Raw genomic sequence first — 70,996 nt, forward strand, 5'->3', positions numbered from 1 at the left:
TGTGAAAAGCTCTTAAACTGTTCCTACAATCTTTTATATATATTTTTTTCTTAATACCCTTTTCTTTGGGAATAATGTTAATTTACCTGAAATGTGCAAAGATAGTACAGAGAGTTCCCCTGTACCCCTCACCCAGTCCCTCCTAACTTGCATAACCAGGGTACACTTGTCGCAACTAAGAAACCAAGGAGGGTACAACACTAGTAACTAAACTTGAGACTTTATTTGGGTTTCTCCAGTTTTCCCATTAACATCCTCTTTCTGTTCCAGGATACAATCCTGGGTATCACATCACGTTGATGTGTCATGTCTCTTCAGGCTTCCCTGGTCTGTGACAGTTTCTTGAACTTTCCTGGTTTTTCATGTACCCTGTGTGAATTTTGTAATCAGGAAAAGAAAGGCACGACGATGAAGAAGATGAAGATGAAGATGAAGAAGATGATGATGATGATGATTTATGCCCGGGAATGCCTTCGTTTTTATCTCGGTGGGAGGCAAATGATCGGCTTTTTCTTCCTCTGTTCACCGGAACAGAAGAGGAAAGGCAGTGCTGCCCGGTATCTATGGGATCCACAGAGGCTGGACGCCTTAATCCCTGCCCTCTGCCCTCTCGGTCCCTACTCCCGCCACCGTCAACACCACCCCAGTGCGGGGGCCCTTGGGCGGAGGGCGAGCCGCGGGCCGCGGGTCCCCTCCCCGGTTGGGCGAGCGCGCGGGCGGCCCCCGGATCAGCTGTTCCGCAACCGGACTCGGCCGCCCCGCCCCTGCCCAAGTCTTAAAAGCCTCTCTCGCCTCCGAGCGTCCGAACTGCCTGCTGCCCGTCCCGGCCAGGCGCCCCCTGCAGCATGGCCTGGAACACCAATCTCCGCTGGCGGCTGCCGGTCATCTGCCTGCTCCTGCAGGTGGCCCTGGTGGTCCTCTTCGGCGTGTTCGTGCGCTATGACCTGGATGCCGACGCCCACTGGATCGAGGAGAGGATGTCCAGGAACATTTCCAGCGACTTGGACAACGAATTCTACTATCGGTACCCGAGTAAGTCCCACCACCTTGCAGGCCCAGCTGCGGCATATCCGAGCTGTCCCCACCGGGCTGAGGGCCCCGCCCGGCCTCACCTCCGCAGCCTGCTGCTCAGGAACATCGGGCAGGCAGGCGGGAGCGGAGGAGGAAATGCTGCCCACAGGCCCCCCTGCCCCGCCCCTCTTAGGCTCCCCACCAGGGGTCTTCCCAGTGTCTGGAGATCAAGCTTGGGAAGTGGCCCGATGTACACAAATTCCTTTCACCCCCTGAAAACTCACCGGGGAGAGCTCACTCCTTCCAGGTGCCGTCAGAGACCTCCAGCCTCCCTGTCAGAGAGCCCTTCCTGATATCTTCCAAAGACCTGAGTCTCATCTTGGTCACCAACCAGTGGGTGACTCTGGTTCCCTTGTCCAGCTGTGCCCATGCTCTCCATGTTAAGGGGGTAGTTCCAATGTCGAGGGCTGCAGGGGTGGCTCATTGGCCTACCAGCCCTGCTGCTGGGAGAGGTGTGGGGGACCACGGCACCTACCACCTTTTGGCTTGGAGAGGGAGAAAGAGCACCCCTGAATTCTCTCGCATCTGTGGTGCTGTGGTTAAGAGCGTGGCCCTGGAATCACCAGACCTCACCTCTATCATGGCTCTGCCATTAACCAGGTGGGTGGCCTTAGGCAAATGTCAACAATGCAGAAACTCAATTTCCTCATCTGTCCAGTGACGATAATAATAGATCCTACCTCCCAGGAGTGGGTTGAGACCTTGCACATAAAGTTCTGGCCTGGTGCTGGGCATGGAGTCCTCACTTCATAATGGAGCAATTGCTAGAAGAGCACTAAACACAGAGGCCCTAGGATTCAGGAGTTAGAAGAACTGGCCCAAGGTCACTCGGGTCGGCCCAACCTCCAGACTCCCAGCCCAGGACTCTTTTCATGCCCTTGTGCTTTCTAGTTTTCCACACCATCTGCCAGCAGCCAAAGACAATCTTTCTAACTGTTGGTGCTCACATAGTCATGGACTATTGGTTTTGGAACAGTCACCTACACAAACTGGTCTTCCCTCCATGGCTTATACACCCTCAGTAATGGGATTCTACCCATTGTACTCAGATCCAGTTAAATAAGTACACACATTCAGGATGGCAGCCTGCATGAAAAGAAGTAGAGGTGGAGGAGACTGTAGGCCCCGTGGGAGCCAGCCACATTAAGTGCCTCCCAAAAAGCCAGCAAAATCACAGGCTTCGTTAACAGAAATATGGTGCCTAAAAGAAGGGAGGTGAGAGAAGAGGGTGCCCAGCGTTGGTGACACCACAGCCTCTACTGGGCTCCACTCAGGGCCATGTTTTAAGAGACCTTGACAGCTGTAGCCTTGGAGTTTAGACTCAAATCCACCTTTCACATTGCCCACTTTTATGCTTCTTGGCGGGGGACTGACCCAGCAAATGGTGAGGCCGGCAAGCTTGAGACCCTCCTTTGCCTGTTTCACTCCTTCCCTCCAGCTCTTGCTTCTCTGTTGGCCACAGAGCCAGCCCCTTGGTAAAGCGTCAGGGCCAAGGCTTCCCATGGGCGTTTATAGGTCCCGCATGTGTCTGTGCAGTGGAAGGTCTCAAGATCCTCTAATAGGAGCTACAGAACCACGGCAGTAGGGGGTACAATCCTCACATCTCCCCAGCTCCTATCCCCACTCTCTCCACACCCACCCACTTCCTTGCATACATGCTCTACTTTTATTCACTCAGTGATCACTTATCTATAGGGTGGCCGTATAATTTATCAACCAAATGACACTTTGGAGAGTGAAGAGGTAGGAAATTTGTGCTAGTAGTAATTTGCCAGGACACAGGCATAAACCATGACTGTCTCAGCAAACCAGGGCTTATGGCCACTCTGGTCAGAGAGGTACACCCCGACACCGCAGGCCTCAGCAAGGGGGTCAAGTGCTCTGTGCAGAAGAGATCTGTGACAGCTTCCTGGAGAACAGTGGGATGGTGAGGAGGGGAAAGCAGGGCAGTTAAGGGGTCCATGGAAAGAGCATGCGGGGATGTGGGCTGAGCGGCTTAAGTTTGTGAAAAGACTGGGAGGGAGGTCGCTAAGCGGGATGAGGTAGTCCCAGCCATCAATGAGGGCCTTGAGTTTCTCCTGCCACGGCCGGGGCGCTCTTTGTCATCTGAGCAGGAAGTGACAGAGAGGAGAGGAGTGTAGGGAAAGAATCTCGGCCTCAGGATTCCTTGGCAAGGGCAGGAAGTAGTGGCAGCAACTCAAACCAACATACAATCTCTCCATAAGTCATCACCGCCACCGCATGAGGAAGGCAATGTTATGACTCTCATTTTACAGGTGAGGAGACTAAGGCCAGAGAGGGGAAGTATCTTGCAAAAGTCACTCAGCTAGGAAACTAGTGAACCAGAGTAGGAGCTCTGGGGACCTGAGTCCACCCTGCTACACTGCCCTCCTCCCCCTAGTCTCACCTTTCCCCTCTCTTCCTGCCCCTCTTGCTCCCAGTGGCCATGGTTAGGAGCTGGAGCCCAGGTGGGGCCCTGTGCCTGGATTCCTGGGCCTGAAGGCAATTCCCAGGGGCGGGAAGTGAGGGCAGCCCTTGTGGTACTTTCAGGATTCTTGGTTCCAGGCTGTCAACACCTGCGTGGGCCTCATTCCCGCCCAAGGGATTAGTGGAGTACACTGGGCATCTCCGTTTCCAGAGGAGTACCGCTCCAGCTGGCTCAGGCTGGGGCCCGGGAGTGCCTGAGGACAACTCCCCAAGCATGGGCCCCTTGGCGGCAGGCACAGAACCAGCTGGGGACCTGCCCTGGCAGTGGCCTCAAAGGCCGTGTTGCAGGCACCGGCTGCTGAACATGAACTTCCTCCTGGGCTGGTGCTCTGGGGCCTGGGGGTCTCCAGGCAGTGTCTGGGGGAGGTTGGCCTGAGGAGGAGCCATCAGAGCCTCGGCTCTTGAAGCCTCCTGGGAAAACTAAGGGAGAAGGGAGATCACCCAAGGTAGAGGATGCCACAGTTTCAAACCTGAAGGACTGTTTCATGAAACCGAGGCAACAAGGCTTGGCCTGTGCTCCTGGGAACCTGAACCTCAGATTCAACTCCATTTAATAAAGACCAATGTTCCCACAAGCAGAGGGCAGTGTAACCTGGTGGTTGACTTTGGAATTAAACAGATCTGGGTCCATCACTAAATGGAGTAAGCCACCTCCTTAACCATGCTGAGCCTCAGTATGCTCATCTGTGAAGTGGGAATGTTCTTTAACGCACAGGCTCTCCTGGAAGATTGAAGATGACGGGTGGTGGGGAGGGCACGTCTCATGGCATGAAAACAGAGGACAGTAAATGCTGATATCGAGCTTACTCAGAAGGGAGTGAGTGCTCTGCTGCTGAAGGTGTTTAAGTGCAGGCTCAGCATCCCTTTAGAGATGTGGCCGAGGAATGTCTCTTCCAATATTAGTTTGAACTATTATAGCATTTAAATTCCTTTGTGCTCTCCCCACTTACAAGTGCTTTTTGCATGCTCTGTCAGGCAGGGAGTGTATTTGTTTCTATTTTATGGTGCCGGTGATGGAGGTTAGAGACTTGCCCAGCTGGTCAGTGGCACAGGCAGGGGCGAGGCCAAGCCCTCCCACTGCACAGCCAACCAGCTTCCCCCAGTCTCTGCCGCATTGCTACTCCCCAGCCACCTCCCCAGGAGGTTTTGCAGTGATGGGGTGGTTCTGTGGTCGGCTCTGAGGCATGGGGGAGGTGGGCACAGAGCCTTGGGGAATTGAGGGTCTGGCCGGTAGGTTTCAAAGGCAACAGGTTAGGCTGGGCTGGCCTATAGAGCATGGGAAGGGCTGGTACCCAGGCTGCTGCAGGGCACCACTCCTGCTGTGCTGAGGCAGCAGAGGAGGGAGAGCTGCCATAGCCCGTCAGCATGGGAAGATTTGTCCTCAGGCTTCAGAGATTTTTGAGACTTGGCCAGCTTCAGGCCAGCTTCATTAGGGACCCATAGGGAAGAGTGAGCAAGGAAGCGGGTGCAGAACAGCTGTGTACTGATGCCCCCTTGTGGCAGCTCTCAGAGCTGGACGCCAGGTGCCAGACTCGCCCTATCAGGGACCTCCCAGTGGAGAGCAGGTTCTGGGCTGGGCTGCTTGAGTCACTCCAGGCTGGGGAAGGAGGGGGAAGAGGGGAGGTGTCTTAACAACTTACACTGTCCTCCAGCAAGTCGCCAACGCAATGCAAAGCACCTAGTCAGTCTTGAAAGAGAAAAAGAGAAGTATTACAGTAGCTAATATGATTGCACAACGGCTAAAGGGCCAGGCCTATGCCCAGGGCTTTGGTTGGATGACCAATTAAATGTGCACCACACACCTCTGAGCTCTGTTACTATCCCCCACTTTACAGAAAAAGAAACTGCAGATCGGAGAGGTATGTCCCTTCTGAAGTTCATGCACTCCGGACCTTCACACTATTTTTTTTTTTTTGATGTGGACCATTTTTAAAGTCTTTATTGAATTTGTTACAATATTGCTTCCGTTTTATGTTTTGATTTTTTTGGCCACAAGGCATGTGGAATCTTAGCTCCCCAACCAGGGATCGAACCCACACCCCCTGCATTGGAAGGCAAAGTCTTAACCACTGGACCTCCCGGGAAGTCCCCAGACCATTATTATTAAAAGCATTTTCAGTAGCATCAAACTTTATGAAATATAAGTTAATAAAGTGGTACTTCTAATGAGGACTTTGGGAGATAAAGAGAGATGAGCAAGAGAATGGATAGGGAAGGTGCCCAAGGAGAGAGAAGCTGGCATCTGTGTGCCTGAGGTGGGGGGAGGAGAAAGAGACACCTGCAGAGAGGGTCAGAGACAGAGGTCAGGACAGCCAGGGAGTCACAGAGAAGGACAGAGAACTGGCCAGGTGGGGACAGTTAGGGAGAAGCCCTGGGAAGCTGAGGCCTCTCTTCTGCTCCACAGGGAGAACGAAGGCAGCCCTGAAACTGCACATCACCCCCCAGGAAGGCCGCCTCCAGTACTCTTCAGCCCTGCCCCTGCCCGCATGCTTCCTCTGCCACCAAACAGCTGACACCCCGCTCCTTGAATGGCCCCCACCTTCTGTGATGCTACCTTTTTCCAGGGGTTCCCCCCACCTCCTTGCCAGCAGCTTCCCTGTCTGGTCTGTTAGCTTCAAGGCAAGCTAGCAGATCCTCGGCTTCTGGCTCCCACTCACCATTCCCACATTCCAGCTGCCAGCTCTGTCTGCAGGTCTGCCTGATCTCAGACCCCAGCTCCAAGCCCCAAGGCCAGGATCCATTCCTCCCACATTACCCTGCCCGACACTCACCACCACCCCTGGGGTCATCGCAGACTCCCACAACCAGCGTTAGTCCCAGCACCTCCCTCCCACCCCGGCAACCTCCTCCTCCTTCCTTGTGTTTACCCACAGCTCTGCCCTCCTGCCACGTCCCCTCCCTGCTTTTGTAATTGTGGTCTGAATGTGTCTTCTCCCTCTCTTTCCAGTCTGTCACCCATCAGTTCTTCCCAAGAATAACCATAACACCGTGTATGGTGCTTCACATACATTAGCTCAGCTTCCTCCACAACAGTTAGAAACGTGATAAACCATGAAACACGATAATACATGAAATCAGCTACACACATTGTGAACCTAAGCTGAGCTGCTGTTTGTTTGTGTAGGTCTGCGCAAGAAGCGCAAAGCTCAGAGCACCATACTGGGGCGACACCCACAGCTCTCTTGCATCATCTGCTATGCCCTCAACCCTTACCCAGCAATGTGCCAGGGCCTCCTCTCTCAGCCTCGTCCAGGTAGCTGCTAGCCAAGGGGTCTATGGCTGTGGCCTGGGCCTCAGGGAAGCCTGCAGGGGAGACAGATGAGAGCAGATGGGGGCTGGCAAGCGTAAGCATTGCCAGGCTGCTGTGGGCACCAGGGCCTATCCGCCCAGTGGGTAGGAGACTTTGGACGGTAGAAGGCCTGCAGCCTCCCCTGATGTTGAAATCCCACCTGGGCCCTAGGCTGGCATATCTGGGTGCTGCTGAGATCATGACAGTAACCATTCATTCATTCATTCATTCATTCCTGGATTTTTATGGGACATCTACCTGGGCACTCTCATAGACAATGGAGAATACCAGAGTGAACAAAACAGGCTTGGCCTTGCCTTCTTTGAGCTTTATAGTCTGGAGGGCTAGACAAACAAACCTAACTACAAATTGTAATAAGAACTAGAATAGAAACAAGAGGGTGCTGTGAGGGAAAGAACCAAGTTTAAACTCAGGGGTCAGGAAGGCCTCTGTGATGAGGTGACATTTTGCCAAGATCTGCAGGAAGAGAAGTTGCTTGGCCATTCTGTGGGAACAGCATCCCAGGTGGAGGGACCACCACGGGCAAAGACCCGGAGTGGGACCGAGCACAAGGGAGGCCAGTGACGCCGGGGCACAGGAGGGAGGGGAGGACTGAGGAAAGGAAGAATGAGGAGGCAGGCGGGTAGGCCAGGTCTGGTGGGCTCTGCAGTTCACTTTTATTCAAAAAATGTTTTAATTTGGAAATCATTCCAAATTTACAAAAAGTTGCTAAGACAAAAATAGTACAAAGAACACTGTATACTCTTTAACTCCGATTAAGCTATCTGCTCTTCTCTCTCTCTCTCTCTCTCTTTTCCCACATAAACACAAGCACATACACACACTTACTTTTTCCCTGAACTACTTGAGTCAGTTGTACACATCATGGTCTTGTAGCCTTAATTACTCCACAATGTTTCCTAAGAATAGAGGTATTCTCTTCTATAACCACAGTGATCAATTTCATAAATTTACATTGCACAGTACTTTAATATACTGTCCCTATATAATTTTGTCAGTTGGCGCAGTAACAACCTTTGTAGCACTCCCCTGCACCTGCACCCACCCCCCACCCCAGCCAAGTCCAGGATCCAGTCTAGTGTTAGGTGTTGAATTTATTTGACCTGTCTCTTTAGCCTCTTTTTCTTTTTTTTAACATCTTTATTGGAGTATAATTGCTTTACAATGTTGTGTTAGTTTTTGCTGAATAACAAAGTGAATCAGCTATACGTGTACATATATCCCCGTATCCCCTCCCTCTTGTGCCTCCCTCCCACCCTCCCTATCCCACCCCTCTAGGTGGTCTCAAAACACCGAGCTGGTCTCCCTGTGCTATGCAGCTGCTTCCCACTAGCTATCTATTTTGCATTTGGTAGTGTATATATGGCAATGCTACTCTCTCACTTCGTCCCAGCTTACCCTTCCCTCTCCCTCTTTAGCCGCTTTAATCTGGACCATTCCTGTGCATGTAAAGCACCTAGCACAGGGTCTGTCCCATAATAGATGCTCAAAATGGGCAGCCTTTCTTTATCTTTTACGATATTGATTTTTTTCAAGAATACAGCCTCACCCCTTTCTAATAACATGTTGCTCATTTTTTGTCTGATGTTTCCTCACGGTTAGAGTGGGATTATGCATTCTCAGCCAGAGCACCACAGAGGGGATATGTCCTTTTCAGAGTATCTCCCTAAAGGAGCACATTGTCCATCTGTCCCTCACTGGTGATGTTCATTTTGATCACCCAGTCAAGATGTTGCCCAATTTCTCTGCCGTATAATTTACTGGGTGCTTTTTCCCCTCCCTTGCAACTCATAAGCAGTCTATAGGGAGACCCTTTTAAGACAAGGCAAATGTCCTGCTCTTCATAAAAATTTGTCCCTGGATTTCAGCATCCACTGATGGAATCTTTGCTGTGAAAATTATGATTTTCCAACTTCAGCGCTCATTCCACATTTAACTGTCAGGCTGGCAGCATTCTGCTGTAAGCAAGAGCCCTCCCTGCTATCTCATTTATTTATTTACCTATTCTGAGTTCCTATTTTTTTATGGTTTTAATTTGTTATGGTAACCTAATTATTTTGGTGCTCAAATTGTCCCAGAATTGGCCAATGAGAGCGCTTCCATCTGGCCCCTGTGTCCTGTGACACCTGTGGTAGTTCCTTTTAGTGGCTTATACTTTTGTAGCTGTCTTTGCTTCTCAAAGCTCTTTGCCTTCTGTTATTTTCTGGGAATCTAGAACCATGCAATGTTAGCCCTAGGAGGACACTTGAGATCATTCTAATCCATCCCTTTAGTTTTATCATTGAGAAAACTGAGGCTCTGAGAGGGGAAGTGGCTTGTCTTTTCTTTCTTTCTCCCTTCCTTTCTTTCTTTCTCCCTTCCTTTATTCCTTCCTTCCTTCCTTTCTTTTTTGCTGCACCATGCGGGATCTTAGTTCCCTGACCAGGGATCGAACCCATGCCCCCTGCAGTGGAAGCGCAAAGTCTTAACCACTGGACCACCAAGGAAGTCCTGGAAGTAGCTTGTCGAGGCCACACTGTGAATTGGTAGAAGGGTTGGGTCAGAACTGAGAATTAGACTATACCTAAGTAACAATAAATGATAATCAAGTAGCAATAAATAATGACATGCCCATTTGGAGCATCTATTATGGGATAGACACTGTGCTATGTGCTTACATACACATCTGCATTTAATCTCTGCAACATCTGTCAGTAAGCATTGCAGAAGGTGCTGAGAATCAAGTATGTTAAGTGACTTTCCAGAGACATCTAATGCAGATCTCAGTGATGCTGGAAGGTGTGCTTGCTGGGAGTGGGGGTGGGATGTGGCGATGTTTCTGGGAGTGATCAACTGATGAGCATGGCCAGTCAAGGGACTCCTAGGCTAGATAAGACTAACTTCTCCATAGTAGAAGAATGGAGTTGAGGGGGCAAGGCCCTAGACCCTGGGTGTAATCCACAGCCTGGCCCCAGTTTGAAATGCCTAGCTGCCCACACCCACCCTTGGTGAGAGTGGTGAGGGGGAGCTGTCATCTCCCGAGGGGGACCTCAGGCATTTCTTGGCCTTAAAACCCAGTGGTCTAAGTGGTCTAAAGTCGGGGGGCCCACCTCTGTTCCCCTAGACCAGTCCACTCCAGAAGGTCTTTTTTTTTTTAATTGAAGTATAGTCGATTTACAATGTTAGGTTAGTTTCTGGTGTACAGCAAAGTGATTCAGTTATACATATATATAAATATATTTTTTCTTTTTTTTAATAAATTTTTTAAAAATAAGTTTATTTATTTATTTATGGCTGCATTGGGTCTTCGTTGCTGCGCTCAGGCTTTCTCTAGTTGTGTAGAGTAGGGGCTACTCTTCATTGCGGTGCTTGGGCTTCTCATTGTGGTGGTGCAGAGCACGGGCTCTAGGCACGTGGGCTTCAATAGTTGCACCACGTGGGCTCAATAGTTGTGGCGTGCAGGCTCAATACTTGTGGCTCACAGGCTTAGTTGCCACAAGCATGTGGGATCTTCCTGGATCAGGGACTGAACCCATGTCCCCTGCATTGGCAGGTGGATTCTTAACCACTGCACCACCAGGGAAGTCCATTCTTTTTCATATTCTTTCCTTTACGGTTTATTACAGGCTATTGAATATATTGAATAGTTTCAATAGTTTCTATTCAATATATTGAATAGAAGTATTGAATAGTTCCCTTTGCTATACAGTAGGACCTTGTTTATCTGTTTTATACATAGTAGTTTGTATCTTATGACTTGATGGGGTAGTAATGGCTCCTCTACTTGCAGTAGAGCCATTCATTACTGCGCCTAGCCTCAGGATCCAGATGCGGGCATGGCGGGACCGGCTTCGGGGGCGGCCCGCCCCGGCCAGCGGCAGGGAAGACACAGGCTCTATGTCGGGCGGAGCTGGCCCAGACCCAGGGCTACGGCGGGTCTTCGCCAGGCCGCCAAGACCCTCGGCTGCGCTTTCCCCGCAGGCTTCCAGGACGTGCACGTGATGATCTTCGTGGGCTTCGGCTTCCTCATGACCTTCCTGCAGCGCTACGGCTACAGCGCCGTGGGCTTCAACTTCCTGCTGGCGGCCTTCGGCATCCAGTGGGCGCTGCTCATGCAGGGATGGTTCCACTCCTTTGACGGACGCTACATTCTCTTGGGCGTGGAGAAGTAAGCGCGGCGCCGGCGGCGGGGCGGGCACAGTGGGCGGGGCCCCGGGTGAGGGGAGGGTCCAGGGGCGGAGCCCGGCGCTTGGGGCTGTGAGCTGGGTCCTCATCGTCCATCCAGGGTACCCGGGGCCCTGCGACATACACCACACACACTCGCTCACTCACTTCCTGATCAACGAGTCCCCAAGGTGGGAGTTCTAATGGTGTCCAAGTGCTGTTGGAGGCTTTCCCTCCTCCTAAGACGCAGGCTGCAGGGACACAAGGCCAGGCTTCTTCTCTCCAGGGGTCAGAGCCAGACCCTCCCCTTTGACACATCAAACATCAAAATTGCCCTGAGAAACCTCAGCCCCTGGAACCCATGGAGGGGGCGGTGTTGCGGGTGGCAGAGGAGGGGAAGGAGTGTGGGGCTGCCTGAACCAGCCTCCTAAGGTTCATTGTGGACGGAATGGGGTGCTTCTCCCTGCCTTGCCCTCTCCCTGACTTGCCCGTATCCCCACCCACGGAACAGGCATAGGAAAGAGCTGAGGCAGGTGTGGAGACCGAAGACTGAAGCCCCTCCCTGCCTCAGCCTCCAGGGGGCACCTTATCCCCATCTCTTCTCACCTCTATCCACATCACTTTTCTCTGTGATAATCTCTTGGTCTGGTGAATACCACCACCCCCTCACATCAGGTAACTCAGCTCCTCCCTCTGTCTGAGGAGACCTCCTAGGAGCCTCAGTGTATCCCTCCCCCCAACACCACCACCAGGTTATACAATAAATTTGCCAACTTGCCAAAAACCAAGTTGCCAAGCAGTCACTTCACTGAATGTCTCATTTATCAAACTCTCTAGGCCATGGCAACTTGTGAAACCTATAGCAATTTGTGTTGCATGGGAGAAAATCAGAAAACCAAGTCCACAGAAAGGGTTTAGAGGCAAATTGTTATAAACCACATTTAAAGTGCAAATCCCTGCTGTCACATATAGGGCACCAACCAGGTATCATAAGCCAGGTGCCTGAAATTTTAAACATATGCCAAATATTTGCAAAATATTAATTCACTTAAGCCAGTTAGTGACTCCATGAATTAAGAGAAACAGGAAAAATAGTTGACTAGATAGGAAATGTTTCGGAACCAAGAAGTCAGTCTTTTTGTATATAAAATCCGTGACATGCATATCACTCTACTGTTTAAGATACACAAGAAATTCTCATTCCCAAAGCCATAGACCCAAAGCATAAAAAATATCTGTAATATATTTAATTGGCCACCACAGCAAAATAGCTATGGCTAAACGCTTTTTAAAATGTTCAAAGGGAATTATTGTAAACTTTGTGAGTTAAGTTTTTTGAACCAGTTATTTAACAAGTTAGTCATTTGACAACTTGAGTTTTGGCAAATTGGTTTTCAGGGAAATGATTTTCACCAACTGAGCCAGAGCTGATCTCTGGTGCCCAGGGCTGAGATGAGCATGTCGCCCCCAGACCTGACCTGTGGACCCTTCTCCTGGCTTCTGTCCTGTCCCTGCTGCCGAGTCCTCCAGATCGTACCTGTCACTCCAGGGTAGTTCCCCTCTGCAGGCTCTGCCTGAGAGGTGAAATCCAGATCTCCATCTCCTGGGAGCTGATGGCCCAGGTGTGGGCTTTGGTACTCTCCCTCTCACTCCTTCCTAGTGGTCACCTCTGTCAGATGGTCTTCTGGCTGCAGTTATGGGAATTGGGGCAAATAACTCGGCCTCTCTAAGCCTCCATTTCCCATCATTGGTTCGGGTGTGGTACAGGAGGGCCTGAGCAGTACTGAGCAGGCATTTAGGTGCCTGGCACTTAGCAGCTGTCATTGTTCATGCAGCCAGGCCCTGGGGACTCAGCAGTGAACAAGGCTCATAGTGAAGCATACATTCCAGTGAACATCCTTTGTCTGGGGAGGGACCCTGAGGGAACAGTGCCCTGCCCCCACTCCACGCACTGACCCTACAATCAGCTGGCTTCTTACTTCTCACCTCCTGATCCACACACACACACACACACACACACACACACACACACACACACACACACACCCCTGAACGTGGGGGAGGGGCACTCCCCTGGATGTGACTGCCTTAAGGAAGTAGTAGCCCCTGCTGTGCTTACACGAACCCCAATTAACAACGCTCTTACATGAACCCCAATTAACAACGCTCATGACTCAGAGAGCCACGCTGAGAGTCTGCCTTGGAATCCAGGACAGCGTTGCTGCTGGCAGGGCCCACAGAGGCCTGGGTTAGGCAAAGCGGACACACGGATGGAAACAGGGTCTCCTCTGACCACATGATGTCCGCCTCTGCTGGCTGGCTGGGCTTTCAGGGTCCACACTTAAGGAGCGCCTATGTGCCCCTCTGCCTCCATTCTCTCTGTTGGCCTTTCTGCCCCCTCCCTCCACCCAGCCTCCAGCTCCCTACTGCCTGCAGGAAGGCCCCTCTCTCTTCCCTGGACACATATCCTCTCTCCCAAGTAAGGTGAGGAGGAGGTCACGATAACTCAAACCCAAGCAAGGCCCTGGTAGCCAGCAGGAGAGGTGTGTGCACAGTGAGAGATAAGGATTCGGAGGCAGAGACCACATCTGGTTAGAGGAATTGGGGAAGGCTTCCTGAAGAGGAGGCAGGTGAGAAGAGGTTCTGGAAGGGCAGGTAGAAGATGGAGGGCAGGGCAAGGCCCCAAATATGGGCCACATTCAACAACAGCAGCCAGACCACTTGGATGCCTTAAACGCAAGCTGCCTGCAAGGAGGGGTGGGGGCCTGAGATGGGGCCGCAAAGGAAGGGTGTGGCATCTAGTATGTACCACTGCTGTGCTGGATACTTCACGTGCTATTTCTTTCAATTCTTTTTTTTTTTTTGCTGTACGTGGGCCTCTCACTGTTGTGGCCTCTCCCATTGCGGAGCACAGGCTCCAGATGCGCAGGCTCAGCGGCCATGGCTCACGGGCCCAGCCGCTCCATGGCATGTGGGATCTTCCCGGACTGGGGCACGAACCCGTGTCCCCTGCATCGGCAGGTGGACTCTCAACCACTGCGCCACCAGGGAAGCCCTCTTTCAATTCTTAGAGTAGCTCTAAGATGCTATGTGCCCATTACCACAGATGATGAAACTGAGGCTCAGAAAGTTTAGACCGCAAGCCCAAACCCACAAGTGACCAAAGTCTAGGTTCAACCGCAGGGCTTGGAGTGCCACTTCTTGCTGTGGCCTCAGCCCCTCCCCTGACCTGTCTCCCCACAGCCTCATCAATGCGGACTTCTGCGTGGGCTCTGTCTGTGTCGCCTTTGGGGCAGTTCTGGGCAAAGTCAGCCCTGTCCAACTCCTCATCATGACTCTCTTCCAAGTGACCCTCTTCTCAGTGAATGAGTTCATTCTCCTCAGCCTGCTAGAGGTGAGCAGGGGTCAGAACAGGGATGGGAGTGGAAGGGACACTTGGGTGAGGGCAGGAGGGGGACAGAGAAAGAGAGAGCTGGGGAGACATGCCAGCTGAATTCAATTCAAGCTTGGCAAGTCACTTAACCTTCTGAATCTCAGTTTCCTCATCTGTAAAGCGGGAGTAATGACATTTATTGGGCAGGAATGATAGTCCACCTGGTACATCAGTCCACCAGCTAGGCAGAGAAGTGGTTCCTCACATGTTAATTTTCTCTCTTCTTTCTCTTTCCTGTATATCAGATGGAAAGAATGGGATGTTCCTGCACATCCTCTTCCACACACATATTCCCAGATTGCTCTGCCAAGAAAAAGGCACAGTATATTGAAGGGGCACATCAGTAAGAAAAGTTCCCAGGGGAGTGGCCAAGGTGGATATGTATAGCTTCACAGGTTGCACAACTCCAGAGGTGCCATTCACATGGACCTCTATGGCAGGAATGATGCCCCCTGGAGTTGGCCAATTCACTGGCCCAGGTAAGGGGCACTTTAGGCTGCTGACTCTTGCTCAGACACCTCTTTGGTATATTTGCAGGTGTAGCGATTATTCAGGGACCCCATCCATTTCTTAGCCCCCAGCTCCTCTATATTTGGACTCTGCCTGAAAACCCCCAGGATTTTGGGGGTTTTTTTGTTTTTTAATACAAAAGTTTATTTCTCAGAAGCAGGGAGATCAGGGCTTGTATAGTGGTTCCTCAGTATCATCTGGGATCCAGGACCCTAATCTTTTTTGTTCCACTATTGTGAGCACATGATTTCCATTCTTTTTCTTTTCTTTTTTTTTCGGCCATGCTGTGCACATAGGATTTTAGTTCCCCAACCAGGGATCGAACCCATGCCCCCTGCAGTGGAAGCACAGAGTCTTAACCACTGGACCACCAGGGAAGTCCCACTGCCAGGGTTTTTGTTTTCAGGCCACCCTACATTCAATCATTCATTTTGTCATTTTTTTTCAGCCACCAGACTAGTCCAAGCCACCATATCCCTTCCTCCTGACTCATCTCCCTGTCTTCATCTTTTTTTTTTTTTTTTTTGGCCGCGCCAGGCATGTGGGACCTTAGTTCCCCTACCAGGGATTGAACCCACGCCCCCTGCAGTGGAGGCGCAGAGTTTTAACTACTGGATGGCCAGGGAAGTAAGTCCCTCGCTGGCTTCATCCTTGCCCCACCCACCACCTCAGGCTAATCTCCACCAGCAGCCATGGTGACCTGTTAATAATGCATATAAGACCATTCCCCGGATTAAAACACTGGTTTTTAAAATTTCACTTCAAATAAAATCCAAACTTGTTATAAGGCCCTACATGTTCTGGTCCCAGCCTTTTCTCCAAGCTTATCATCTACTGTCTCCCCATCTTTCTGTGCTCTGGCCATACCCTGCTGTCTGCTCTTCAAACACACCAAGCTTGGTTCCACCTCAGGGCCTTTGTACTTGCTGTTCCCTTTACCTGGAATGCTCATCCCCCCACCCCAGTCCTTTTTTGTGGTCTAAACTGGAATCTCACCTATTCAGAGAGGCCCTCCCAGATTCTCCTACCCAGTGTTGCCTTCTACCTTACCTCTTCCCAGTCACTCTCTCTCTCATTGCCTTAATTTATCTTCTTCATAGCATGTATCCTTATATGATAAGGATGGGAAACCTTATCTTATCTGGACAGTCTCTATTCCTGGCACCTGGCCCAATGCCTAATAAGTTCTCAAGAAATATTTGTCGAGGGAATGAATTTTGGAGTCTAACTGCATGTCAGGCAATGCTCCAGGCACTAGGATACAGAGGTGAGCAGGACTCACGTTTCGATCCGAAGGAGCTCACAGTCTAGTGAGGGGGCCAGGAAGCAAATAGACAGTGACCATGCAGTGAGACAAGGATTGAGCTCCAGGGCTAGGTGGCCTGGAGGGAGGGGAGGAAGGCCTGAACCAGCACCTGGCAGGTCAGGGAGGCTTCCTGGAGGAAGAGATATCAAAGCTAGAAGTCAAGTAGGAGATAACCAGGCAAAGGAATGAGCAAGGGCATTTGAGGCAGAGGAAACGGGGTAGGGAGATGAACATGGATCTTCAGACTTTCAGAGGCTGTGTTAAAGAGTCTCAACTTTATTTTTTTGTTTGTTTGTTTTTGCCTGCACCATGCGGCATGTGAGATCTTAGTTCCCCGACCAGAGATCGAACCCGAGTTCCCTGCATTGGAAGTGCAGAGTCTTAACCACTGGACCCCCAGGGAAGTCCCAAAGAGTCTCCACTTTATCATGAGGGCAGTCGGGAATTATGGAAGGTTTCAGGCAGGAGAGTGACATGGTCAGACACATGTAATGGAAATGTCACTTTGGCTGTGGTGAAGAGAACAGTTGGAGGCAAAGGGTCCAGTTAGGAGGCTGTTTTAGTCACCCTGGTGAGAGATAATGGGACTGGGTTAGTACAAGGAGAAGAAAGTGGATGATACAAGAGTTATAAGGAAGGTGAACAAATAGACCTTGGAGACTGGTTGGGGTGGGTAGAGAGAAAGAAGTGAGGCTAGATGAGGGGGTACACAGTGGGGTCAACAGATGAGATCTGAAATTGGCTGAGAAGTAGTATCCTGGGTGTGAATTTAGAGGCAGAGAAGGCTCCTTTCGCCCTCAAAACCCCTCCCTGATCTGCTGCAGAAATTCTTTCAATCCATGACAGTCTTCTGGCCTCTCTTTGAGCCAAGTTTAAACACAATAATGACTGCTGACAGTTAAGGAGCACTTGCCTTGCCTGGGCCCTGCTCTGAATGCTTCACGTGGGTTATCTCATTTAATTCTCATCTCTGAGATAGACACAATTATTACGCCCATGTTACAGATGAGAAGACTGACACTCAGAGAGGGTAAGGGGCTCCCCAAAGGTCACATAGCTAGTAGAGGCAACCCCCAGGCTGGGAGTCAGGAAACTCAGCTCTGTCAACTATTCAACAGCTAGCTCTGTGACCTTGGACACAAGGTTGGGTTTCCCATCTAAAGCGAAGAAGCGAGTCTGTGATTCTGATGGAGATTTCCTGAGTGGGGAAGAAGAGGAAGATGAAGAGAGGGGAGGTTCGGGGCAGGGAGGAAGACTAAATCAGTCAATCATCCACCCCTGTGGAGTGCCACATGCTTGCCAAGTGCTTTACACAAGTTGTCTAGTTTCATCCTCAAGACAGCTCTGCTAAGTCACTAGGACCTGCCCCACTTTGTAAAGGAGGAACTTGAGACTTAAGGTCCAGAGGTGCAGTGGGCTGAGTCGGGTAGGGTAGGAGGCCCAGGAATGGACAGATGGGGAGGGCACCAAATCTGCCTGCTCTGACTCTGGGGGACAGGGGAGAGGAGAGGGGATGGGGCGGACGGTGGGAGGTTGGCTGGGAGGTTGGAGGGCAAGGAGCATGGTAGGATGCAGGGGAGACGGGTAATGGCAGTCCGGATGGGGTGGTGTTGGGCCAGGAGTGGTGTGTAGGAGGAAATGTGGAGAGGGGAGACCCCAGAGGGCAGCGGCGAGGTCCCAGGAATTAAGATAAGCTGGAAACTAGTGGATGACAGACTAGATAGGGCGCTGCCCTGGGTCCTAGCTTGGCTTTACCTCTTCCAGCTGTGTGACTCAGCAAGTCCTTTCCAGGCCTGGGTTCCCCATCTGGCCATAAACCTCATCTGTTGGGTGAGGATGCCCTGGCATTTTGCTGACAGGCTTACAGGCTGGGTTCATGGATCGCCCTCTTAATTTTTTTATTGAAGTATAGCTGTACAGGGGATCCCCACTTTCTCCCCTTCCCAGTTGATTGGTCTATAAGGGGCCCTAGGCTCCCTCCTGTAGCCTGTGGAGTCAAAAGACAGCTGACCTTCTGTCTGTGGGTAGGGGGAGGTGGGAGAGTGCTCTGAGGAGGGAGAGAGAGGACGTGTCAGAGTCTCACAGGCCCCTTGTACCCCAGGTGAAGGATGCAGGGGGCTCCATGACCATCCACACATTCGGCGCCTACTTTGGGCTCACAGTGACCTGGATCCTCTACCGACCCAACCTGTATCAGAGCAAGGACAGGCCAAGTTCTGTGTACCACTCGGACCTCTTTGCCATGATCGGTGAGAGCTTCCATAATGATTGAGGGCCGCCTTGATGACTGAGGGCTGCCATGTCGGGTGAGGACCACTGTGACGGGTGAAGGTCACCATGAGCAGTTCAGGCTGCCATGTTCACAGCTGATCCCCATGCGCTCTGTGAGGTGGCTGCCAGCTCCCTTTGGAGGAAGTGCAGAGAGAGGTCGTCTATAGATACTTCCAGGATCCCAGATACTTGTCCCTTTCCCCCATGGGGCTGGAAGAAGTTGGTCAGTCATCATGTGTGTTCCCTAGGATGTCCCAGGGCAGACACAGTGGTAACCAGGAACTGTTCACTCCATCCCTAGGCTAGGCAAGGTGTACATTCCTATTTCCAGTGTCCATTCATTCCAGAGAATACGTATCAGCCACCCTCTCTGGTCTCTTAAAACCCAGCCCTGCCTCCAAGGAGCGCCTCACAGTGTAGTAGACAGATGGCCATGCCACCAGATAATCTCCCTACAGTGGAGAAAAGGATTCTCCCTCAAGGTGCTGTGGAAGCCAGTGGGAGGCATTTTGCCCAGTTATGGGGTCAAGGTAGACTTCCTGGAGCAGAGTGGAAGGCTCAGTGGGAGTTAGGTAGTAAGTAAGGAAGGGAGGGCCTTCTAAGAAGATCCCAGCATGAATAAAGCTGCAGGGGTGGGAAATAGCTGGGGCGTGTGAGTCATCTGACATCTCTGTAGCTAAAGGACAGGATGTCTGCCTGAGCTCCGTTGGGCCCATCTAACACCTCTTCTCCCGGGCCCACCGGCCCTGTCTGGTCTGGCCAGGCACCCTCTTCCTGTGGATGTACTGGCCCAGCTTCAACTCAGCTGTTTCCAATCACGGAGACGCCCAGCACCGAGCTGTCATCAACACCTACTGCTCCTTGGCAGCCTGTGTGCTCACTGCGGTGGCGCTGTCCAGCGTCCTGCATAAGAAGGGCAAGCTGGATATGGTGAGCGTGGGGCGGGGGAGCAGTGGGGAGCCTTGGGGGGAGCTGTGGCCACGACTGCCTGTGCCCAGTGGGCACTGATCACCATGCCCCGCCGACAGCGCTGTGAAGCAGGCAGCATAAGGGTTATCGCACCCATCTTGCAGATGAAGAAACGGAGGCTCCGGGAGAAATGACTTGTCCAGATGACATAGCTGGTTTTAGGCAGAGTCCAGAACCACATTCTTGGAGGTTCTATTATGCCGGCTGCTCTGGATGAACTGGCTCCTCTCGTTCTCCTCCCCACAGCCTGGGTGCTGACAGCTCTTCTGGACTGAGCACCTCCCCTCTGCCAACTTCTGATCCTCCAGACACTGGCCCTCAGCCTTCCTAGCACTGCTTTCACCTGCCCTATCCCACACACCAAAGCGGGGAATCCCTTCGATGCATTTGGGAGGTTTGTGGGAATGTGGTGTTGCCCAGTGTCCTTCATATCACGCCACTGGGACATGTGTTTCTGTCATTAGCGGGAGGGGCCAAACCCCATGGGTGTTGGTAGATTTTTCTGTAAAAAGACAACCGCCTCTCTATTTGCCATTCTGACACTAGCTTCTAGACATGGGCACATGTGTGTCGAGACACTGCCAGGAGTACCCGTTATTCCGGGACACAGCCTCGAGCCCCTGGATGCACTGGCCGATCACTGCACAGAGAGGTGGGGGATCAGGAAGCAGGGGGAAGAGAATCAGACACGCTGATGTGGGCACATGCAGGGAGGGACATGGAATAGGGTCAAGGTCAGGGGCTGTGGCTCCACGAAGACCTGGATCAAGACACCTTTCTGCCCCTTGCTAGCTGTGTGGTCTTCAGCAAGTCCATTAACCTCCCTGTGCCTCAATTTCCTCATCTGTAAACGTCAAAAGATAACTGTACTTACCTCCTGGGCTTGTTGTGGAGAGGAAACAACATCCCCACAAGCCAGCGACACAGTCCATGGCGCAGGTAGGCGCTCAGAGAGTCAGCTGGTGCTGGTGTAGGCTCACAGAGTCTGACATGGGTGCGTGTGAATAAATAGGCCCCAGAGGTGCCTGACGTTGGCACACGGGCACGTAGAGAACATCAGACATGCAAACCTGGGCACACAGGGATGTGTGGCAGCCAGATACAAAGGGAACATGCAGATGTGCTGATGGAACTCATTGGCATGGACACAAGAACACTGATTTGTGCACACGGAAAAAGCCCAGAGCGCTGGTGTGGGTGGCACATGTGCAGAGAACACAGGGGTGGCTGTCCGAAGCCTGGGCCCAGGCTGGAGCCCTCTGCAGTCTCCTGGCTTGCTGAGATGCACTCTGAGCCATCCCTGGCTCCCAGGTGGCACCCACGCATAGGAGGTCAACTTGGGCTATGGGTCAGCTCCTCCAGGACGCTACTCTGGGAGAGGACTGAGTTCCTGCCCGCTCTGCCTGCCCTGCTCAGGTGCACATCCAGAACGCCACGCTCGCAGGAGGGGTGGCCGTGGGCACTGCCGCCGAGATGATGCTCATGCCTTACGGCTCCCTCATCATCGGCTTCATCTGCGGCATCATCTCCACCCTGGGTTTTGTGTACCTGACGGTGAGGGCCCCAGGCCAGGGGCTGGGGGCTGGAGAATGCTGGGGTCTCTGTGTTCCTGACAGTGGGGGGCGGTCCCTAGGGAGGGGGTGGGGGACTGGGGAATCCGGGATCTTTCTGTATTTGGAGCCTCCAGAATCCTGGCCTCCCCCCATCGTGCCACAGCCCCCTGCCTGAGCAGCACCTATCTCCCCTTTCCAGCCATTCCTGGAGTCCCGGCTGCGGATCCAGGACACGTGTGGCATTCACAACCTGCATGGCATGCCCGGCATCATAGGTGGCATTGTGGGTGCTGTGACGGCAGCCTCTGCCAACACTGAGCTGTATGGGCAGGAAGGGTAAGAATGGAGGAGGCAGAGGGAGGTTGAGCTCCCTCCTTCCTTCTCCATTCCTCCTTCCTACTGTTCCTTTCGGGTCCAAGACTGTGTCTCTATTCCCTTTCTTGCCCAGTCTGGACCACTATTTCATGGGCCTTCTCTCCTCAACCTCTGTCCTTCCATAAGGACCTTAGAGATCATCTGGTCTTTCCAGTGCCCCCATTTTGTAGACAGGAAGGCTGAGGCCCTTGGTGTCCACTCGTGTGTGGGGTGGCAGCAGGCGGTGACTTGGCCTCTCCGTGGGGCCCTGACCTGCCCCCTGTTTCCACCCCAGGCTTGCCTTTGCCTTTGGCTTTGGAAGTTCCACACTGAGCTGGAACGCAAGCACACAGGGCAAGTTCCAGGCTGCTGGTCTCTTTGTGTCGCTGGCCATGGCCCTGGTGGGCGGCATCATCGTAGGTGAGTGGGACTGCCTGGGCCAGAGAAGGTGGGGCCTGTGGTTGGGGGACCTAAGAGTGTGTGCCAGAGGTCAGCTGAGGCTCCCAGAAACCCTTTGTCTCTGCACTTATAGCGGTGAGACTGAGGGGATTTTTCCGTCAAGGGAAAGGGCTGGGTAGGTAGAGAAGAAGTTATCCCTGACCTCCAACTTCCTTTAGGGGTCATTTTGAAATTGCCATTCTGGGGACAAGCCGCTGATGAGAACTGCTTTGAGGATGCAATCTACTGGGAGGTGAGTTTTACTGACTTGTCCCCCCACACAAGGGTGGCTGCCTTCCCCTCTCCCTGGACCACATCAGCTGGGCTGGGGCCTGGGAAGCAGGAAGCTGAGGGTTGGGGGACAGAGCCTGTGTCATCCTGCTCCTTTATCCAGGAGGCTGTGTCTCCTGGGGGTTGAAGGCTTCATTCTAGAGCATTCTAGAGTAATTCCCAAAGCCTAGTCCCCTGTGCTCCCCAGAGCAGAAGCACCACCTGGGAGCTCGTGAGAAATATAAATTCTCAAGTCCCACCCAAAGCTCCTGATTTCACAGCTCAAGAGGTGGGGCCCAGCGCTGTTTACAAGCCTTCCACCTGACTCTGATGAAAAACTCATCTGTGAACCACTGCCCAAGACCAGTGGGTTTGGGTCCTTACATGCACATTGGAATCACCTGGAGAGCTTTAAAAGTTTCCAAGCTCAGGTCTCAGCCTCCAGAGACTTGGAGTTAATTGGTCTTGTGAAGGGCCTGGGCATTAGAATTTTTCAGTACTTAAAACCTCCCAGGTGAATCTAATATACAGCCTGGGTTCAGAATCACAGTGCAGTGCTTAGCCTCTGTATCCATAAGAACCACCTGGAAAAACTCAGTTTCCCAGAGGCTAGCCCAGAAATTCCATTTCAGTAGGGCCTGGGACTCTGCATGGGAACAAGCTCCCAGGTGGTCTTATACTAACACTTCTCCCAGCATCCAGAGAAGTGTCAGTACAAAAATCCAACTTGAGAAACATTGTTCTAGAAGCTAAAAGTAGTAGAATGTCACAGAACTCAGTTTCTTTAAAAACATGCCACAGGGCTTCCCTGGTGGCGCAGTGGTTGAGAGTCTGCCTGCCGATGCAGGGGACACGGGTTCGTGCCCTGGTCCGGGAAGATCCCACGTGCCGTGAAGCGGCTAGGCCCGTGAGCCATGGCCACTGAGCCTGAGCGTCTGGAGCCTGTGCTCCGCAACGGGAGAGGCCACAACAGTGAGAGGCCCGCGTACATCAAAAAACAAAAAACAAAAAACATGCCACAGTCTGGGCTTTCTGTGACATCAGGATGGCCTTCCTCCCCACGAATCATTATTAGAGGTATTTACCTGCATTAGGTGATGGAGGATGACATAGAGGGCCCTTCTTGCCTCCTGCACTTCCCCCTCCTGACAAGGGCAAGGACCTAGCCTGTGTCTGTGGCCCCTGAGACAAGGGTCTGCCCATCATGGTCCTTCATTTGGCTTTGTATTATTTTATTACTGAAGTATGGTTGAATTACAGTATTATATTAGTTTCAGATGTACAGCATAGTGATTCAATATTCTAATAGATTATACTCTATTTAAAGTTATTATAAAATAATAGCTATATTTCCCTGTGCTGTATACTATATCCTTGTAGCTTATTTTATACATGGTGGTTTGTACCTCTTAATCCCCTACCCCATCTGGCCCCTCCTCCCTTCCCTCTCCCCACTGGTAACCACTAGTTTGTTCTCTGTATCTGCGAGTCTGTTTCTGTTCTGTTATATTCATTCATTCATTTTATGTTTTAGATTCCACATATAAGTGATAACGTACAGTATTTGTCTTTCTCTGATTTATTTCACTAAGCATAACACCCTCCAGGTCCATCTATGTTGTTACAAATGGCAGAATTTCATTCTTTTTTATGGCTGAGTAATAGTCCATTCTCTCTATATACCACGTCTTCTTCTTTATCTGCTTATCTGTTGTTGAACACTTAGGTTGCTTCCATATCTTGGCTATTGTAAATAATGCTGCTATGCACATTGGGGTGCATATATCTTTTCAAATTAGTGTTTCCATTTTCTTCAGATATATATCCAGCAGTGGAATTGCTGGATCATATAGCAGTTCTATTTTTAGTTTTTTGAGGAACTTCCATACTGTTCTCCATAGTGGCTGCACCAATTTTCATTCCCACCAACGGTGTCCAGGGTTCCCTTTTCTCACATCCTCACCAGCGTTTGTTATTTGTAGACTTTCTGATGATAGCCATTCTGACAGGTGTGAGGTGATAGCTCATTGTGGTTTTGATTTGCATCTCTTATGATTAGTTGGCTCTGTATTTTTAAAATCATACCAGAAGTTTTCAGGGTAATCCAATTTTATGTACATAACTAATAAGCCTTTTCAATTCACGCTCTTTAAATTATTTTTTAAATTATAACATGAATAGAAGCTCATTAAAGAAAATCTGGAAATAGAGAAAAATAGAAAGAAATCCCATCACCCTCATTCAAGCACTATTAATAGTCTCGATATATTTCCTTCCAGCCCTTTTTTTAAAATCGGCATTGATTTTTCATACATAGCTGAGATGATATTATACTCGATTTGGTATCCTGCTCTTGTTCTTTATCTCTCTATCATAAGAAGTGTTTTGTGTTATTACATTCTGAATAAACTTTATTTTTTTAGCAGTGTAATTATTTTCACTCTATATTTGAAGTCAGAACTTAAACTATTTCAGACACCACAATTAGAAACCACACAGATTTAATGCTGATGAAATAAACTAAAAAACATTATCAATTCCCATATGTAGAAGTTCTCTCTTATTTTATTTTTTTTCTTTTCTTTTTTTTTTTGCCACTGCACAGCTTGTGGGATCCTAGTTTCCCAACCAGGGATTGAACTGGGGCGGCCGCAGCAGTGGAAGCTCCAAGTCCTAACCACTGGACCACCAGGGAATTCCCTCTTGGTTCTGTTTTGATCTTCATAATTTATTCTAAGTTCACACCTTCTCCGTGCTGTATACTCTTCAGCAGTGCTCAGTTTCAAGTAATATAATTCCGTGTTGATGGAAGTAAGCCACCATCAAGCCATTCCCATGGCCCCTGGCCTCTGGATAGTCTACCTGGGAGATAAGGTGGCTTCCCAGAGGACAGAAGTGAGACAGATATTCCCCAGGACAACAGATGAGGGAGTCTTTAGGATCAAATCTGAGCCTTGAGGCCAAGGTTGGGCTGATCTGCCCCACCCCTACTGCACCTACCAATCCACTTCTGGCTTCCCCTGCATCTCCCCCTACCTCACTTTTGGACCTGCCCGCGCTTCAGGGAGCTTGCCGTGCTGCCTCTCACCTGGCACACTGCTACGCCTCTTTCAAAAAGTGTGTTCAGCACAATGGAATCCCCCCAGGCTGGGTTATCAGTCTCTTGCGTGCATTTACAACTCTTACTGTCACTGTGCACTTCACTTGAATGCCTTCCCATTGCTCTAGTGGGTCAAGGACTGTGCCTTGGCCTTGCAGTGCCCTAGCACCCTGGACAGTGGCTAAGTGAACTAGAAGCCAGATACCTGTGTGAAAGACTGCCCTGCTTTGCGGCATGCAAACTGCATGGTGATCACAAGGTGGCGCCCGCCACACACCATTTGCTGCTCCTGACTTGCCCAGGCTGTTCTAGTTCCACCAGGTACACCTGCCCGGCCTGGAGCAGGGCCCTCGGAGCTGCCTCCTCTCTCTGCAGATGCCCAAGGACCAGAAGAGTATTGTCTTCCATTCTGAGGACCCCACCCTCAAGCCCTCAGAACCTTAAACTCCCAGGGCAAGTGAGAAGCAGGTGAGCATGGGCTTGGCTTGTCAGTGGGGGCCCAACTCTGGGAATCAGATGCCACCAGCAAAGGGGCAAAAAGAAAGCATCAAGAAATGAGGATGTGAGCTCCCACACCCCCCTACCCACCCACCCACAGCGGCATGCTGGGGTTGGTGGGAGAGGCACTCAGAGTCAGACTATGTGCCTACTGGACAGACACGGTAATTTGTGGAAAGCACCCGGGACTGGAAGAGTGACTTTGAGGAACTCTTCACCCCAGAGACTGAGCCTCACTTTCCTCATTTATAAAAGTGGAGATGACAGGTCTGGCTCTGTTCAGTAGATCAACTCAGGCGAGACCCTTCCTTCCTTCCTTATCTCTCTCTCCTTCCTTTTTTTCCATCAACTAACATTTCCTTGCTCCCTCTGTGGAATGCACCAAGCCCTTTCTCATGTCTTTTGCATCTGACCCTTCAGAGATCTCTACAGACAGGTGCAGTTACTTCCCTCTTTTTAATAGATGAGGAAATTAAGGCTCAGAGATGTTCAGGATCTTCAAAGCCACACAGCGCAAGTGGAGGAACTGGGGTCTCTCCAGGTCGCTATCATTGCTCTTATCGTAGTTATCTGACCTCTTCAAAGACCAGAGTTTGGAAAGAGCTGTGTCTGGGACACAGGCTGAGTGATGTGGCAGGAGAGGATGCTGCGGTTTAAGGAAAGAGAAAAGAGAGGCTGTCACCGGTTGCTTCTAATGCTGCCCATCTCGTTCAGAAAAGGAAAAGGTGCCCGAGGGGCTACTGCAGAACATGACAGTGGCCCGCTGCTGTTGGCTCTCTCCCTGCAGGCTCCACAGACTGTTCCAGCATTCCCCAAGGAGCCAGTGCTGATCAAGCTGGGAACAAAAGAGCAAGGCGAGCGGCACTCCACCTGCTGGCCCGGTCCAGGGTGCCTCCATCTCTCCCTCCGCTTTCATCCCAGGGGACCTGCCTGAGAATGGAGGAGGAGCTATAGACAAAGTGGGCATCCAAGCCAGGTTCTGGCTGCAGGAAGCCTGCCACCAGGAGTCTTGGCGGCCACATCCTGAGAAAAGCAGGCAGGAGTGGGGCTGGGGGCTGGAGGTGGACCTGAGCCCTCCTACGAGACAACGTAGCTGCCAACCACCGACTGCTGGGCTCTTCCACTCCCTTCCTGCCCCTCAGCCAGTATCTCCCATGCCCCCTGAAACCTCCAGGCCTCTCTGTGCCATGCAGATGGTAGCCTCCGTGAATAAAACGTTCTTGGTGTTCTTTGTAGAATGGGTATTAATGCTCCAACAGGGCCAGTTTGAGGGAGAAAAAGACCCAAGAAACCTCCTGCCTCAGTCCTGACCTCCCACCCCAAGCTGCCGCTCACACTGCAAGGAAAATCATCCCAGGCTGAAGAGGAAGAATTCAGGGTGCTGGAGTCTGCCCAGCCTGGAGCCCGCCCCCACCCTCCCCCAGCAGGGCTCAGCTTTTGTACTGGGATCTTTCCCCAAGGCCCCTCCTTACTTCACATCAGCCACCCCAGAAACACCCATTTTGTGAAACTACCATGCCCACTGTGCCCTCCATGTGACCCGGCTCCCTTTCAAGGGCACTCAGGCAGGTGAGAGAGTAGAGAGATAGGGCTTTTGTGGCCAATTCCCCTCCCCCAACCCTTCCCGCCTTCCTCCCTGCCATGCCAGTCCTGCTTTCCCTCCACATTGGGAGAATGTTGCAGTAATTCAGATCTTCCATCACTTATTAAGGCCTGCCACCACACAGGGTTCCTGCCTTCAGGGGGCTCACAGTGTAGCTGGGGGATTAAACTGACATCCAGAATCCACCCTGAACTCTGGCAGGCATTCAATGCCCAGGTGGCTTAACAGAGTGGGCCACCTGTGCAGGGTTTTGGAGGCTGAATAGGAGTTTACCAGAAGGATGGCAAAGGGACAGCATGGGCAGAGACCCAGGGATGGGAATCAGCATGGCAAGGTTTGGTATGGCTAAAAAGGAGGTGAGGCAAAAGTGTGCCAGCTGGAGACTAAGAAGCAGAATCCAGATCCTTTGTGGAGCAAAGACTCCAGGAAGAAGGGGTGAGGGGAGAGGGAGGAGAAGGTCTCTCCTGCCTCCAAATCGCCCTCCCCGTCCGCCTCGCAATTCACACGTACATACGCACTCAGGCCTTCATTCCGCTTGCCAGAGGAGCGGGAGGAGGCGGCGGGGAGGAGGAGCTGAAATGCAACCTATTCATGTTCCCGAGATGTAACACCCCTCATTTTCCATGCTGGGTAAAGACAAAAACCCTTTACAACCTGTTTCTGGAACTTGTCAGCAGCTGCCAAGAGGAGCGTGTTAATTAAACGTCGGCAAAGATGGAAGCCGGAGGCCCCGGCTCTAATTGGACAGTTTGCTTCACCGGATTGAAAAACATTGTGACAAAGAAGGAGGTGCGCGGCGGCTCGGCAGGGGTGCGGCGTGGCGGGGAGGGGAGCGGCGGCTTTGATTTCAGCTGATCCTCACCCCAGCCTCCCTCCGCCTGCAGAGCTGGCCCAGCCCAGCCCAGGCCGGCACGCCCACGGAGGGCCTGGGAGGGGCGGCGGCGCCGGAGAGGTACGGGTGGAGGAGATCCCCGAAGCCTGACGGCCTTGAGGTCCCGCTGGCAGTCTCGCCCAGTAATAGGCCCAGACAAGGACCAGGCTTTGGGGGCTCTGGGGGGGCCCCTTCCCCTGATGACACGACCTGGGTTCTGGTGGCTGTGCAGGGAGGGCACCGAAGACAAGGGTCCGGCAGTTGCCTCAGGGTAATGTAGAGGTTGCCCTGGGAGCCCAAGCCCAGGCCTCAGCAGGGAGAGACCTGAGTCTGGACCGACCCCTGTTGCCCGAACTAGCTCTGGGTCACGTGACTGGGGATGAGGTCTTTAAAACGTTGGCAACTGGGAGGCTTATACTGGGCGGCTTATACTGGAGGGCACAGCTATGACGACGGTTTTCGCAGGACCCTGCAGAGCCCAGATTCCTGCAGGGCTGCAGGGGCACACCCAGAGACTGTCCCCACATCTGTTGTTTGGTGGCTGCACCCCAAGTCCCCTCCTGTTTTGACTCACAAATGATGACAGCAGCCATGTACTGAGTGCTGACTATGTGCTGGGCACTGTGCTGACCTTACAGGCCCTGTTATTTAACCTCCCAGCAGCTCCCAGCATCTCACAGGTGGGGATACTGAGGTCCAGAGAGGATAAGTAACCCGTCCATGGTCACAGTGTTATTAAGGGTGGTGCTAAAGTGACACTGGAGCCCAGGTCCCTCTGATTTCAATGTCCCAACCTGGACCCCATGTTTCCCACTCTCTGGTTCCTGGCCCAGCCAGGAGATGAGGGTCTTTAGGACGGTGTGAGAAAAGAGTGGGGTTCTTAAGTGGAGAACCCTTTCTCAGAGCCTCCAGGTTGAATGGCCTGAAGGATGGGGTGCAGCAGCCTGGGGCTCATCCCTGAGGGCCCTACGCATGTCACCCACCCATACGTACATGCCTGTCTTGCATCTCTTGGGGTAGGCGTGGTTAGTTAACAAGGCCAGAGCCTCCTCTTCTGTCCCCTTCCGCCTTGCGCCAGGTTTGTCCCCCGCCCCACCCTCATCCTGTGCTGCGGTCCAGAAGGGCTCCGATTGGGGTGGGAGGCCAGGCTGGAGCCTGTGAGGACCAGGAGCAAGTATGGGAAAAGGGGCCATTGTGGCTCAGCTCCGGGGATTAAGAGCTAGGAAGTGGATGTGGAGAGCTGAGGCCATTGACGGTAGCCCTGCGAGCTGAGTTCCTGGGGGGGCGGCCCAAGCAGCCTGTGCCTGAGCTGTGTCCAGGCTGCCTGCTGGGCCTAATCCCCTGGGAGCTGCAGCCCGAGAAGCCCTGGAAATACAGCTGCTGTGGAGAGAGGGCTGCCCTTGGTGGGGTCGGGTATCTTGTCCTGGATGGTCAGAGTGGCCGCTCTGAGGAGGGATGGGTGGTGGGGAGGCATGCCCATGGGGTGTGAGTGTACGTGTGTGCCCCTGGCCTGGGCAGTGTATCCGAGTGGGACACTCTAAAGATAGGTGACCCAAGATATAAAGAACAAGCTAGTGGTTACCAGTTGGGGTGGGGGGAGAGCAATTGGGGGTGGGCGAGAAGGAAGTACAAACTGTTGGGTGTAAGATAGACTCAAGGATGTATTGTACGACGTGGGGAGTATAGCCAATGTTTTGTAATAACTGTAAATGGAAAGTAACTTTTAAAATTGTATTAAGAAATTAAAAAAATAAAAAGATAGGTGACCCAGTGTGTTAGTGTCAGTCCCCTTGTGTGTCAGGTTTAGGGCCTGTCTTGAGGGGAATGGGGCCTGAAGGCGGCGACTAGGACAGCTCAGAGGTCCTCAGAGGTCCCTGACTAAAGAGGTGAGCCATGGTGAGGAAAGAGGCAGCGCCTCCACCAGCAGGCCTGAGTGGGTGCTAAGTGTGTGTGTGTGTGTGTGTGTGTGTACTCGTGTGTGCACCATCAAGCAGGATGCTTGAGAACGGCCCTTCAGAGGCGGCTGGAGGGGCTCTGCAAGTTGTAATCAGATTAAGGGGGCCAATCACTTAGGGCTCTTGAAAAGGCCACAAGGTTTCTAATCAGCCCTGAGCACCAGGCCCACAAAGCCCAGGAGGAGCTCGGCAGGAGCTGCCCGCGGGCTGCTGTGGGAGCCGGGCGCGGCTTTCTTCCCTCTCTGTCTCTCCTAATTATGTCAATTTGCTAGCCAAATTGTTTGCTCGAGTGGACAGGGCGCCTTGTGGCCCATTCATGTGGTAATGTGGGAACTGGCAGGCCTCCTGGCTGGGAAAATAGGAGGTACCGGGACCCTTTTCGAGGGAGCAGACAGGCTGGGAGTGTGGGGCACCCAGGCCTTGGGAACTCTCCCCTAACTAGTGTGGGGCTTTTTCCCATGAATTCCAGAAACTTCCAGCTTGGGTTGTGCTCTGGGATGTCCTTTTTGGCCAGTCAAGATGAAGGATGGGGAAGGAGGCAAGGACCCCATAGAGGACAGAAGAATTGGCCTCCAGTTTCCTTCAGGGTGAAGATGGGCAGCTTTCTTTCTTTATGCCTGATCCTTTGAGGGCCAGGCTGAGACTTGAGTGGTTTGGGAGCTGGATAGAATCTGGGAGGTGCCGGAGAGATGGAATCCTGAAAGGGTAAGTCGAGTCACAGCAAGCGGACACGTTGGGATGTGTAGAGACTCAGAAAAAGTTCTTATCAGTTTACTGAGCCTTTATGCAGGCGCCAGCCACTGTGTCACTACTTTGTACACAGCAGCTCATTGAGCCTGAGAGCAATCCAGGGACGTAGGCCCTGGGCTTCCCATTTCACAAAGAAACTGAGACTCAGATAAGCTAAATGATTTGCCCAAGGTCACACAGCCAGTAGGTGAAGAGCAGAAATTTTTTTTTAATTAATTTATTTTTTAATTTATTTCTGGCTGCGTTGGGTCTTCGTTTGTGCGCGCGGGCTTTCTCTAGTGGCGGCAAGCGGGGGCTACTCTTCGTCATGGTGCATGGGTTTCTCATTGCAGTGGCTTCTCTTGTTGTGGAGCACGGGCTCTAGGCGCGCGGGCTTCAGTAGTTGTGGCACCTGCGCTCAGTAGTTGTGGTGCGCGGGCTCTAGAGTGCAGGCTCAGTAGTTGTGGCGCATAGGCTTAGTTGCTCTGTGGCATGTGGGATCTGCCCAGATCAGGGCTTGAACCCGTGTTCCCTGCACTGGCAGGCAGATTCTTAACCACTGCACCACCAGGGAAGCCCCAAGAGCAGAAATTTGAACCCAGGTCTATCTGATCCCTTTTTCCCTTCTGCCCGGCCCCACCACAGGCGTTCATTCCTTCCTTCAAGCAGCAAACAAGAACTGACAGTCAGCCGGGTTCTGTTTGAGGCATGGAGGATGCAGAGAACTAAGATGACCCAGGAAGTGAAACCGTGCACCTCAGATTGGGACTTGAACCCCCACGGCTGGGACTCGAACCCGGCCAAAACCCACAGTCTTTGAACTGTGATCACACACCTGGTTTCAGGACTTAATGAAGCTTAAATTCTTGATGTCTCATCGCAGAAGAAATTCAGTGAGAGACAAAGTGATAAGTAAGAAGTGGATTTATTTAGAGAGAAACACACTCCACAGACAGAGTGTGGGCCATCTCAGAAGGTGAGAAAGGCACCAGGGTTTGGGGTTGTCAGTTTTTATAGGGGTGGGTAATTTCATAGGCTAATGAGTGGGAGGAGGATTCCAGCTATTTCACAAAGTGGGTGGATTTACATATATTAATTCATTTAATCTTTTTTTAAAAAGATTTATTTATTTTATTTTCATTTTTGGCTGTGTTAGGTCTTAGTTGCAGCATGCGGGATCTTTTGTTGTGGCGCGCAGGCTCCAGAGCATGTGGGCTCTATAGTTTGCAGCATGCAGGCTCTCTCGTTGAGGTGCTCGAGCTCAGTAGTTGTGGCTCATGGGCCTAATTGCCCTGCGACATTTGGGATCTTAGTTCCCTGACCAGGGATCAAACCTGCGTCCCCTGCATTGGAAGGCGGATTCTTTACCACTGGACCACCAGAGAAGTCCCAATTCATTTAATCTTCATAACAATTCTATGAAGGGAGTACAGTTATTATCCTCATTTTAACTCATGAAGAAACTGAAGCACAGAGAGGTTGAGTAACTTGCCCAAAGTCACACAGCTAAGTATGTAGCAAAGCTGGCATTCAAACTATGGCCCCAGAGGTCCAGCTTTTAATCACACACTTTTAGTCACAGCTAGGCTGTTACCACTCTTAGGTCACTGGAAGAGACAAAGGAAGGGAGGGTTTGAGGATCCTGGATGGGGGAGGGTTATGTGGAGAGGGCTGTCTCAAGCAGATCAGTGATATCTGTCAATGGCCATAGCCAGCTCCAAGTGACCCTGTGAGGGAGGGAGGAGAGGAGACCATGGAACAATGACCCATCCTCACTCCCCTCCCTCCTGACAAAACCTGCATGGAACCCATGGGTTTGCAGAGACAAACAGGAGAATATTTAACCCAGCTTTCCAGAGGCCATGATGTCTAATCTGTGTCCTGAAGGACAAATAGGAAATATTCAAGCAAAGGGTTGGGGGTGGAGAAGCCAGCTTCTGGGAGGTGACAGAACATCTGGCTCAGGAGTGGCCAGGCATGCAGCCAGAGGGGAAGACAGGAGTCTACCCAAGGGCAAGTTTAGATATTATACTAAGGGTTCTGAGAACAAGTCATTGAAGAGTTTTAAGCACCAGGAGTGACAGGATCAGGAACAGTATTCTCCACTCCCCCTTGCTGTTCGGGATGCCAGCCTCAGGGAATTCACTGAGTTCTAGGAATTAGTCATACAGTTCTGCCTCAGGGCCTTTGCATAGGCCATGCCCTTTGCCTAGAGTGTTCTACACACCCTGCCCCATTGCATTGACTCCCTGTGCACTGCATTTTCTACTCATCCTTAAATTTCAGGAAATATTTCTCAGAGGGACTTTTCCTGAGCCCTAGACCAGGACAGGACCCCTAGTTATATGCCTTTACTGTACCCTGAACTTTTCTTCATAGCATTTACAGAGTCTGTGATGATATATTTCGTTGTGTGATTAGTTAACTCTCAGTTCCCCCAGTACATATAAGTCCTATGAGAACAGGAATCCATCTTCCTAGGGCTGAACCTGGCACATTGCAGGGGATTGATCAGTACTTGTTAAGTGAATGAATAAGTGAATGAATGAATTTTGGCTACACTGGGAGAATGAGGTGGAGAATAGCAAGCAGAGAACAACTATATATGTAATAAACTATTCAGTAAACATATACCTTTATGTATATATACTCTATGGAGACAAACTCTTGAGGTGGCCCCCATGACACCCACTTCTTGGTATTCATGCCCATGCAGAATCCCATCTCCTTGAGATTGGGCAGGACCTGTGACTTATGTCTAAACAACAGGATACAGCAAAGGTGATGGGATGTATGTGATTACATGTATATGATGATGTGATTACATCACGTAAGACTGTAGTACCCGGGAACTTCCCTGGTGGTCCAGTGGTTAAGACTCTGAACTTCCACTGCAGGGGGCACCGGTCCGATCCTTGGTCAGGGAACTAAGATCCCACGTGTCACATGGCGTGGCCAAAAAAAAAAAAAAGATTGTAGCACCCATCTTACTAATTCTCTCACTCCCTTGTTGGTTTTGCTAAAGCAGGTGGCCATGTTGCAGCCCACCTGAAAATGGCCTCTAGAAACTGAGGACAGGTGACAGCCAGCAAGAAAATGAGCCCTCAGTCCTGTATGTGCAAGGAACTGAATTTGGCTAAGTGCTGCATGAATTTGGAAGTGGACCCTTCCCCAGCTGAGCCTCCAGATGAGGCCTCAGTCCTGGCCTGCACCTTGATTGCAGGCTTGCAGAGGACCCAGCTAAGCCATGCCAGGATTCCTGACCCACAAAAGCTGTGAGATAATATATGTTGTCTCACACTGCTGCATTTGTGGTAATATTGTTATACAACAATAGATTAGGGACTTCCATGGTGGCGCAGTGGATAAGAATCCGCCTGCCAGTGCAGGGGACACGGGTTCGAGCCCTGGTCCGGGAAGATCCCACATGCCGCAGAGCAATGAAGCCCGTGCGCCACAACTGCTGAGCCTGTGCTCTAGAGCCCACAAGCCACAACTACTGAAGCCCATGCGCCTAGAGCCCATGCTCCACAACAAGAGAAGCCACCGCAATGAGAAGCCGGTGCAACACAACAAAGAGTAGCCCCTGCTCTCAGCAGCTAGAGGAAGCCCACGCACAACAACAAAGACCCAACACAGTCAAAAATAAATAAATAAATAAATAAATAAATAAATAAAAAAGACCCAAAGCAGCCAAAAATAAAATCTTAAAAAAGACACAATAGATTAAAAAATATATATATATATAATATATACACATATATGACATAAATGATATATGTAAACACCCACACAATACACATGTTAGGCCAAGCATGGTATGCCATCCCCCGACCACAATTTTTGGCCAGATAGGGGCACATGGCACAGGCTAAGCCAGTCAGACTCCTTCCCTGGGATTTTATATATGGAGGCAGGGAAAAGAGGAGGCTTCTCTTTCCTCTAGGCTTGCTCAGATGGTAGGATGTAAGCCTTATGGTTGACAAAATCCATGCTCTCCTCCCACCGCATAGAGGAAGTGCTCCACAGCAGGACAGAATGCAAGTAGCTCACAAAGGGGAGACCTGAGCCACATTGAAAAAGAGACCAATTGACATCATTTGAGTAACAGGACTCTGCCACACCTGAAGCCAGCCCATTCCTGGATTTCCCAGTTGCATGAACCATTAAATTCCTTCTTTTGCTTCTCTTGGCTCCCCTTATCCACTCTGAGCTCCTGGAGGTCAGGGAATCTGCCAGCTTCCTCACAATATTTCCTATTATGGCCCAGCCCAGAAAGCTTTTCCAGAATAAGTGCAGTAAAAGGTGGCTGGATGGAAGAAGGCTATGTGTCAAGTGCCCAAGTAAGCAGTCACTTATATGATCTTATTCAGTCATTACTGTATCAGTTACGCAGTTTGGGCTGTGAGTAAAAGAAGACCCTAACAAAAAATGGCTTAAGCCATATGAGGACTTATTAATTCACATAACAAGAGTTCCAGGGATACACCAGGCTGCGGGCATGCTTTCCTGTGATTCTCATGGCTCCTCCCTCCTTGCTATTGGCTCCAACGTCAGGCCAGTATAAAGGTGGCTGCAGCATCGCATACAGACGCAGCAATGTCCAGGGCAAGAAGAGCAACCATCTACCTTTTCCTTACCTGTCTTTTTTCCCTTCAGTCATCTTTTTAAGTGAAATTATACACCCACATAATTTGATTAAGTTTAGTTTTTGTGTTTTGGGAGGGAAAATTGATGTTATTCTTTATCTTTTGCGGCTCACACACACCTTGTCCTTAGATCAATTTCAGTGTATTCTCTAGTAGAGAGAGTCTCTAATTCAGGGGTTCTCAAAGTGTGGTCTGGACCAGCAGCATCGCCACCACCTGGGAGCCTGTTTGAAACGCAGAATTATTGAGCCTTCCCTCCCCCAGCCTACAGAAACTCTGCGAGCAGGACCTGACAGTCTTCAGGTGATCCTGATGCATGCTCAAGCTTGAGTCATACTCTCTAATTTATTTAACTATTCCCCTGGGGGTGGACATTCAAGTTGTCTCCAATTTCTTGTTATTAAAACTTATGCTATGATACATCCCATTATATGTGTTTTTGTGTCCTGTGAGAACACTTCTTCTCTCTCAAAATTTTCTTGGTTAATTTTTCACATTCACTTCTCCAGATGAACTTTAGAATGTTTCTAAATTCCAATCTCAGTGGTATTGCATTGTATTTATACTTTAATTTAGGAAGGATTGACATCTTGACAGTATTGAGTTTTCCCATCAAATATTGAAATTCTACAGGATTTTAAGTATAATTCACATAATTATATGTAATTTAGGCATGCTTTGTTATGATCCCAAATATAACAACTGCAGGAGATATTATTATAATGGTCTCCTTTCCCTGAATTTTATGAAACTAAGAATATAATCGTAAAGGGTCAAGTGTATGATCATCCTATTCTTCTTGGGAGAGTCTCATTTCTTATGTTGGCCTCTCAGTTGTGATTCAGTTAAGCCTATGTCTCTTTTGGGGAGCAAAGAAACCTTTCTTAGTAATCACCCCCCAACAGACTTCTCCCCATGTTTCACTGGCTACAGCAATTTTAAAACATGCCCCCACCCCCAATTCTTCCATATTCTTCTCATCAAGAGGTGAGGTCTGTGCCCTCCCCTTGAATCTGAGCTTGGTGACTGCTTGCCCAATAGAACAGGACAAAATGACACTGTGCCAGCTTCCAGGCCCAGACCTTAAGAAATGACAGCTTCTCTTTCCTGCGTCTTGGGACCCTTGTTCTGGGAACCCAGCGTCCATGTCTGAAGAAGTCCAAGCAAGGAGGAATGGAGGCCCTTGGCCCGCAGGCTAGGCTGAGTGACCGGCCCACAGCCAGCCCCAACTTCCAGCCGTGTGATTGATCCTCTAACTCCACTCAGACTGCCCAGTTGATACCATGTGAAACCTAGATGAGCCATCCCACTGATTCCTGCCCCAATCACAGATGTATTGAGCAAAAGAAATGATTGCTGGGACTTCCCTGGTGGCATGGAAGTTAAGAATCCGCTTGCCAATGCAGGGGACATGGGTTCGAGCCCTAGTCCGGGAAGATCCCACATGCTGCGGAGCAACTAAGCCCGTGCGCCACAACTACTGAGCCTGCGCTCTAGGGCCTGCAAACCACAACTACTGAGCCCACTCGCCTAGATCCCGTGCTCTGCAGCAAGAGAAGCCACTGCAATGAGAAGCCCATGCACTGCAACAAAGAGTAGCCCCCGCTCGCCGCAACTAGAGAAAGCCCACGCAGCAACAAAGACACAACACAGCCAAAAATAAATAAAAAAGGAAATGATTGTTGTTGTTTGAAGTGTCAAGGTGGTTTGTTAGGCAGTTGTGCCAATGGTGCAATATGTTTCAACGCCTAAACCAATCACTGACAAGGGGACAAGGACTTAAATCTTCTGGAACCCTCCCCCAGAGGCTGGGACTGGGGCTGGAGCTCGGTTCCCCTTCCCTGAGCCAGGGTCAAAGTTAGAGTTGTGCAAGGACAAAGAAATGCCTGCTGGTGGGTGACCAACAGCATCTGCCGTGGATGTTAGGTCCAGTGAGATGAGGTAACTAGCCCGAGGTCCCACAGCTAGTATGTGTCAGGGCCAGGCTTTGAACCCAGGCTGTATCCCAGACATCAGGAGCAAGGCTGAAACTATTAGTGCCCATAACCTCTCCTACTCCCCCTCTGAGAATTTCCTCCAGTGTCCTCTGCTCTACAAAGCCTTCCTGGATGCCATTTCCCCATGGACACACCTCCCCTATAACACACATCACAGTATATTCTCATCATGTGCCTATACGTCTACCCCCAATAGGATACAATACCCCACAAGGTGGGACCTTTGTTTCTGTCTCCCCCAGGGCATAATGGGGGGCTTGGCAGAGAGGAGGGAATAGGCACAGTGGAGTCTTATCTTTTGTGGGGTTAGAATCATTACTTAAAGTCAACATCCAGTATAGTCAAAATTACCCCTAGTTGGGGACTTCACTGGTGGTCCCATGGTTAAGAATCCACCTTCCGGGACTTCCCTGGTGGCGCAGTGGTTTAGAATCTGCCTGCCAATACAGGAGACACGGGTTTGAGCCCTGGTCTGGGAAGATTCCATCCCACATGCTGCGGAGCAACTAAGGCCGTGTGCCTCAACTACTGAAGTCTGTGCGCCTAGAGCCCGTGCTCTACAAGAGAGGCCACTGCAATGAGAAGCCCGTGCACAGTAACGAAGAGTATCCCCGCCTCGCCGCAACTAGAGAAAGCCCACATGTAGCAACGAAGACCCAATGCAGCCAAAAAAAAAAATTAAAAAAAAAAAGAGTTCACCTTCCAATGCAGGGGACATGGGTCCTATCCCTGGTCAAGGAACTAAGATCCTACATGCTTCGGGGCAACTAAGCCGGGACAACTAAGCCCACGCTCTGCAACTAAGCCCGTGTGCCACAACTAGAGAGCCCGTGCACCGCAGCCACTGAGTTCACACACCACAGCTAGAGAGAAGCCCACATGCTGCAACTAAGACCCGAAGCAGCCATAAATAAATTAATTAATTAAATATTTGAAAAAAAATATTACCCCTAGTGAGCCTTTAAAATTTGCCCAGCAAGTCAGTATACATGGTTTTGTATATACAGCTCTGAACAGTAATAAACATGTATAAATGGATGTACTAATATGTAGGATACAAGAAAGAGTACATTTTCAAATGTATTCAGTATTTTTAATTAAAAATATTTTGAGTGTCTATACACATAATTAAATGCACATGAGATAAACATCACTGTAAATGCTTGATAGAAGAAGATATCTGTCATTAAAGACACAAAGGGATGGGTCTGGCCCATCTGCTCATCTTTCGCCTCAAACCTCTCCCCTGTTGGCCCAGCACTGTTTGTCCTTCTCTTGTGCCTGGAATTTCCCCACTTGAGTCACTGAGCACCAAGGCACACAGGTCAAGTGTCCCAAAGACCACGGTTATGAGCAGCACACCAGTACCCGATATGTGTTCTAACCTTTCTGGTTGACTATTACCAAGAATTGTAATGAAAGGTCACCTAGCTGACCCCTCGGACACACCAGGAGCCACACCCGGAAGATGGGTTGTGTGTGCACATGCACGTGTGTGCTCGTGCGTGCACGTGTGTGCTTGCACATGCTTGTGCACTTACATACATGGGTACTTGTGAAAAGCTGCCTCACTAAAGACCTGACCCTTCTGTATGTTCCTAAGAGATGCCATCAAGGGGTCCTGCAGGCAGAGCTGGCACGAATGCCAACCCCAGTAGCCCCAGTCCCATGGGCCAAGGGGAGGGAAGGCTAAGGGGACCACTTGTGAATCTGGCTTAGAGGGCTCCAGATTTGAATCCTGTCCCCTAGAATGTGCTTGGAGATGTTGCAGGGGAGGAGAATTTTTACTCTTCGCTTGATCTCCTCCTATGTCGTCACGGCAAGTGTTTTCTCTTTATCATCTTAAAAGCTTAATAACATTTTCAAAAGGAATTTTTTTAAGAATTTGAAATTTTTGGTCTCATCCTTCCCAAATAAATGTCAACTCCTTTGACAGGTGGGTGGGGCTCCCCATCTGCAGCACCTCCCTGGAGTCCAGTGAGAGCTGCCCTTCTGCCTTTCAGAGCCCTCAGAACATGTCGGCCCTGGACTGGAGTCTGTCACTTACCAGCGTAGAGGTAGTGCCGGCTTCCCCTGAGCTTCAAATGCAGGTGCGCACGGCCCCAGGGTTCAGAGCAAAGAGGGAATCATCTCGGAGGGCTCTGATTCTTGCCCCTCAGAGCCTCTGGGAACTGCGGAGACGGTTCTGACAAGGAAAGCCTGGGGAAGGGGACCTGGGGGCACCTGGAGGGGTGTCCCCTACCTTCTCTCCTGCCCTTCTCTCCTCCTCTCTTCTGCGGTCTCTTTCCATGTCTGTCTGTAGGTCTCTCCCTGACTCTCTCCACCTGTGTCAGGCTTGTCCCCTGTGTCTCTCCCCATCTCTCTCCTCTGTCTCCACCAACATCCCCTATCTCTCTTGTATCTCTCTCTGATTTCCTTGCTGTTTCTCTCTGTGTATCCGCCTGATTCTCCCTCTCTTTCTCTCTCTTCTTCTCCTTTTTCTCTTTCCTTCTCTGCTCCCTCGCCTCCCTGCTCTTCTCTCTCTGTGGCTGTCTCTCTCTCTCTGTCTCTCTCCCTCTCGGTCCTCCCCCTCCCCATTGCCCCCTCTGGAGGATGATCTGTGTTGTGGGATCATGCCAAGCCCAAAGGGAAGGTCAGGGCACCCCGCAGAGACCAGCACAGACTGCCATTAACCTGTCACTTCTGCCTCCAGTGGGGAAAACAGCGGGGCTCAGGAAAGGCGAGGAATTGCAGTCATTGGAGATGGGACGTCTCAGCTGGGGCTGACAACTGAAAGCAGAAGCCACCCAGTCAGAGGGCTGCAGACGTGCACCAGGGCACCAAGGACAAATAGAGTGGGTTTCTGGACACCAGCCCGCATTACAGACTGCTTTTGACTTCTGGGCCGGGGGGACCTGTGCACAGGGAGAATCTGCACTGGTGGCCACATTCAAGCCTCCCTTGCCTGCAGTCTTGGGAACTGAGGATGGGGGATCTCAGTGAGGTCAGAAGCAAAGGTCTCAAACTCAGCAGCCTGAGGGCCATGTATCCCATCACCACCCTGCCCCCCAGTGGCTCTAAAATATGAATGTACATTTTTTAATTGGCAAATTTCACATTTTTTAACATCTTTATTGGAGTATAATTACTTTACAATGGTATGTTAGTTTCTGCTGTATAACAAAGTGAATCAGCTATACATATACATACATCCCCATCTCTCCTCCTTCTTGCGTCTCCCTTCCACCCTCCCTATCCCACCTCTCTAGGTGGTCACAAAGCACCAAGCTGATCTCCCTGTGCTATGTGGCTGCTTCCCACTAGCTATCTATTTTGGTAGCACATTTTTTGGTAGCTACATAAAATGGTAGCACATTTTTTTTTAAATCTAAGTTTCTTTTCTTTTCTTTTTTTTTTTTGTCTGCTTTGGGCCTTTGCTGCTGTGTGCAGGCTTTCTCTAGTTGCGGTGAGTGGGACCTAGTTTTCGTTGTGGTGCGTGGGCTTCTCATCGCGGTGGCTTCTCTTTTTTTTTTTTGCGGTACGTGGGCCTCTCACTGTTGTGGCCCCTCCCGTTGCGGAGCACGGGCTCCGGATGCGCAGGCCCAGCGGCCATGGCTCACGGGCCCAGCCGCTCCGCGGCATGTGGGATCCTCCCGGACCGGGGCGCAAACCCACATCCCCTGCATCTGCAGGCGGACTCCCAACCACTGTGCCACCAGGGAAGCCCTACCGTGGCTTCTCTTGTTGCGGAGCATGGGCTCTAGGCGCGCGGGCTTCAGTAGTTGTAGCATGCAGCCTCGGTAATTGCGGCGAGTGGACCCTAGTGCATGCAGGCTTCAGTAGTTGTGACTCGCAGGCTCTAGAGTGCAGGCTCAGTAGTTGTGGCGCACGGGCTTAGTTGCTCCGCAGCATGTGGGATCTTCCTGGACCAGGGCTCGAACCCTTGTCCCCTGCATTGGCAGGTGGATTCTTAACCACTGTGCCGCCAGGGAAGTCCCCAAATCTAAGTTTCCTCTTGAGGACCTGGCAACGCTGGGCTATGGCTGAGCAGCAGTGTCCCTGGCAGACCATTGCACACTCCTCTGTCCTGCTGGCCCCTTCTCCTTGAACCTGGATAACTCCTCAGTTACCTGCCTGCCTCTGTAAGCTCAGGAATGTGTTGCCTGTGACAGCAGGGAGTTCTCTGGGCAAGAGTAGGGGCCCAAGTGCTACCACCAACTTATCGTGTGACATTGGGCAAAGCATGCCAGCTCTGGGCCTCAGCTTTTCCATCTGTAAAACGGGAGATTGGATGAGCCCAGCAGTAAGACTCACCTTTTGGAGCATCTGATGAAAGCTATGGACCCTCTCCCTAGAGAAAAGGACCTGTGCATAGATTTGCCTACCATTTGAGAGGTTCACATGCCCCTCCCCCTGGGGGGCAGGGATGCCAGGCTAAGAACCCCTGCTGAGCACCAACGTCCCTTCCCCCTTTGCCTCAGCTGCCTGAGTCTGGGTCCAAGCAGACCCACTCTCTCAGACCTGACTGGCCAGGGCCACCCCTCCTCTGGGTGAGTGGGGCCTCTCTGGATCCCCAGTGGCTGTCCCAGCCAGGCTGACAGCTGCCCATCGATATGCAGGAGGGGTCCGGACTGGTGCTGGATTAGCATAACGCACTCCAGGAGGTAAAGGCCCACCAGGCGGCCTCTGTGTGCAGTGCCTGCCTTTGTCCTGGCCCCAGGACCAGGTTAGGACGGCCCAGGCGGCTCATACACTTTTGACTGCCAGATGAAAGGGGGCGACATAAAAAGGCTGCCTGGGCTGAGCATGGGGGCGCTTTGTGTCTCTCCAGACGAGTTACAGACGTCTGTGAAACGTCAATTACAGCTGAATAAAGACGTCTGCTCGGTCCAGACATGCCTCCTTTCAGCCGGGGAGGTGTTTCCAGGCCAGGCCTGGGATGCTTTGGCAACCTAATTTGGCGATTGTGACTCTATAAGCGGCCCTGGCATTCATCATGCCCAGGGAGGATGGGAACGGCTGGGCTGGCCTGACCCAGCTCTGGGAAGTGTCCTGGAATGCGGGGTGGGGTAGGGGTGGGAAGAGAGAGGAACAACTCACCTCCCTTCCTTTCTCCCCAGGCCAGGCCAGGGAGGGGGGCAGTCTGGGAACTACACAGTCCCCCTGTATCAGCCAGGCCCCCTTCCCAGGCCCCTGTCGATGCCAAGGTGGCCCAGTGCCTCTAACAGCTACTGGGTGGGATTAGTGTTCACTGATCCTTTCTCCTGATGGGCTGGTGTGAGGCACTGTTGAGGGGACAGGATTAGGAGAGCCTAAGGTTCAAGTGCCAGGGTGACCAGAGATGCTGAACCCTGATGTCACTGAGCCACCGGGCCAACCCGGGGATCACCACCCTCTTACTGTGTGAGATGAATAGGCCTTCATTTGTTTAAGCCCCTGTCCTGTCCATCAGGCTGTCAGTTACTTGCAGCAGAAACAATCCTACCTGACACAGTAGGACAGCCCAGGGCTCACATTCCTGGTCTTGCACTTTCAGAGTGACTGAAGGGGTTGTGCCACTCAGAACTTCCTTGAGAGGGGGTGACATAGCCATGGTGGGGTGTGAAGACCTGGGACACAGCAATGATTCTGGGCATAGTGAGCCAGGCTGTCCCTTCCCAGATGGTGGTGGCCCGTGAAGTGCCCTCGCCCAAGGAGACCTGATCTCTGGGGGTCTTGGGCAGCAAAGGCATTTCCTGAGGACCCCCATGCTTCCTGGGACACCTGTCCTGACACTCACCCAGCAGGACTAGACAACTGACCCTTTGGCCACCACGTGTCATGTCCTGAGTGAAAGCCTGTGAGCTGCCTCTTATAGGAGTACAGAGCAGAAACGGCCATAATAATGACTCTCCTGCTTACTGAGCACCTCTTATGCACCTCTTGTGTTTTTCATGCACAAACACCTCAAAAAGCCCCTCAAAGCTGAGAGGTGGCCCCCTCGGCACTGTGGGGACGAGCATAGCTGCTGGGCCACCCTGACGGGTGTGATCCTGGCTCTGCCACTTACCAGCTGTGGGACCTTAGCAAGCCAGTCAACTTCTCTGTGCCTCAGTTTGCAGACCTGCCAATGTTGATGACACATCCTAGAAAAGCACTTGGCACACCAGGAGCAAGCAGCAGGGCTGGGCTTTGTATCCGTGTGGTCTGACCCCTGAGCTCGAAGGCTCACTACTTCTCACAGTCCCAAGGGATATGGAGCCTCATTCCCCACTTGGGTCTAGGCCGTGGGAGATGATAGCCTGGGATGGATGAGCCCAGTTCTCTCGGTTCTTCCAGGCCTCCCTCTGAGTTCCCACTCCCCACCCCTCAGTGCCTTGGTCCTGACTGTGGCTGAGGGGGCATCCCCGACCTGCATATTGGCCCAAGCAAGGCCTATGTGCCCAGGTGTGCCTGTGCGCATGCAAGCACATGTTGTTGGCTGTGTGTATGTGGTTGTGCGTGTGCCTGTGCCATGGTCACGTACGGCTGGAGCAGAAGCCTTGAACCACTCTGATGTTCCTAAGTGCAAGACAAAGGTGGGCCCATACCTGGATTATGGGGTGAGTCCCAACATGAGACCAGCTGAGTAAGCGGCCAAGGAAGCTGGGGGTATCCCTGAGGAAGGAAAGGGAGCTGCAGGTCTGTACCACCTCCACTCCCGGCTGCCCCTGCAGACAGGCCACAGGTGGTTTCACCTGACCTACACCTCCCACAAGAGCGGGCACCTAAGAGAACCCACAGGGGTGGTGACATTTGTATGAGCCTGTACCACACCACTAAGAGCATTTCAGATCATTCGTATTTAATTTTTTGCAAAAGCTGATATTTTCACCTAGTTTAAAACTAAAAAGATTTGCTGTGAGAAGTCTCCTTCATGTCCTGTCTCCCATCTGCCCTGTTCTCATGACTCCCTAAAAAGGTAATAACTGTTATTCATTTTTTTGTATCCTTCCAGAGTTCCTTTATACATAAACAAGCCCATACAAACTTGTATTCTGATTTTTCCCTCATTTTACACAGCTTCATAGGATGACATTAATCAGTCCTCTCTTGAGGCTCATTTGCCTTGTTTCAACCTTTTGCTTTTACAGATGTCACTGCAGCAAATAACCTTGCTCATAAGTCATTTCTCACAAGTGTGAGCGTATCTATAGGACAAATTCCCAGAAGGGAGACCGCTGGGCCAAAGCTTATATGCCTTTGTCATTTTGCTATATCTTGTCCTTCATGGGGTGGGTGTCACCCCCTACCCACGGTATGTGGCTGATAGGATCTTAGTGAGGATGGATCACTGTGTAGTTAGACGCACCCATCGTGGCTTGGCCAGCAGGGCACTGGCCTGTCAGCCTTCCCAGCCGGTGCTCTCATGCAGGGATAGTGCGTGACCACACATGGCAGCCCTGCTCACGCTTGTATCTGCTGTTTTTCTCCCCTGCCTCTTCCTCTGAAACCATTACAAAGGAGGGGACGCCCCCGCCAACCACCAACACCACACACACATACACAAGTCGGTTCTGGAAAACACAGCAGCAGAGCCCTACAGGAAGAAGTACATCTGCCCATGTTTACTCATTGAACAAATCCATGAGCATCTACCGTGGGCCTGGCATCCTCCTAAGTGCTGTATGTGTGATATGTGATCTTGGCCACTTCCCTTAACCTCTGGGCCCCAGCAATCTCTTGAGTAAGATGACAGGTATGGACGTGGGGCTTCCAAGTCTCCTAGCGCTAATGAGGTACCATCGCCAAATCATGTGGTCAGTCCATGTATGTATCAAAGGGAGGAAAGGCTTGGAAAACACTTCTTGGGCTGATAAATGGTGGTGCTTTGTAGAAATGCAAAGCATTTTCTGGGCCACCTTCACATCTCTCTTAGGTGGCTATTGTGAACATTGAATGAGATCTTGTTACTGAAGAGCTGGACACATTAGAAGTGTTACTGAAGAGCTGGACACATTAGAAGTACTGAAGAGCTGGACACATTAGAAGTGGTCCTGTGGCTAAGACTCCGTGCTCCCAATGCAGGGGGCCTAGGTTCGATCCCTGGTCAGGGAAATAGACCCCATGTGCCGCAACTAAGAGTTCTCATGCCGCAACTAAAGACCCCATATGCCGCAACTAAAGATTATGCATGCCACAACTAAAAAAAAAAAAAAAATCTCGCACGTGGCAATGAAGATCCCGCATGCCACAACTAAGACCCGGCACAGCCAAATAAATAAATAAATATATATATATTTTTAAAAAGTGCTCAGCAAACGTTATCTGCTTTCCCGGGAGTTTCCAAGAGCACTTGCGTTGCCACCCAGGGTCAGGCTTGGAGGCAGACCCTCCCGGAGGCCCCAGCTAGGCCACTGGCAAGTGCGGCACTCAGAGCAGGGCCCCGCGCGCTCTCCAAGGCGTCTGGACAGGCCGGGAGGCAGACGGGACGAGTGACAGCTGGGAAGGTTTAATTGCTCCTCAGTGGCTTGGGAGCACCTCCCTCCCTTGCCAATGATCTGCATTTCAATGTGAGAAGAGTGGAAAGTAGGATGCTGCTCAAAGGGGTTACAATGATTAATCATTTAAAAAGCAAGATCTTAATTACAGGCCGCAATTTTTGCTATTTAAGGAGTCCATTAGTTGCCAGAAAGAAGAAGAAAAAATTATCACAGGTTATTCTCCTCCGAAAGTAGAGAGGGGGGAGGGGCGGGGGGGGAGAATCAGCTGCCTCTCCAAGATGGGGTTGGGTGCAGGGTCCCAGCCCAGGAAGAGGCCTGGCGGGCAGCAGGATGGGCCCTGTGTGGTGTGGGAGCGAAGTGAGAAAGACGCTTCCTGGAGGCCTGGTGGAGGGTGCAGGGGGTGGTTGAGAGCTGGAACCTCCTCTCCTCTCTCCAGCTCGGGCCTGGCTGGAATCCCGCCTGTGGGGGCCCCTGGAGGCCTCTTCTTGGGCATGGCAGCTGGTGGTCAGCCCCTCCCCCCACCTCAATGACCCCTGACCCCACCCTGCTCAGGATGTGAGGTTAATTGCCAGGCCTTCCCCTCTGACCCTTCTGTGGGTTTTAGTCCTGTCTGTTCTCTCAGCCCCCAGGGTGTATAAAGGAGACTGGGGGTGGGGGTGGGTGTTGAGAGTGAGATAAAAAACAACCCAACCTCTTTAGCGGATTAATTTACTGGGCCTCAGGGGGCTAAAAGATCAAGAGACCAAGCCTCCACGCCTACTCCCCACCCCTGCCCTGTGGCCCCGGAGGCTCTCGTGGCAAGGGATGTGGACATCTTCCCTGCCCTGGTCACCTTGAAGCCAGGGCACCATCCCACCTCTAAGGAGGGCAGTGCTGCCTGACCCTGAGTTCTGGATCTGCAGATCCAAGCCTCCTCCTGAGCTGTGACTGGCAGCTCCTGAATCCCAGAAAACAGCCCCAGAAACAAAGGGGCTCCACCAGCGCAGGACCAGTCACAGGAATGCAAGAAACCCAAATCAAGATGATCGTGTGCATGATGGTACCAGTGCCATCAAAATTAATAACTCAGATGAGTCAAGAATAAGTGTGAGCTGGAACCAGGCCCCAAACTAGCCTTATTACTATGATACCATAGGTTTAAAATAAGCTTGCAAACAAGTCACAGAGTTTACCAGCCTACCTAGAGGAAAGGTTTATTCCCTGCAAAGCCTCCTTGATATTGAGAGTAAAATAAATGAAATCGCTTCTATAAACTGTCCCTCCTGCCAGACTGATTAAGTGCCTCTGGGTGTGTGTGTCTGAGTGTGTGTGTGTGTGTCCATCAGCCTCACTGTTCTAACATTTAGGCCCCCAGAGGGCAGGCCGCTAAATCGGATTGAATGATAATCCCAGGGATTTCTGGGGAAAGGTTGGGGCACAGACTCACAATATGGGTTTGAATTCAAAATACCCAAACTGGTTTCATGGTGACTCTACCCTGGCCCCTGCCTCCTCCATCCTCAGACCCCACCACCACCCAGGAGAGGGAGAGTGTCTGTCCCTTTAACTGTCAGGTTCTCCACCTCCTGGGGGGTAGGCACACAGACTCTTACCCATCTTCTCCAACCATCCCTCTACTCCAATGCTGATTAATTTCAGGGTTGGGCACCCCAAACCGGCTGGACCACATTATTTCTGATGTTGGATCTTTTCACTGGTCACTGCCTTGAAGCCACAGTAATCAGCAGCTTTTAGCTTGTCACTCTCCTGACACTCTTTACTTAGACCAGGAAATGGCAAATGTGATAGAAATAGAACTTTATTATCTGTCTCATTCTTTCCAAGAGAGGAGGGTTGGAGGATAGAGTGGAGGGCCTAGCATCCGGAAGCCATGTCTGCAGGTGATGCTCAGACCATGGGGCAGATGCATGGTGGATCAAGCCCAGGGCCCGGGGCCTACCAGCAGCACCTCCACACACATCACCTACCCAGGTTCCTCATGGGCAACTGGGGACGCAGATTCATTCCTGCCTCAGAGACCTGCTGAATATCCATGCCTGGAAAAGTGCTCTAACCCCAGGGAGTCCTGGAGGGTTTCAGACGCCAGGCTGCCTCTCTCCTGTTAGGGCCTGCACCCCAGCTCAGCTGCCAGCCCAGGCAAGTCTTGTGTGAAAATTAGGAAAAGGCGCCCCCTCTGGGCAGCGCCTGCAGGGCATACAGCTTGGGGATTGAGTGCAGGCTGGATTTTAAACCCACTTCCCCACTTGGTCTTCATGACAAACCCTAAAACAGTTTATCTTACACCTGGGGAAACTGATGCTCCCTGCTCTAGGGCACACAGCTGCAAGGGGCCTCCCAGGGCCTAGAACCCGTTGTCCTACATCTCCTGGTAGGCTGCCAACCCACTCCCACAAAGTCGTAGAGGAGCATCCAGATCCAGCAAGGAGAAGGAACTGATGACCCCCAGACAGCCCAAGCACCCCTGTCCCCAGCAGTCTGGGGAGCTCCAGATCCTGGACAAGGGTGCGGCAGGAGCCAAAGAGAGGCCAGTAGCTTTTCTTAATACCAAACACTGCTTTCTGTTTGTGTGAAGCTTTCCCATTTTCAAAGCACGTTCACATCCAGGATCTTGTCTGAGCCCCTCAAACCAGCATGCCGGGGAGCCAGGGCAGGACCACAATGTCCATTTCACAGGAGCAGCCCAGAAGCTCAGGGAATGAGACTCACACATCTCTTGACAAGGCTGAGGCTAGGACCCAGCGCTAGTTTGAGAAGGTCCTGGAGCCCGTTGGACTGGGACTTAGTCCCTGATGGAATCGGGGACCTGGTGCCACACTCTGGTGAGAGAAGCATCCCAGATCCCCCCTGCCTCTCCACGCAGACCCAGTTCATTTACCTCACATTTTCTAAGAGGTGGAGCGTGTGATAGAAGACTTGGCAGGAAAGTGCCTAACCTCCCTGGGTCTCGGTTTCTTCACCTGTGGAATGGGCTTAATAATAGCATTTATTATTAATTATCAGTAATAGAACCCAAAGGGTCGTGGTGAAGAGTCGCTGAAGTGTGCGTAATGCATTTTCCACTATATCTTGCACACAGGATACACTCATTACACTCATTAGATAGTAGCAATTTGTATTATGGGCCTAGACCCGGGGATGCAGCTGGGAGGGGACACATGGGCCCCGCCCCCACTCCCGAAGCCTTGTGTCCCCTGGGGGAGAGACAGCACATCATGTGAGGGTGCGGTGAGGCAAGGCCCGTGTAAGGGGAAGCCCGATGGAGGGGCAGCTAACTCAGCCACTGGGGCCTCTAAGCCTTGGTGCATGCCCAGGAGCAGTCCAGGCAAAGAAGGAAGAACCAAGTTCTGGCCAGAAGAAACAGCAGATGCCGAGGCAGGTCTGCTCAGGGCCCTGCAGCAGCTCAGTGCAGCTACAGCAGGGGACGCGTGGAAGGATGGAAAGGCCGGCTCCTAAAAGGCCTGTGTGAGCCCAGCTGGGGAGTTTGGACTTCTGGGGGCGATGGGGATAGGGGCACAGCTGAGCTCAGAGAATGGGAGGGTAGAAGGAGAGAGAGGAAATGCAGTGGAGAGAGGTGACGGTTAGAAGAGAAGACAGGGGGTGGAGAGGGGCCAGTTTACCAGGGTCACCCAGCTCTGGGGTGCAGAAAGTCTGGGTGTGTTAGGGAAATGGGTCTTCTTTTCTAATTCAAATGGAGATACCATGTAGGTTAGCTCTGGTGCTGCAGGGAACCCCCATGATCATTCTGGACCCAAGCCCTTGTCCCAGGAAGAAGTTGCCCCCAGTCTCCCGATAGCATCCTCTAGACTCTGAGCTCTCTTGGGCTGGAGACCCTGTATGGGACAAGGAAGGGATCCACTGGTGGCCCTCCCTGAATCCTTTCCACCAACAGTCAAGAGCCCTGACTGCCTATAGTCTAATGTTTGAACCCACAAAAGTCCCTTCCCTTATCTGGACCTCAGTTTCCTCATCTGTCAAATGAACCAGTTTTCTTCCTCCTCTCAGGCCCTGAGGTTTGTACCCATTTAGTCTGGGATGCTCAGCAGGCCAGCAACAGGGGCTCCCTGCTGCCTGGATCCCTTAATTCCCCACCCCCAGGCGTCCTGTGACCTATGAATGCAGGGGACACCATGTGAAGGGCAAGAACCTGGTTACTGGACCAAGCAACCCCCGCTTCCCCTGCAAACCTGCTGCTTTGCCCCAGACTGGCTCAGCTGGGGTCAGGCCCTCTAGGGCTGGCAAGAGGCCTGAGCTTAGTGCCTTCCCTCTGCAGGGGTTAGGTCCTTGTCCTCCCACATCTGACAGGCCCCCTTCTGCTCCAAGGGGCAGCCAGAGGTTGGGGATGTCTCTGGCTGCCTGCCTCCCTCCTTCTCGCCTCTTTCCCACAGCTGTGGCTGCACTCCCTCTTCTGCCCTGGGCTTCTGCCAATGCCGAATTCATGTGACATCTCAGAGGGAGGGCTCCTGGGTGGGCAGACAGATGGAAGGGGAGATGCTCTGAGCCCCCTACCCCCATTCTCCCAGGATGCTCCTCTGCCCTCATTTGCAAGTTCTGAGCAAGCAGGACAGAGTCCCTGGGTGGAACTGATGGCAGCACCTCCGGCAGGAGCAAGGTGTGTGATGGGGCTGCAGGACTGGGCTGGCAGAGGACAGTCTAGCATAACACAGAGGCCTCTGCTTGGTCTCAAGCAATCTCTGAGAGAGTCAGTGACCAATGGGTCCTAAGGAGGAGACAGCTGGAGCAGGTGATCCTAGCAGACCTCATGGTCAGAGTCTGAGCAGACGTGGCTTGAATCTCTGCTCTTCCACTTCCTCGCTGTGTGACCTTAGACAAGTAATTGGACTTTTCAGTGTTTCAGCTCCCTGGTGCAAAATAAAAGGAAATAGTGATACCTATTCTAAAGGGTTGCTATCGTGCAATAGGTACAAATGCCTAGCACAAGACCTAAAATTTAGTAGGTGCTCAATAAAAGGTGCTATGATTCTTTTTATTCCCATGGACAAGTGGCCACATAGTACTTTAGTGCCCTGGGCTTTGTGACCTTGGGCAAATTGCATCCCGTCTCTGGGCCATCTGTGAAATGAGGGGCTTGGAGGAGAAGAAACCCAAGGCCTCCTTCTGGTGTGAGCTATATGGTTTGTGGGCACTCTGGGTTGATGAGAGGAAGGCTGTGCTGACTATATCATTTATGAGCTTCAAATCCTGGGCCCCTGGAGACGTTTGGAGGTAGGAGAGAGTGGAGGAGGGAGAGAAGGAGGAGAAGAAAAGTGTAGGAGAGAGGGGATGAGGAAGAGGAAAAGGAAAGAGAGAGGAAGAAAGAGATGAGAAGCAGGAAGAAGGAAAGAAAGATGGGAGAGGAGAAGGGAGGGCAGAGGAAGGAGGGGGGAGGGGGAGGAGTGAGGGAGGGAGGGAGGAGAAGAAGAAGAGGAGGAATGAGAAGGAAGTTTCAGCTGGGCTGCTCCCATCTGTGCAGAGGAGACCAGGAATGAGTTAGCTACCGGGATGCCTGAAGGACTTCTGGCTTGTGGGAGGTGGGGCATGGTAGGCTCTTCATAGAGGGCTGATGTCCAGTCTGGCCCCTGCGGCTGCCCTTCTGGATTCCAGGGACAGACCACTAGACCTTGAGTCACTGCCTCCCCTGACCTAGAGGAAAACAGGTCAGGTGAGAGCCATTGGCCTATAGACGAGCCATTATTTCCCCCGCGAGCACGCCCAGGGTGTGCTCATGCGCCCGGGGGCAGTACCCCTTCTCTTCTTTGGAGGCGAGGGGCAGACAGAGAGGCAAGAGATCAAACCAGGGTAAAAGGCTTTTCTGGCTCTTTCCTGGAAGGACCAGAACCTTCCCACTAGGTAAAGGTGGCCACTCCCAGGGGATCGCTGAGGCTGGGTACTCTGGACAGATGGGGCCAAAGCAGCCAGCCCCAGAGCAGGCTCTTTGGCCATGGCCGTGTAGTTTGACCCCTGGTTGGCATTCCTGCTCTCTCTCCTGAATTGTAGTAAAAAGCATGGCCTTAAGGATCAGAGACCCATGGCCTTAAATTTCACTTTTGAGCTGCTAGTCCTTGAGAAAGTCACTTCCTTCTCTCAGGCTTAGTTGTCTATAGGAAGGGGTACTACTGGAGGCACTGAGCACCATTATGTGAGGCCAGGGCTCGGCATACCAGTGCTTAAAGGAGGAGGTTAAGATGTCCTGCCTTCCTCTTCCTTTCTTTTTTTTTTTTTTTTTTGCGGTACGTGGGCCTCTCTCTGTTGTGGCCTCTCCCGCTGCAGAGTACAGGCTCCAGACGCGCAGGCTCAGCGGCCATGGCTCACAGGCACAGCCGCTCCGTGGCATGTGGGATCTTCCCGGACCGGGACACGAACCCGCGTCCCCTGCATCAGCAGGCGGACTCTCAACCACTGCGCCACCAGGGAAGCCCCCTCTTCCTTTCTTTACTCTGTTCTTCCTCTGGCACAGGGCAGCCATGCATGTGCTCGTGGTGGGTGCAAGTCCCCACAGACAGGCCTCCGGCCCGCTTCCCCACCCTACCCCACTTTCCAGCTGCTCCTTGGGGAGGCCCACACCCAGTGCATCCTCAGCTGCCTGTAAGTCAGCAAACCTTCCAAAAACACTTTGCGGCAGGTGAACGGAGCAAGCTGCATCTTCCTGGAGTCTCCCCCAGCGTTTAGCGCAGGAACTGCTTGCTGTGTGTGTCCCGATGTGAGCACAGGAGGGACAGGGAGATGGTGGCCAGTGTGAATAGCCGGGCCCCGGAGGCAGGGGAGCCAGTGCAGGCTAGATGAATGAACAGGTCTGGGACCCAGAAGTAGAAGGTCTGAGTCTCCGGCTTACGCAGGGGAGCCTGGGAAACCCTCTCCCTGCTGAGCCACAGGCAGGGGTGGGAAGTCAGGGCCCGCAGGCTCTTTGTACCCATACAATCGCAGCCACTCTTCTGGATAAAGGGGCGAACAAAGGGGCCTTCGGAAGTGGCCACGCTGCTCAACACCCGGGGAGGCCCCAGGAAGCCAGCTCTCACTTGCCGCCCCATCACGGGGGCCTGCTGGGTCCCAGTCACCCACAGCCTGGGCAGCTGTGCTGAGACTTAATGAAAGCAGAGGGAACCCGCCCCCCTACACACCACACACTGGCCAAGGGGCCCGGAAAGTACAAGAAGAGTCCTCACCAGGAGCGAGGGGGGGAGCTAAAATGCTGCCTTCCAGGACAGCAACAGGAACTCATGATGGATGAGAGTGGGCTTCAGAAAGGCCTTCAGCCTCTGATGAGAGATGGACCCCTGAGAGGTTGCTGGTTTGCAAACCAGGGGAAGCTCCAGGAGGCTTAGAAACAGCTCCTCTTCTGAGCCGTCCCCCCCGCTGGCCAATCACATCACAAGAGCCATGTCCTTAGCCAACTGCGTTATCGGATAGGAATCTCACCCTGGGGACCTGGGACCATGGGATACGGGAGTCAGCATGCCTGGGCTCTGCAGCTCTGGCTCTGGGATCTCAACGGGCTTTATAACCCACTGAACCACAGTTTCTCCATCTCTAAACAGTGATTGTACAGAAATTACGCTTGTAGGGTGGCGTGTGCATTATATGAGGTGATGGGTATCAGGCCCCGACACATAGGATATGCTCTATAAATGGCAACTATATTTCTTAGGCCCTGTTTGAATGCGGAATGATCATTAATTCTAAATAAGTTGTATCCAAAAGTAGCGTTCAGACTAAGGCTTCCAGCATTCTTAGTAACAACCGTTGTATGTTGGGGCGAAAGTGATGCACAATAAGGGCTCCTTCTATAGTATCCATCTGGCCTTTTTTAAAGTAACCTTTTTTATTTTGGAATAACTTTAGACTTACAGAAAAATTGCAGGTAGTACAGAGTTCCGTATACCCTTCATCCAAATTCCCCAAACCTTAACGTGTTATACAACCATGGTACATTTTTCAAAACTAGGAAGTTAACATTTCTACAATACGATGATATAAACTCCAGACTTATTTGGATTTCACCAGTTTTTCCACTAATGTCCTTTGTTCCAGGGTCCAGTCCACACACCTACTTTTGTTGGTTGGTTGGTTGGTTGGTTGGTTTTGCTGCGCTGCGCGGCTTGTGGGATCTTAGTTCCCTGACCAGGGATCAAACCTGCACCCCCTGCATTGGAAGCATGGAGTCTTAACCAGTGGACCGCCAGGGAAGTCCCGCCACCTGTTTTTTAGTGGATGAAAGGACGGAAGTGTCATTCTTCATCAGCTTTTCTTACTCCCCGAAGGCAGAGCTTCCAGTAAAGCTGTCTCCACCGTGGGCACGGGATCCACACAAGCTGTCCGGTTGATGCTTCCGCATCTCCCTGATCTGCGCGCAGGTTTCCTAAACTCAGGAGTGCAGGTAGAGCTGCCCTTCTCAAAGCTCTGGATTCGTGAAGGATTTCGGTAGCTTCTTGCTAGCTTGGGAGTCTGTAGGGAGAATTTCAGAGCTGTGCCAGACCACACAGATGGGAACTGGGACCCCAGAAGCATCTGAGAGGCCCTGTGTCCCGGCTGCTTGGTGCCCACACACCCTCAGCCCCAAGTCAGGCCATCTTGTAGCTCAGAGGGTGGTTCTGAATCCAGAACGCTTTCTCCCCACACTTGAGCACTTGAATGAGAACCAGAAGGAGTCCCAGCCCATACCCCAAGCCCTCTTCCCTCAGAACTGGGTCTTGGTGCCTGACGGTGGGCACCCCTGGGTTCCAGCATACCCTGGGAGCAGGGAGTCCACTGGGCCCCCAAGAGCAGGGGAGGAAAGACCCGTTGGCTCCGGTGAGGAAGGGACAATGCCCCTTTTTTCTGGTAGCTGGCAGAGCCTGCCAGGCCCTGAGCTTCTGAATGCCCATTGGAGCCAGACACTGGACTCTGTTTCCCAGGCAGCCCTGTGCCAGGCCTGCCACAACCCAGAGAGAAGGAGCCTTTCTTCCCTGCTGGCCAAAGCCAAGCCTCCCAAAAGAGCATCAGCGGCAAGGGGGACTAACCTTTGTTCAGGAAGCAGAGGCTTCCCGCTACCCCCCGCTTGGGAACCTCAGAGTTGGAAAGGGAAGTGTGCCCCCCACACTTTGTGAGTCGGGTCCGCTCCCTCCTGACTCTGAAGCTACAGGATTCCCAGCCTGCCTGGCTCACTGCCTCCGGCCCCCATCCACCCCCTACCTATTCATCAACTGCTCTGAAGACCTTTCACAAGGCTCATCCTGTTAGCCTTGAAAGGGGCTTGCAATGAAGCCTGCTTAGGGCTGTGTTTGGAAGGAGGGAGAGATTCCAGCTGGAGTTACTGTGCCTACTTTGAAGGTAGTGGAACTCAGGCCCAGAGGGGTGACTGATGGGCCCAGGGGAGGGGCATGCATCGGGTCTCCAGACCCAGGATTGGAGTCCCATGTGGCTCCTGGGCCACTTGCCCTAAGGACTCATGCCCCTAGCTCTGTGAAAGGGGTGGACCGAGGTGACCTCAAGAGGGTTTGCCCACTGCCAGGGTTGTTTGCTGTCCACTCCTTACTGCCCAATTTGGGGGTCCGTGGATGAGCAAGTGCAGGGCTAGCTGGGACTTTGGAAGGACTGGGAGTCACTAGGAAGACCGTCTCAGGCAAAATGTCAGAGACTTTTTGGTGTGGCTTTTGGGAAAGCCAGGCTATGGGGTACCCTCTCCCACCAGTGCAGATCTGAGAGAACCCTAAGCCAGAAATTTGGGGGCAGCAGCAGCCCTCCCTATAAGCCCATCCACTGTGGCACCCCACACACAGGCCAGAGGGGAGGAGTAGAGATGGAGACAGTCACCATGTACCTACCCCACACACCATACACACACACAGAAACTTGTACACAGAGACACCAAAACCCCACCACCATCAGAACCATGGAGACACAAAGATGAGAACCCACAAACAAGCACACAGCAGATAACAGTTGTTGGATCCTCATCATAGGCACTGTGATGGGTGCCTGATCATCTCACTGTAGACAGACACGCAAATATACACACAAAAAGACATAAAGAGAGAGACACACACACACTTTAGAAACCCAAAGACAAACACTTCACGGACTCAGACACAAAAGAGGGACAAACACACCTTGGATCCACGAAGATAAACACAACAAAGTTGTCCCAAGGGATCCAGCCTGGGGTCAGGCAAGTACCTTGTCTGTAGAAAACTTGAAAACCGTAGTAAAACACGCCTTCAGTCTGCTTCCCCCCCCCCCCCCACCCCGCCTTGCACTGGCCTTTAACCACGTCAGTGATAAGATATTCCTCTCCCCCTCCCCAAATTATTTTGTGAATTCTAACCTGTTGGGTTGTTTTCAGATGATTTTTATTGTGGTAAAATATACATAACATAAAAATAATCATTTTTTCTATTTTTTATTGTGACTATTTTAACCACTTTTTTTTTTTAAACATTTATTTATTTATGGCCGCATTGGGTCTTCGTTGCTGCGCGCGGGCTTTGTCTAGTTGCAGTGAGCGGGGGGCTACTCTTTGTTGCGCACGCAGGCTTCTCATTGTGGTGGCTTCTCTTGTGGAGCACAGACTCTAGGCACGCGGGCTTCAGTCCTTGTAGCTCGTGGGCTCTAGAGTGCAGGCTCAGTAGTCGTGGCACACGGGCTTAGTTGCTCCGCGGCATGTGGGATCTTCCCGGACCAGGGCTTGAACCCATGTCCCCTGCATTGGCAGGCGGATTCTTAACCACTGCGCCACCAGGGAGGCCCTTAACCACTTTCAAGCATACAGTTCAATGGCGTTGAGCGCATTCACGATGTTGTATAACCATCACCACTATTTCCAGAACTCTTTCATCATCCCAATCAGAAACCTTGTACCCATTAAACAATAACTTCCAATACCCCTTCCCCAGCCCCTGGTAACCTCTTTCTACTTTCCGTTTCTATGAATTACCTATTCTAGGTTTCTCATATAAGTGGAATCATATAACATGTGTCCTTTTGTGTCTTAACCTGTTGGCTTTAATAATAAATATGTAGGCTTCAAGTCAGCACATTTTTTATTACTTATCCTTTAATTAACCCTGTGTTCTACATGGAAGTTAATCCCAATAACTTGCAGCTCCATGCAGCTGGCCCCTTATCCAGTTCTGGTGTTTGGAATCAACTGAGTGTTTTCAGGTGCAGTTTGTGTCGCCTAGCCCTAGCTCTGTGATGGTGAAATTGTAGAAACAGGACTTGAATTGCTTAGTTTTATTTGTATTTAACATTTAAAACAGTGAATTAGAGTGTGAGTTGTGAGGCCATAATAGTTTTGTTAGGAAAGTGTACATTTTAGATTACACAGGAAATATTTTACTGAATTTGAACAGTTTGTTTATAAATTAAGTTTCTTCTTTTTAACTAGTCTTTTATTCTGATTTAATTCTAATGTAATTGTATTCATTACTGAGATAGACCAATATGTAGATATATATTCCCCCCTTTTAAAAATAATGTAATTTAAAAGTATGTATCCATTTTTCCCCTTTTTGTACTATAATGATTATTGTATTTTTAATTTTATTTGTTTTTGAAATGGCATAAGTTCATATACACAATTCGGTAAAGGAAAATTTTGGCTGCCTGCCGTTTATTTATTGTTATTCATTTCATGATTGTTACTGATAAAATTTGGTCTTATAGGAGTGGTGTTAAGTATCGGCTCAGGGTACATGCTAACTACGCCCTGAAACGCACAAGTGCATCACACACACACACACACACACACACACACACACACACGCCCCCCCCCCCCCCCCCCCCCCGTCTCTCTGTCTCTCTAAGTGCCCAAAGCCAATGATCATGGGGTAGGCAAATCTCCTTAGCCGAGGGCAGTCCCGGTGATGGAAAGGTGGGCATGTCACCCGCCCACTGGGCTCTGCCTAGGTTGGGCGCCGTTGGGCAAGGTGGGGTCTAGAGTGGATGGGCGGGAGACCGTCTCCGACTCGGACCCCAGGGGACATCTGGAGTCATGGAGCCCCCGCCCCTAGCCCCAGTGTCCCCTTCCTGCTGCACTTCCGAGGCCTACCACGAGGTGCCGTTGTAGCAAAGCGATCCCCGCCTGTCAGCCCGTTCCGAACCCACTGGGCGACATTTGCGGAGGGAGCTCCCTCTCTGTGCCAGACACCGGGTCCGGATCTGGGGATTCCAGATGCGTAAGGTACGGGCTCTTGTCCCCGAACATCGCACAGCCTGGCGGGGGAGACACAAGGAAGCAGAGAGCGGCAGTGGCCCGTGGCGGGCGCTGAATGCGCACATAGGCAGGAGGGACACTGCCAGAGCAGCGTGCAGAGCCAGGGAAGCTGAGGCCTGAAGAAGAGCAGGAGGAGCCAGGAGCAGTATAAGGGTGCTCCGAGCGGAGGCAGAGGTGTGCACAGGCCTGGAGGTGAGCAAGGACGCTGGGGAGCGGTCAGAAGAGGGGCTGGTTGCGGACTACCTTTAGTCCCAGCCTAGAGAGTTTGGGCTTTGCGATGCGGGACACTAGGAAGCCACACAAAGGTCCGGTTGGAGGTGCACTTAGAAAAGTATCCTTCTGTCATTTGTGTAAAAAAAAAGGGGGGGGGGCAGCAAAAATAAGGAATATGTATGCATACACTCCTGAGTATTCACAGAATTTTTCAGAAGATATACAACAGTGATAGACAGTAGTTTCCTCTGGGGATAGGACTGGGGGCTGGGCACAGGGGTGGGAGGGAAAACTTCACTGTGTATATTTTGTTCGTATTGAATTTTGAGCCATGCGAATGAATCACCTTTCTGAAAAATAAACTAAACAAAAATTATTAAATTGAAAATTGTATTTATAATTAAAAAAAGAAAAAGAAGGACTTCCCTGGTGGCCCAGTGGTTAAGACTTGCACTGGCAATGCAGGGGGCCCCGGGTTTGACCCCTGGTCAGGGAACTAGATCCCACGTACTGCAACTAAAAGAGCCTGTGTGCCACAACTAAGACCCGGTGCAACCAAATAAATAAATATTTTTCAAAAAGAAAAGAAATTAAGATCACTTTGGCTGTGTTGAGTAGGGCGAGTTGGAGAGACAGAGACTGGAAGCAGGGAGAACTGCAGAAGACTGAGGAGTGATGGAGGGGGCCTGGGCCAGGCTGGGAGGCTGGGGGGCTGGGGGTTAGGAGCAAGCACAGGGCTAGGGGTCTCCAGCCTGGCAACAGGCACAGGGTTCAGCTTATCAGCTTTTCTGTGGCTACAAAAATATAAGGGGCATGAAAACAAAAGTGTTGCTTTTTAAAAGAAAACTGCAACAACCAAATGAACACATGTTTAATCAGATATCTACAGAACGGAACTGGTGCCTATAAGTCAATTGCCACGTACCTCATAGAGTAAATTATATTCAGTGTGCATTCGTGTTAATAAGTTTGATATGTGGGGGGGAAGGGATGCCCAATGGGAGCCCTGTAGGACCTGCCTCCATTCTGTACCTCCAGGGCTGAAGCCAGGCACCAGGGAAGTCACATCTTGGGCCAGGAGCAAATTTCTAGGGCTATGGATACTCCTAGACATCCTCACACAAAGGCCCCCTCCTGCCCAAGATGAGGAGTGTGAGCAGGGGCAGGACGAGGCAGCTCCCACAGTGAGGCTCTTTCAAGGGAGGGGTACATGGAGAAGCAGTGGTGGAATATCTGCAGTGAAAGGAAACCTTGAGACCATGGTCGTCAACCCCCTTCTTGGACAGAAGAGGAAGCTGAGCCCAGAGAGGGGCAGGGGCTGCTCCAAGGCCACACAGCCAGTTAGCTGCAGCACTGAAACTCACCCCACCTCCTCTGCCTCCCAGCCCTCGGTGGCCTCCACTTGGCTCCACTGTTGCCCTGCACGCCCACTCCCAAAGCCAGGAGATGACCTTCAGGGACCCCTCAGCCTTCTCCAGACAGAACTGTCAGTCATTCATCGCTCCCGAAGTATTACTGGTAGGATTCAGGAAGAACTCCGCATCCCAGGCCCTGAAAATGGCTGCACCTCCTGGGGAGAGGAGTGGAGGGGAGGTTTGGTCTAGGCCTCTGGACATTTGCCTGTGTCACAGGCTGGTGAGCTGGCCTTTCTGTAGCATGGTTTCCTCATCCCAGCAGGCCTCCTTCCTGTCAGCTCATGAAAACCTCCAGTTCATCCAGCCTCACAGTCCTGATGTACACAAGGAAATGGATTTCCAGATTTGATTACATAAAAGTTAAACACTTACATGAAGCAAAAAATACCTCATATGAAGTTAAAAGTAAAGTGACAATTGGAAAATATGTCAACAATGTAAATAAAAAGAGGAATAGTATCTATAATATATTACAAATGAGTTTTGGGTTTTTTTGTTTTTTTTTTTTTTGCAGTACGCGGGCCTCTCACTGTTGTGGCCTCTCCCGCTGCGGATCACAGGCTCCGGACACGCAGGCTCAGCGGTCATGGCTCACGGGCCCAGCCATTCCACGGCATGTGGGATCTTCCTGGACCGGGGCACGAACCCGTGTCCCCTGCACCCATAGGCGGACTCTCAGCCACTGCGCCACCAGGGAAACTCCTACAAGTTAGTTTTTAAAAAGCCAAGTAACCCACAGGAGGCAAGGTCCATTGAGATAGTAGCAGGAAAGGGATTCTGTATGGTAGGAAGATTTGGACAAATCTGAGTGTCCTGGAAAAAGTCAGGGAGAGAGGACTCATTCTGTCTCAGTGGGCGCAGGACCAGCCTACCCTGTCTTTCTGCCTCCTGTTTTTGTTTTATTTTGTTCTGTTCTGTTTGTTTGGCCTCATTGTGCGGCATGTGGCATCTTAGTTCCCTGACCAGGGATCAAACCTGGGCCCCTGGCAGTGAGAGCAACAAGTCCTAACCACTGGACCACCAGGGAATTCCCCCAACAAATCATTTCTGATTGGACCAACCAGAGGTTTTCCAGAAGGGCAGCAGTATCCCTAGGGGCATTTACATTTCTGTGAGACATTTTTGGTTGTCATGATGATGGGGGCACTGTGAATATTTGGTGAGCAGGGGTGGGGGCTAGAATCCCTGAAAGTTCCACAGAACAAAGCTATGGCCTGAATCCCACATGACTTTCAAATGTCCCATGGGACAGAGACATAGGTGAAAAATCTGAGCCTAGGATCTAATCTCACTTTACATGTTAACAGAAAGTTTTTTTGGCACAGCTTTAATATATATATCGAATATACACCATAGCACAACCACCACTGTGTACATTGAGGAAGCTTATGTTCTGTGTTGTTTAGAATCTTCCAAGAGTTACCATTTCAACACAGTCACATAGCAGTGGCATTTTAGTCACCAAAACAATCCATCTGTATCTGTCTGCATACATCACTGCCATACTCATGGAGGTCTGTGCAGGTGAAGGCACCTGGTTGTTTCATCATGTCTTCTAGAATACTCTAGAATCAAGAATACCTGGGGCTTCCCTGGTGGCGCAGTGGTTGAGAACCTGCCTGCCAATGCAGGGGACATGGGTTCGAGCCCTGGTTCGGGAAGATCCCACATGCCGCGGAGCAACTAGGCCTGTGAGCCACAACTACTGAGCCTGCGCGTCTGGAGCTTGTGCTCTGCAACAAGAGAGGCCACGACAGTGAGAGGCCCGCGCACCGCGATGAAGAGTGGCCGCCGCTCGCCGCAACTAGAGAAAGCCCTCGCACAGAAAGGAAGACCCAACACAGCCAAAAATAAATAACTTAATTAATTTTTTTAAAAAACCTGATAAATACTGAGGATATATCTTGAAATACATATTATTTCATTATACATATCCTTTTGTTCTTCCTTTACAGTTAGGGCATTGCATTGATATTTTTGCAATTATATTTGTTAGTGGGTTCTATTTTCTACAGATTTCATTAGGATAGTAATATTTGTTATGGAAAGGGGGCACTAGACCTGATGGGATTAGGAACAGCTGGTCTGAGCCAGTCAGTGCCATCTGCCCTGGTGAGGAGTACAGGTCCATGGATTGGGTAGAGCGTTTTCCCTCATCTTCTCACTCGCAAGAAAGCAATCCCATGTCCCTGATGACTACCAACAGCCACCTTGTAATCATGAAGAGGGAATGTTCCTGAGGATAAGGCCAACATGAAGGATGGAGATGGAGGACCTGAATCCTTGGGGAGCTCACTGAGCCCTGATGCTACAATGTCCATGGACATCCTTCTTCTGGACCTTCAGCTCTGTGAGATGTGTCCCTATTGGGAAGGCAGCTTCTGGGTACAATGGCATGAGGGGTTTGGGTTAAAGTAGCACTACGGCCTCAGTTTCCCCTTCAGAAAGAGAGAATCCTAGTGAGCAAGGATACACCCTCCTCTTACTATTGATCCCAACATGGCTGTTGATATTTCTGACCCTTAAAGGCCCCCAGGAGCCATATCTCAGAAGGGACAGCAGCCGCTGCAAACTTCTGCCATAAGTTTCTCTCCACCTGAGAAAAGTTTATGGGGCTCAAAGTGGGTCTAACAGAAAGGCCATGAGTCTAGGTATTTAAAAGAACTTGAGGTTGAGTATCACTGGGGAAGCCAAAAGTAGACTCACGGGCCCAAGCCACAGAAAAGCCAGCACGGCAGAATCCCAGCCTGTTATGCACATCTGGAAGGGACTTGGGAATTACCCCATCCAGTTCCCTTCTGTATCAGTCAGAATAAGCATTGTTATGCTACAGTAACAAACAACCCCCCAAATCTTAATAGCTTGAAGCCACATCATTTATTTCTCACTCGTGTTTAAATACCTATTGCAGGTACTCATTATAGTCACTCAGGCACGCAGGCTGAAGGGAGCTCCGTATCAGCCAGTCCTTCCACAATTGCCAAGAGAGAGAAATGAGAATATGGCAGACCCCAAACTAACCATCCCTTAAAGCTGCTCCTGGAAAATCTCTTCCATTCATGTTTCACTGGCCAGAACAAGTCACACGGCCATGCCTGTGTTCACCAGGGTTGGGACGTAGAATCCTCCTGCAGGGAGGGTCGGTGAAGGGAGGGACACTGAATATGGGGGAACAGTACTACTGTCTCCCACACCTGGTTTGCAGTCTATGTGGCCACCCTGATTCCACCTGGGCTCCCAGAGGAACCTTTCTATGAGAGCAGATCTGACTCTTCCCATTCCCATATGAGGGCTTTCAGGGGGACCCCATCCCTGACCAGACAAAGTTTAAACCTTCAGCCTGGCCATCAAAGCCATGGCCTCTGCCCACTTCGCCAGCTCCTCTCCTTTTATCCTCTACTTATTCATTTGTCCATAAACATTCACCAAGTACTGACCACTATGCCAAATGCTGGGTATGAAAGTGTATCCAAGACCCCTCTATGAGTCCCTTAAGGGGCAGGACTACCTCTTGTTCATACCTAATGACTTCCAGCTCCAGCAGCCAGCCAAGTGCTTCACAGCTCAGGACCTCTGCCTAAAGCCCTGACATCCTCCCTCCTCTCACTTGCAGCCTGGTTCCTCCCTGACTTCTGCAAGCTGTGCTGTGCCATTCCTGGACACTCCACCATCACAGCAGCTATGCAATGTATTGTTGTTACACGGGCTTGTTCACTTGTCTATCTCCCTCAGCAGACTGTGGGCTCCTCAAGGACTATCGTGGGTAGCCCATTGTGAAAAATGGCAACAATTTAAATGTTCAATCATAAGGAACTGTTAAATGTATCATGGCCATTTATGTTCTGGAATATTACAAAACCATTAAAAATAATGGTGCAATACTCTGAATTAGTAAGTCTCCTTTAGAACTCCAACCTCAGATATAGTGGGGCAGCCTTATCTGTGGCAATAACCTGAGCGTCCACCGACAGGGTACTGGTGAGATGCACTGGAGTCCAGAATTGTATAAATGCAGCTGTTAAAAAAGAATGAGACTGTTCTGTGCATGCTGCTATGGGACTATCTCCGAGACACACTTGAAAGGGAAAAAAGTAAGGTGCAAAACAGAGTGAATAGTGTGCTAACATTGTTAAACAAAACAGATACATGGAAAAAATGTACATAGGATGTCTCTGGACAGATACAAAAGAAACTGGTATCAGTGGTTGCCTCTGGGGTGGGGAACCAGCTAGGAAACTTACCTTTTCTGTCTACTCTTTGTACAGATGGCATGTTTTACAATGTGCTTTAAAAAAAAAAAAGTCAGGAAGTAAACGTAACATTCTGGTAAAGCATTCAAGATATCTTGTTATCTTGAAGTGATAAATTTAGATTTCAAAATCGTAGATACACTATGACCACTATCTTTCTAGAGAAAAATGTACACTGCATCTCAATGTATAGAAGTGTTGCATTGTGTGCTATTTTAATTAATTAATTTATTTATTTATTTTTGGCTGCGTTGGTCTTCGTTGCTGTGTGCAGGCTTTCTCTAGTTGCACTGAGTGGGGGCTACTCTTCGTTGTGGTGTGTGGGCTTCTCATTGCAGTGGCTTCCCTTGTTGCAGAGCATGGAATCTAGTCGCGTGGGTGTCAGTAGTTGTGGCACATGAGCTCAGTAGTTGTGCCTCGTGGGCTCTAGAGCGCAGGCTCAGTAGTTGTGGCACACGGGCTTAGTTGCTCCGCGGCATGTGGGATTTTCCCAGGCCAGGGATCGAACCCGTGTCCCCTCCATTGGCAGGCGGATTCTTAACAACTGCACCACCAGGGAAGTCCCTGCTATTTTAACTTAGTTTTGACATTCTCCTGATGAAAATTCAAACAGTGTAAAAGGGTATAAACATAAAAATATACATTCTCCTATTGCTTCCCTCAGTTCAGCTTCCTGTAGCCTCTGTTCAACTTATCTTACCAAAAACATTAATAGTCATTAGGTCGGAGTGGAGGACTGCAGGGATATTTTCTTTTCTGTACTTTTCTGAAATTTCTAATTTTTCTCAATAAGCATATATATTACTATGGAAATAAGAAAAAAATACATACTTTTTAAAAGTGCTTGGAATTAAGAGAAGCCTTTCTTCCTCCCTTCCTTCCTTCCTTCCTTTCCTCCCTCAACTCTGAAGAAACAGGCTTGGTGCTCTTCCACCACCATTTCCATCTAAACCATCCCTCCACCAACAACTTTTCTAAGTTCCAGGAAAGGCTTCCGGTTCCATTTTAAATAAAATCCTCCTTCCTCACCTTCTGCTCTGCCCTCATTGCCTCTACCCTCCCCTCCCTCCTTAAACCTCTTCCACCAGACCTCCTTTCTGGTGCAGAGCAGCACCAGGGAGAGAAACCTGTTGATTTTCTCGTGGGACTGATCCCAAGAATTCTGTCTTGTTCTTCCTCAGAGACTCTGGAAATGGATCCAAAACACAGGAAGGGAGAAAGGGAAGCAGCCTGAAGAACACCTCTTTCATGGGATCGCCAGTTAAAAACAACAGGCCTTGTTAAAACCTCACCTTAATGAGGCTCCTTCCCGGCCTAATTGTCGCCATGGCAATGACCCCTAGCGGCCATCCTTAATTAACTCGGAGTCAGAGTCACCAAATGAACTCCTCCAGTAAATTGCCCGCCAGCTCAGACAGGCACGCGGCTCCTCCTCTGTCCTTTGGCCTCCGGCACAGGTGATGGGGCAGAAAATTCTCAGCCCCAGCCTTCCTTTCTATCTCCTGATTCTCCCTGGCAGGTCAGGGGAGGGGTTCAGACCCATGATAATACTACTACTAATAGAAATAATAATAGCTACTATGCGAAACGCTTTATTTGCGTTATCTCTTTTAATCTTCACAGTAATCCTATGAGGGTTGCACTACTGCTACCCACCTTTTTTCAGATGAGGAAACTGAGGCACAGAGAGACTAAGCCAGTAAGTGGCAGAGCTGGTATTTAAACATAGGCTCCAGAGCCACCCTTGTAATCCCTCCACTGGAGGTGAAGTTCACAGGGTCACCTGCTTCTCTTGAGCACAATAAATACCTGGAGTTTCTTGTCTACTACTTTCCAGCTGTGTGACCTTGGGCCACTTGGTTCACATCTCTGAGCCTGGTTCCTCACCTAGAGCAGGAAGGGTGATTAAAGTGGGTCAGGGGTTGGGGCCTGAAGAGCCTCATCAGTTCTATTCAATAATGACTCCTGACTCCATCAGAACCTTCCTGTTCTCTTCACCCTGGTGTGGTTTCAGAAGCAAGACGGCATGAAGGTTAAGAGATAATATATGTGATCAGCCATGCAAAGCCCTGAGCACAGCGCCTGCCCATAGTAAGTGTTCAGTGAATATTAGCTGTTATTATTTTCACTAAGTGGATTAAATTGTCTCAGCTGTCCAAATGTGGAGATGGCCCTGAGAAATACCTCCTCCAGAATGGGGCTAACAGTTGGGAACATGGGGAAAAGGAAGCAGTGGAGATGGCCCAGTTGCCACCAGTTTTAGGATAGGTGAGCAAAAGGCTCAGGCAGCTGTGGGAGAATACACTGGAAGAGCAGAGTAGAGCTGTGGACCAAAGATGGTAGCCACCATCTCGCCCTGGCCTTGCCCATTGAACATGCTTGCATCAGCCTAACCAGATCAGATCAGGAGGACCAGGCGACAGCCATCAAGGTACATTCCAGCCAGAAGGCACAGGCACTTTCCCTCCCACAAGGGACACTCCCTGGAAGGTGCACAAGATACTTCTGCTTACATCCAGTCGGCCAGAACTTAAGTCACAGGTCCATACCTAACTCCAAGAGAGGCTGGAAATGCAGTCTTCCTTTTGGGCATGCATGGGGAAAGGGAGACAATCCAGGCTTTGCCACAAACCTTCAAGTTCTTCTCCACACCACCCCTGAGTAATATTTCTAAACTGAAACTTCTGACCGTGTCTAAATCCTTCAGTGTCTCCCCACTGCCTTCAGCATGAGCTCCCAATGTATGAGCATGGATTATAAAGCCCTGAAGGATCTGCCCCCATTGCTTGCCACTTACCCTTCATTCTAGCCACTCTGGGCCACTGGCCTTCTCCAAATCAGCCATGCTTCCATGACTCTATGCCTTTGCCCATGCTTGGAATGCCATTTTTCTCTCTTCTCCATTTAGTTAGAATATTATCTCCTCCCTAGAGTCTTCCCAGGGTCAGGGAGAAAGAGGTGACCAGGAAAGGGTATGCATTCAGACTTGGGCTGGGGAAGGAGGAGGCGTTCTGCTGTCCAGGGCTAAAGAGAGGCCTGAGGTATAGATGCAGCAGCCTTACATGTGCCAGCAGGAGGCAAGCTGGGGCTACCCTTGAGTCTTTGAGATGGGAAAAGATGATGGGTTCCAATTTGTTCCTTAACCCCCATTTGACAGATGAGAAAACTGAGACCTGGAGACAGGCAGTAACTTGCCCAAGGTCACACAGAGGCAGAGTAGGGACTCTTGGTCCCCCATTGGTGCTCACACCACACTTGCATTACTAGGTTTAGCCTGTATATGGATATTTTATGGGACAAGGGGCAGTCCTGGAAGCATCATGCCAGGAGGTGTGGTTCATGAGGGGGCAGGATGGGCAGGGGGTACCCAGAGGCCTAGTCTCTCAGCAGCAACCTTTGCAGCCCCAGGAAAACACACACACACCCGTGGGGCCTGGGAGCTGCACGTGGCCTGGCTCTGCAGTTCTCCCATGACTTCAGGAGGGGATGCAGAGCAGCTAAAGAGAGGTGACAGAGGTCAAGAAGCATCCAAGGGAACCCACCTGAATCTACCTGCTCCACTTCTGCAGCCTCGGCACCTGAGAGCACAAGGTTGGTCCTTGTCTCCACCCTTGGTAATCGAGACTGGGCGCTTCGTGCTCCCCCACTAGACAGTGAACTCACAGCCATTGTTCCACAGGTGGGCACTGAGTGAGAGAGCCCACCTCTGCTTCTCAGAGCTTCTCATCAAGGCTGCTTGGGGACCACTGTGATCCTAAGGTCTGCGGACTCTCACTGAGCCCAGGGTCCCTGAGAGAAAAACCTGCTACCATCTGCCTAAATGACAGGCCAAGTAGAGTCAGACTGTATTTGGGGGCATTGAATCTTTCCCAACTTGAAAAATAAGGCAAAAAGAGATATCTACTGCATTCTTGAAGGGAGGCTGAGCAAGGGAGGTGGCTCTGGAGAGCCTCAAGCCTGGGCATGGGGCCTGCCAAAGGGTATGTGGTCCAAGGCCACCCAGATTCACTGGTTGGTGGGAAGCAAGAATGTGTCCTGATGCTCCCAGATTGCCCATCGCAATCTGGTCCCTATGAGGTTAAGGGGCTGCAAAGCTCTGATCTCACAAGGGTGAATGTCAAACCATTTCATCAGCTGGGATCTTGAGTTCAAATGAAAAAGAAGAGGAAAATGAAAACTCTGCTACACATGTGTGCCCTGAATGTCTTATTAAGGCTCAGATAGGTTCTGAGCTGATTTTAGAAGCCTGTGGAAGGTTGAGGGCATGGTCTGCCAATGGGGCATTTACCTGGCTGAAAATGTTTAGCCCAGGGCTTTCCCACCTCATGGGGTTCCTTCCCTTTGGCCTCCCTGCCAGCTCCCAGTCCATTTTTCTCTTTCTTAGCCTGCCAGGCTATGTCAATGCCAGCTACCATTTCCTCTTACTCTCTCTTGGTCTTCCCTCTAATCAACCCAACCCAGACTCCCATTTCTCAAAGAGGACCTCTTTGAGGATATATCCAAGGGTCAGTTCTCAGTCCTCATCTTACTTGGCCTGTGCCTGTCAGTATATTGGACACTTTTTTTTTTTTTTTTTTTTTTTTTTTTTTTTGGCGGTACGCGGGCCTCTCACTGTTGTGGCCTCTCCCATTGCAGAGCACAGGCTCCGGACGTGCAGGCTCAGCGGCCATGGCTCACGGGCCCAGCCGCTCCGCGGCATGTGGGATCTTCCCGGACCGGGGCACGAACCTGTGTCCCCTGCATCGGCAGGCGGACTCCCAACCACTGCGCCACCAGGGAAGCCTGGTATATTGGACACTTTTGATCTCTCCTTCCTTCTTAAGACATTTTCCCCCTGGCCTCAAGGATACCACTTTCTTTGTTCTCCTACTCAAAGACTCTCTCTCTTGCCCTCCTTTACTGATTCTCATCTTCCTCCTGTCAAAATCAAAGTACCCCAGTGTTCAGCCCTTAGAACATTTTTTTTCTTTCTACACTTACTCCCTAGTAATCTCATTTGCCTCATGGTTTTAAATAAGACCTATAATGTAACAACTCCTAGGTTTAAAACTCCAACCTGGACCTCTCCCCTGAATGCCAGGCCTATAAGTCCAGTTGCCTATGGGACCTCCCCCAACCCCAGCTTTCTGAAAGGCCTCTCAAACTTAACATGTCCAGAGCCAAGCTATCTTTTTTTTTGGCCACGCCACTTGTGGGTTGTGGGATCTTAGTTCCCTGAGCAGGGATTGAACCCAGGCCCTCGGCAGTGAAAGCGCAGAGTCCTAACCACTGGACCACCAGGGAATTCCCAAGCTGATATCCTCAATCCCAAAATTCTGCTCTTACTTCTATCTTGTCAGTTCAGGAAATAGAAACTTCATCCTTCCAGAAGCTCAAATCAAACCCCTGTAATCATCCTTGATTCCACGATTTCTCCCACACCCTACCTCCAACCCCTCAGCAAATCAGAGCAGTTTTGCCTTCAAAATATATGAGAAATAAGCCAGTTCCCACCCTATCACTACTATCCTGATAGGTGTTTAAAGTGGGAGAAGTAGGCAGGGGCTAGATCATTGAAGGGGAGAGAAGGTGTATTGGCTGTGGCGAGAACATTTAAGTTTCACTCTGAATTATATGGGAGACCATTGGAAAACTTTAAATATGATGAGATTTCTCTCTTGAAGAAACTACCCTGGGTGCTGAGTGGGGAATGAATTGAGGGGGCAAGGCTGGAAGTAGTGAGGCCTGTTAGGTAGCTATTGAGGTTTGGAGGCAGGATGATGATGATGTGCATTATTTTCCTTCCGTGAAGAATCCCCCACCTCAGTTCCATCAGAGGAGCCCGTCTCAGAGGCTGGAAGGCGGGCCCGGGGTGTGGCTGAATCAGCTCGCTCTGTCGGTAACACCAGCAGAGGCGGTCCGCGTTTCAGCACCACTGGGTGGACAGCTCCCGCCCCTTTTCAGAATTGGGAGCCTCGGCGTTCAGCCCGCGCCCAGTGCCCTCGCTGGAAGCCGGCGGCCAGGGGAAGCGGCCCTGCCCTGGACTTAGGCGAACACCTTTCCTTTGGAAACCTCCGTTTGCCACACTCTAAAATGGAGTTAATAACGCCGTCGCTCTGCCTCACAAGGCCGCTGCAAGCGCCGACGAGCCAGCTACCCAAGGACTTTGGGAACACCAGTGGATAGGGCTGCCTGAGAGCAAGACCTCTTAAAAGAGTTTCCGGGACTTCCGGTCCAGTGGTTAAGATTCTGCGCCTCCAATTCAAGGAACGCTGGTTCGATCACTGGTCGGGGAACTAAGGTGCCATATGCCGCGGGGCGCGGCAAAAAAAAAAAAAAAAAAAGGGTTTCCCTACAGACTCCGGAGTTCATTTCCCTGACTTTGGAGAATTTAAAATGAAGCCGAGTCTTCAGCGGGTTTGGGGAAGGAGCTGTTCGAAACCTAATCTGGGGTGCCTCCCGCGCAGCCCTTGCCCCTGGTCTCCTGCACCACTGTGCATGGAGTCGCTATTGACAAAGCTCTGGAGAACTAAGCTACTTCTCCGACAGCTGGACAATCAGTCTGAACTGTTCCAGACAGTGCAGATTTTCTCCCTCCAACAGCAGAGTTTCTCCAGGATGGAATGGCGAGAGCCAGGACTCCATTCCTGCCCTTCCCGTCGCTGGGCCCTAACCAAATCTAGTTCCTCTTGATGTGTTTGAACTGGTTTGCTTTTCTTGTTTGAAGATTGGCAGGATTCCTTTTCTCGGAGTTGGGGAGTACCACTTGGGAACAGCAGACGGAAGGATCTTGATGTGCCAACTCAGGCTCTCAAAGACGCAGTCTTGCTAGGTCAGGGAAGCCAGGAGGGACCAGGAGATTTCTCTGTCTGAAATGACTTCTGGGTTTTGGGTCCCCAGAGAGGAGTTTCCTTTCAGCTTCCCTGAGGGAAAGCGAGTGGAGGGTCAGACTCTGGCCTTAGGGATACTGGCAAACCACAGCAGGAGCCAACCT

At 51.0% G+C, this 70,996-nt stretch overlaps 1 protein-coding gene across 1 annotated transcript; it reads left to right on the plus strand.

The window, feature by feature from the left end:
* Positions 1-845: 845 nt before the first annotated feature.
* On the plus strand, positions 846-26,923 carry RHCG (Rh family C glycoprotein). The gene is made up of 11 exons (XM_060005435.1): positions 846-1,032; positions 10,829-11,015; positions 14,255-14,405; positions 18,362-18,509; positions 19,295-19,461; positions 20,917-21,054; positions 21,253-21,389; positions 21,703-21,827; positions 22,025-22,098; positions 25,591-25,683; positions 26,501-26,923. Exons 1-10 carry the CDS (start codon positions 846-848, stop codon positions 25,657-25,659), a joined length of 1,383 nt encoding a protein of 460 aa, XP_059861418.1. The 3' UTR covers positions 25,660-25,683; positions 26,501-26,923.
* The last annotated feature ends 44,073 nt before the right edge of the window (positions 26,924-70,996 follow it).

This window comes from Delphinus delphis, chromosome 2, assembly GCF_949987515.2.
Source record: "Delphinus delphis chromosome 2, mDelDel1.2, whole genome shotgun sequence".
Lineage (NCBI taxonomy): Eukaryota > Metazoa > Chordata > Mammalia > Artiodactyla > Delphinidae > Delphinus > Delphinus delphis.

Excerpts from the sequence above, each read along its gene's own strand:
- RHCG (XM_060005435.1), top strand. The coding sequence starts at position 846 with ATGGCCTGGAACACCAATCTCCGCTGGCGGCTGCCGGTCATCTGCCTG. Across the intron at positions 14,406-18,361 it reads TTCTCCTCAGCCTGCTAGAG|GTGAAGGATGCAGGGGGCTC; the intron begins GTGAGCAGGGGT and ends CTTGTACCCCAG. Across the intron at positions 22,099-25,590 it reads AGGATGCAATCTACTGGGAG|ATGCCCAAGGACCAGAAGAG; the intron begins GTGAGTTTTACT and ends CTCTCTCTGCAG.